The sequence below is a fragment of the Coregonus lavaretus genome (genome assembly GCF_964263955.1).
Source record: "Coregonus lavaretus genome assembly, chromosome: 9".
Taxonomy (NCBI): Eukaryota; Metazoa; Chordata; class Actinopteri; order Salmoniformes; family Salmonidae; genus Coregonus; species Coregonus lavaretus.
The window spans coordinates 28,334,511-28,406,599 of NC_139996.1; the positions used below are offsets into that span (position 1 = coordinate 28,334,511).

The following is a 72,089-nucleotide window of genomic DNA, read 5'->3' on the forward strand; positions in this document are numbered from 1 at the left end:
AACTGGATCAGCAGCACGACCAGGTGGACTGGGGAAGGGGACAGCCAGGAGTCATCAGGCCAGGTAGTCCTGAGGCATGGTCTTAGGGCTCAGGTCCCTCCGGGAGGGGAGAGAGAGAGAGAGAGAGAGAGAGAGAGAGAGAGAGAGAGAGAGAGAGAGATTGGAGAATTAGAGGGAGCATTCTTAAGTTCGCACAGGACAGCAGATAAGACAGGAAAATTACACCAGCTAGGCACATAGACTAGGCAGTATATAACCCCACCCACTTTGCCAAAGCACAACCCTCACACCACTAGCCCTCCCGTTGTCCTAGGGTCAAAATGACCCTCCACTGTATTGAACCAACTTTATTTAATTTTTATATTTTGGGGATCATTTGTGAGAAGGAGGCAGTGAGACTTTAAAGAAAGTATCACTGCCTCTTTCTCACAAATGATCCAAAAAATATAAAAATTAAATAAAGTTGGTTTAACACAGTGGCGGGTCATTTTGACCCTAGGACAACGGGAGGGTTAAAGGGATATCAACAGACCACCAACTTACTACCCTGAGACAAGGCTGAGTATAGCCCACGAAGATCTCCTCCACCACATGAGCCCGAGGGGGGGGGGCGCAAAACCGGACAGGCAGATCACGCCAGTGACTCAACCCACTCAAGTCGAGTATAGCAAAAAAAGCCTTGCACGATGTGACACAACCCTCCTAGGGACGGCATGGAAGAGCACTAGAGTGCCTGTGACTCAGCCCCCGTAATAGGGTCAGAGGCAGAGAATCCCAGTTGAGAGAGGGGAGCAGGCCAGGCAGAGACAGCAAGGGCGGTTTCATTAAGGACAAAACCCCACTGCTATGTCAAAGATAATAAAACAAAAACACTATAGTAAATACTACAGTATACTACAGTCTGCAAAAACACTACAGTAAATACAACATTATACTACAGTCAGCAAAAACACTATAGTAAATACTACAGTATACTACAGTTCACAAAAACACTACAGTAAATACTACAGTATACTACAGTCTGCAAAAACACTACAGTAAATACTACAGTATACTACAGTCGACAAAAACACTACAGTAAATACTACTGTTTTTTTTACAACAGTATTTATACCATAATCAACTGTAAATACTAAAATATATTACGCTCTCCGTAGCCGATGAGAGTAAGACCTTTAAACAGGTCAACTGTGGTGGGTGATTTGGACGGAGTCAGGCGCAGGAGGGTAAATCACAGAATAAATGGTTTATTCGGTAAGACGGCGGTACGCAGCAATGCGTAAAACACTCCAGTGTGGTATTACGGCGCACTGGAGAAAACAAGGCACGTGGGTGAATATCCCGGCGATCCTTAATACAATATAGCTCCACTGAGCTATAGTAACCTCCACAATAAACAATCACACACAAAGACAAGGGGGGGCAGAGGGAATACTTATACAGGTACTGATGAGGGGATATGAACCAGGTGTGTGTAATAAACAAGACAAAAAAAATGGAATGATGAGATGAGGAGCGGCAGTGGCTAGAAGGCCAGTGATGACGAACGCTGAAGCCTGCCCGAACAAGGAGAGGAGGCAGCTTCGGAGGAAGTCGTGACATCAACATTCACAAGGCCGCAGGGCCAGACGGATTACCAGGACGTGTACTCAGAGCATGTGCTGACCAACTGGCAAGTGTCTTCACTGACATTTTCAACCTGTTCCTGACCGAGTCTGTAATACCAACATGTTTCAAGCAGACCACCATAGTCTCTGTGTCCAAGGATACCAAGGTAACCCGCCTAAATGACTACCGACACATAGCACTCACATCTGTAGCCATGAAGTGTTTTGAAAGGCTGGTCATGGCTCACATCAACACCATCATCCCAGAAACCCTTGACCCACTCTAATTTGCATACCGCCCAAACAGATCCACAGATGACGCAATCTCTATTGCACTCCACAATGCCCTTTCCCACCTGGACAAAAGGAACACCTACGTGAGAATGCTGTTCATTGACTACAGCTCAGTGTTCAACACCATAGTGCCCACAAAGCTCATCACTAAGCTAAGGACCCTGGGACTAAACACCTCCCCCTGCAACTGGATCCTGGACTTCCTGAAGGGCCGCCCCCAGGTGGTGAGGGTAGGCAAAAACACATTGGCCATTCGGATCCTCAACACGGGGCCCCTCAGGGGTGAGTGCTTAGTCCCCTCCTGTACTCCATGTTCACATACGACTGCGTGGCCAAGTACGACTCCAACACCGTCATTAAGTTTGAAGACGACACAGCGGTGGTAGCCCTGATCACCGTCAACGATGAGACAGCCTATAGGGAGGAGGTCAGAGACCTGGAAGTGTGGTGGCAGGGCAACAACCTCTCCCTCAACGTGATCAAGACAAAGGACATGATTGTGGACTACAGGAAAATGAGGGCCGAGCACACCCCTATTCTCATCGACGGGGCTGTAGTAGAGCATGTCGAGAGCTTCAAGTTCCTTGGTGTCCACATCACCAACAAACTATCATGGTCCAAACACGTTAAGACAGTTGTGAAGAGGTCACGACACTGCCTATTCCCCCTCAGCATACTGAAAAGATTTGTCATGGGTCCTCAGATCCTCAAAAAGTTATACAGCTGCACCATCGAGAGCATCCTGACTGGTTGCATCACCGCCTGGTATGGCAACTGCTCAGCATCAGACCACAAGGCTCTACAGAGGATAGTGCGTACGGCCCAGTACATCACTTGGGCCAAGCTTCCTGCCATCCAGGAGCTCTATACCAGGCCGTGTCAGAGGAAGGCCCTAAAAATTGCCAACAACTCCAAACACCCTAGTCATAGACTATTCTCTCTGCTACCACACAGCAAGCGGTACCAGAGTGCCAAGTCTAGGTCCAAAAGGCTCCTTAACAGCTTCTACCCCAAGCCATAAGACTGCTGAACAGCTAATCAAATGGCTACCCGGGCTATTTGCATTGACCTCCCCTTTTTTTACGCTGCTGCTACTCGCTGTTTATTATCTATGCATAGTCACTTTACCCCTACCTACATGTAAATATTTCCTCAATTACCTCGATGAACCTGTTCCCCCACACATTGACTCAGTACCAATACCCCCTGTATATATAGACTCGTTATTGTTATTTCATTGTGTTACTTTTTTAAACTTTACTATATTTAGTAAATATTTTCTTAACTCTTATTACTCTTGTTGGTACTCTTGTTGGTAAGCATTTCAGGTCTACATCTGTTGTATTCGGCGCATATGACAAGTAACATTTTATTTTATTTTATTTTATTGATACTACAGTCATTTCCGCAACACTACAGTGAATACTATAGTATTTATACCATAGTATTCTATAGTACGTGGACACCCATTCAAATTAGTGGATTTGGCTATTTCAGCCACACCCGTTGCTGACAGGTGTACAAATTCGAGCACACAGACATGCAATCTCCACAGACAAACATTGGCAGTAGAATGGCCAAAGCGAGGTACATACAGAAATGGTTTGTCGAGATCGGTGTGGAAGAACTTGACTGGCCTGAACAAAGCCCAGACCTCAACCCCATCGAACACTTTGGGATAAATTGGATCGCCGACTGCGAGTCGGGCTTAATCGCCCAATATCAGTGCCCGACCTCACTAATGCTCTTGTGGCTGAATGGAAGCAAGTCCCTGCAGCAATGTTCCAACATATCTAGTGGAAAGCCTTCCCAGAAGAGTGGAGGCTGTTATAGCAGCAAAGGGGAGACCAACTCCATATTAATGCCATTGATTTTGGAATGAGATATTCGACGAGCAGGTGTCCACATACTTTTGGCCATGCAGTGTATGTAGGACAGTCCTCCAGTCCTTCACAACTAAGTCACACACAGAAGGGCTTTGCATGTACCATTATGTAGCATTATTTACTATCTATCCATCAACATTGACTGGAGTACATGCAAGCTTATAGGGAACACACACATAAAAAAGATAGGAACAGTGAGAAAATGGTTTCCCGTAAATGCTATTATTATTGTTTCACATTGTAGGCTGTAACTACTGGGTTCAGCTCTGATGTTTAGGCTACCTATTGAAACTATCATGGAATGAACGTCATTAGAGCATATGATTTCCACATAACATATGAACGTTTTTTAGGAGACATATGTTCACTACATGTGCCAATAACTGCATAATACAACCAAAAGCAACATACCAACTAACAGTCATTACCATATGGTTTTGACTGCCTTATACTTGTAGTTTTTACCTCCTATCAACTGAAAAGTCCTATAATCTGAGAGGAGCAGAGAGAGTCACTATCACTCACAGGAAGACAATCCAGTTACCATGGTTTAAGATAACCACCACTTCCTGTTTAAAGAGAAGTTCCTTGGGAGTCTGGAGCAATGGTTGGAGCTGAAATCACATACAGTGAGGGAAAAAAGTATTTGATCCCCTGCTGATTTTGTACGTTTGCCCACTGACAAAGACATGATCAGTCTATAATTTTAATGGTAGGTTTATTTGAACAGTGAGAGACAGAATAACAACAACAAAATCCAGAAAAACGCATGTCAAAAATGTTATAAATTGATTTGCATTTTAATGAGGGAAATAAGTATTTGACCCCTCTGCAAAACATGACTTAGTACTTGGTGGCAAAACCCTTGTTGGCAATCACAGAGGTCAGACGTTTCTTGTAGTTGGCCACCAGGTTTGCACACATCTCAGGAGGGATTTTGTTCCACTCCTCTTTGCAGATCTTCTCCAAATCATTAAGGTTTTGAGGCTGACGTTTGGCAACTCGAACCTTCAGCTCCCTCCACAGATTTTCTATGGGATTAAGGTCTGGAGACTGGCTAGGCCACTCCAGGACCTAAATGTGCTTCTTCTTGTGCCACTCCTTTGTTGCCTTGGCCGTGTGTTTTGGGTAATTGTCATGCTGGTATACCCATCCACGACCCATTTTCAATGCCCTGGCTGAGGGAAGGAGGTTCTCACCCAAGATTTGACGATACATGGCCCCGTCCATCGTCCCTTTGATGCGGTGAAGTTGTCCTGTCCCCTTAGCAGAAAAATACCCCCAAAGCATAATGTTTCCACCTCCATGTTTGATGGTGGGGATGGTGTTCTTGGGGTCATAGGCAGCATTTCTTCTCCTCCAAACATGGCAAGTTGATTTGATGCCAAAGAACATCTGACCACAACACTTTCACCCAGTTCTCCTCTGAATCATTCAGATGTTCATTGAAAAACTTCAGTCGGCCCTGTATATGTGCTTTCTTGAGCAGGGGGACCTTGCGGGCGCTGCAGGATTTCAGTCCTTCACGGCGTAGTGTGTTACCAATTGTTTTCTGTGTGACTATGGTCCCAGCTGCCTTGAGATCATTGACAAGATCCTCCCGTGTAGTTCTGGCCTGATTCCTCACCGTTCTCATGATCATTGCAACTCCACAAGGTGAGATCTTGCATGGAGCCCCAGGCCGAGGGAGATTGACAGTTATTTTGTGTTCCATTTGCGAATAATCGCACCAACTGTTGTCACCTTCTCACCAAGCTGCTTGGCGATGGTCTTGTAGCCCATTCCAGCCTTGTGTAGGTCTACAATATTGTCCCTGACATCCTTGGAGAGCACTTTGGTCTTGGCCATGGTGGAGAGTTTGGAATCTGATTGATTGATTGCTTCTGTGGACAGGTGTCTTTTATACAGGTAACAAGCTGAGATTAGGAGCACTCCCTTTAAGAGTGTGCTCCTAATCTCAGCTCGTTACCTGTATAAAAGACACCTGGGAGCCAGAAATCTTTCTGATTGAGAGGGGGTCAAATACTTATTTCCCTCATTAAAATGCAAATCAATTTATAACATTTTTTTACATGCGTTTTTCTGGATTGTTTTGTTGTTATTCTGTCTCTCACTGTTCAAATAAACCTATCATAAAAATTATAGACTGATAATTTCTTTGTCAGTGGGCAAACGTACAAAATCAGCAGGGGATCAAATACTTTTTTCCCTCACTGTATACATACACACATGCACACAATCACACACACAGACACACAGTCTCGCTAGTTTGTGGGAAAGACTCCTGTGATGATAGTAGAAGCAGCTGTGTCTGAGACATGAGATAGTCAGACAGGGCCAAGACACACACAGTAGAAACACAGCTAGCCAGTCAACAGCATCCCAGTGAGAACAAAACAGTATTTGAGGTCAGTAACAAATACATACGTGACAGACTCACTATACTGTATCCTTACAGTATACACTACTATACAGGTCAGCCAAGGGCATGAGAGGAGATGCACTCTCAAACATTTGTATAATTTCAGCCAGTAGTTTTGAAAGTGGTGCTCATGAGCCAAAAGTGGTCTGTGTTATTAGTGTACTACGTCATCCAATTGTGTAATATGTCATCCATTTTGTGTGATATGCTACGAATTTTCCAATTTGTATGATATCATATGAATTTTGGCAATATGTTACTAATTTGTTGTGCTTAAGATCCCAGAGTGCATCTTTAACAGAGATATTTATGACAAAGTGCACATGTAGTTGTCTAAGTTAGCGTCAGGCAGTGATTTTCCATTCCTGAGGCTTGAAAAACTGTCACCATGGACATGTAAATGTGTTGATTGTATGGGTTAATGATATCAAGACGGTTTAGGGTACATAAATGACCTGGTATTTACTTAGAAATTAAATTGTAGTTACCAGTTGTGTAAAATTATTTTAAGTATCAAGAAGTACCCATTCATGACTTCCTAGTGAATACCAGTTAATTTCTATATCATAAAATAAAGTGTTCCAATGAACCACACAACTTCAACATTTTAGTTATTTAGCAGACGCTCTTATCCAGAGCAATTAGGGTTAAGTGCCTTGCTCAAGGGCACATCAACAGAATTTTTTTACCTAGGCGGCTCGGTATTCAAACCAGCAACCTTTTGCCTACTGGCCCAACGCTCTTAATTGCTAGGCTACCTGCTGCAACTTCTCAGTTGTGGGTTAAAAAAGTCCCCTAAACTTCCCGCTATAACAACAAAGCCTTACCCCAGAACCGAAGGCATTGACAGATGTGTGTGATAAGACCTCTGATCAGCGGTGTGCTTACTTTCCTACACTTAAACATTTCCCTTACAATCCACAACTGAAAATGAAGTTCTGCAAGTCTTGAATAAACGATGACTACATTGCAAGACTATGTGACTGTCTGGATTTGAATCTGGATTTGAATCTTGTTTCATCTGCGCACAACAATAGTTTTAGCCCACTTAGCCAAAACCCAGGCATTAGTATGGGGACCAAATGCATGTCTGCAGGTTTAAGCAAGCTTATTCATCAGAGATCTTAGTGTACTTCTGTCGTCAGAAGCTCTGCATGAGTTATGCAATACAATATCAAGTAATACTTGCTCTCAATGATTAATCATAATCCTAACTATATACTTACACTACAGTATGTTTAATTCCTTTGATGTCTCTCTCTGAATGATGGAGGGCTGCAGTAACAGTGGTCTCTGGTGAGAGTGTCCTCTCAGTCAGTGGTGATCCCGTCATGACTCACCGCATTGTTCACACACACACACACACACACACACACACACACACACACACACACACACACACACACACACACACACACACACCCTTATGGATCCCCTCTACCAATGTGAGAAAGCACCATGGAATGTACATGTGGTCTGACTTGACTTTATGCCATACATCACTGGGGCCGAGCTCCCTGCCATCCAGGACCTCTATACCAGGCGGTGTCAGAGGAAGGCCTGAAAAATTGTCAAAGACTCCAGCCACCCAAGTCATAGACTGTTCTCTCTGCTACCGTATGGAAAGCGGTACCAGAGTGCCAAGCTGTAAGACTGCTGAACAATTAAGCAAATGGCTACCCAGACTATTTACATTGACCCCCTTTTTTTGCAATGACTCTCTTGCACTGGCTCTGTGCACACTCACTGGACTGTACCCACACACTCACATATACACACACACTACTTACGCTCACACACACAAAACACACACACACACACACACATGCATATTGACACCACACACACACACACACACTCACACATATATACACTTTCACACTCTTTCACAATCTTCACATACGCTGCTGTTACTCTGTTTATTGTCTATCCTGATTGCCTAGTCACTTTTACCCCTACCTACATGTACATATTACCTCAATTACCTCAACTCGGTACAGTACTCCTTGTATATAGCCTCGTTATTTTATTGTGTTACTTATATCTTTTTTTTTACTCTGCATTGTTGGGAAAGGGCTCATAAGGAAGCATTTCACAGTAAAGTCTACACCTGTTGTATTCAACGCATGTGACAAATAACATTTGATTTGACCCCTTTGGCCCCTTCCACTGTGGCCCCTCCCACATGTTCAGTCTTCAGTCTCCCCAACAACACACACAGAATCCTGGACACCCCATGCCTATCCAAGATTGCGTAGCAGTGCGGTCGTGTTTTCTGTAGTGTCCTTGTGTAAATAGCCAGTTTTTTTAGTTTTTTTGTCTAGTTTGTTTAACTTTATGTTTTGTTTACCCCATATGTAACTCTGTGTTGTTGTTTTTATCGCACTGCTTTGCTTTATCTTGGCCAGGTCGCAGTTGTGAACTTGTTCTCAACTGGCTTACCTGGTTAAATAAAGGTGAAATAATATATATATAAAATCAGTGGGCCTGGCCATGTGGTCACTGGGGAGATAGAAGCCTAGACTGAAACTAGCAGATCTCTAGTTAAACTAGTGGTTTCAAACAGCAGCTTAAACAGGAGGAGGTAGATGAGCAGACCCAGTATTGGCTGATCTGTAAGAAGATTAATTACTCTACTGCAGCAACATTTAGTCTGCTAACCTATACAATACAATACGCACATGTTCAGAAAATAGTTGGGCTATTTAGCTGAACAAAAGTAGTAACATTTTTACATTTACATTTACGTCATTCTATTTTTGAGTGCAAACGTATAAAATGAGTAGATGAAAAGTAGTTTATTAAGCTTAAAGGTTTACTATGTCTCGGATGGATGCTCTCTTTCTATGTGTGTGCCGCTCTGTATCGTGTGTTGCGCGCGCCGTCTCCCAGCTCCAGCCACATCCATCGCTACCCTGCCACGCCTCGCCCCGCCCCGCGCGTGAGGGGTCTCCCCCATAGAATGTAAAAAAACATATGTCTCCCCCGTCAACAGCTTGAGCAGATAGAGAAAGAGAGGAGGAGTATGACATCACGTTGGCCCGCCCATTCAACGTTAATCTGAAATGTCTATAGGTCCGGAGTGTGTATGTGTGTGCAGTTGAACAGTTTCGAAGGAGAAAAGCAGAATAGCAGACACACCTAAACGGAGAAGTGATCTGGAGACGCACTAATGTGGCTCAAAACCACTTTGTCCTTTTAATTATTAAACTAGTCCAGTTGGAGAAGTAGCATCGGGATCGAGTTTAGGTAGGTGTGTGTGTGTGTGTGTGTGTGCGCGCTTTTTTGTTCTGTCTGTGAGCTCACAGGACACAAAGCAGTGCGTCTGCTTAAACTATAACCTATCCATCGGGCCGCGTGTAGTGCTCGATATATAATAATCTAGTTGTGTTTAATAGTCTAAAAACAAAGCCGCGCAGATAAGTATTGTATTGGAGGCTATAGAAAAAAACTGAAACTCGGGGCTCATTGTCGCTTCAGAAGCGCATGTTGTTTCGCTTACCAACGGGACAGTGAAGAAAGAAGCAGCAGAGATTTAGAATCAGATGGTTGTTTCGACCATCTGTCTACCTCTATCAATCCTTACAAACTTGAGGACGTTTAACCAATGAGTTTATGGAACATGTTTATTGAAATCTTATGAAGCAATGTGTGTGAGTGGTTTTCTCTACTTTTTTGATATCGACAGATAGGCCTACAGGCTACATATTGTTACTGAAGTGGGCTAAGCTTCTGCTCTATCAGGTAGGTGCCTTTTGTTAGTTTGGAGTTGGATAGCTGAAGTCTGAGTGATCAACTGTTTATGAGGTTGTGTGTGTCCCAGTGTTTGACAGCATCATATAGACAGGCCATGATGAACTGCTCTGCTGGCTGAAACACTGGCCTGTCACTGTCAACCAGAAAGACACTGTGTGTGTGTGTGTGTGTGTGTGTGTGTGTGCAGTCAGTAATAACATATAGCCAAGGCTCCTTCTGACAGCTACAGTAGTCAAACTCTAACCATACTCAACCCAGACATATCTCATATCTACCAGACAGAAGTGAAGCAAGGTTTAGTGCATACGGGAGAGATTCAATCTCGAGGTCCATAAAGTATTCTACAGATAATAGTTGGAATTGACCACGGAACCCATAACCACATCTCACGTGCAATGTTAAGTCTGTCAGGATAGTCTATAGTTTAAGTAAACAAGTTGTTGGGTCACAGAGGAAATAATTGTCTTGAGTAATTTCTCTGAAGTTCACTTCCAGTAATCAGGGTCTGTCAGAGAGCTAGAGGGGAGAAATAGGGATAAAGAGTGAGCAAGAGAGAAGGAGATGGGAGAGATGAGTGAAAGATATTAATAATTGAAAGGAAGAATATGAATGAGTGAGTTGCACTGTGTTCTAGAGCAGAGAGAGTGAGTGAGTGTGGAAGAGAGGAAAGTCCCAACACATGTGGTAGTCATTTAGAAGAGAGTTAGCTTTACATCTGTTTTCTGATCTTTGAACTACCCCCGCCTTTTCTCTCTTTTTCGCTCTCTATCTTGCCCTCGCTTCCCCTGATCATGCTCTTTCTTTGTTCATCATGTTTCCCGTATGGGACACACACACACACTGGTAGGGTTCTCCATGGAATGCAGACATATCATCCCCAGTGATATCAGGATATACATTACCAACTGCAGCGTGCAGCAATACGCCACAAAGAAATGTCTGTCTCAGGTATTCTGGAATGGAATGTGTCCCTGTCTCAGGTATTCTGGAATGGAATTTGTCCATATCTCAGGTATTCTAGAATGTAATGTGTCCCTGTCTCAGGTATTCTGGAATGGAATTTGTCCATGTCTCAGAATGCACATGTGTTTAGGGCCCTCTAGGTATATACTGTACATCAATCAGTGTGTAAAATGTCTCTGTGCTGCTGTGCGGTTGGAGTAGGACAACCATGTTCATTAGTCAGCAGACTATCCTGAGCAGACCTACAGTGCCTTGCAAAAGTATTCATCCCCCTTGGCGTTTTTCCTATTTTGTTGCATTACAACCTGTAATTTAAATTGATTTTTATTTGGATTTCATGTAATGGACATACACAAAATAGTCCAAATTGGTGAAGTGAAATGAAAAAAATAACTTGTTTCATAGAATTCAAAAAAATTAATAACGGAAAAGTGGTGCGTGCATATGTATTCACCCCCTTTGCTATGAAGCCCCTAAATAAGATCTGGTGCAACCAATTACCTTCAGAAGTCACATAATTAGTTAAATAAAGTCCACCTGTGTGCAATCTAAGTGTCACATGATCTGTCACATGATCTCCGTATATATACACCTGTTCTGAAAGGCCCCAGTGTCTGCAACACCACTAAGCAAGGGGCACCACCAAGCAAGGGGCACCACCAAGCAAGCGGCACCATGAAGACCAAGGAGCTCTCCAAACAGGTCAGGGACAAAGTTGTGGAGAAGTACAGATCAGGGTTGGGTTATAAAAAAATATCTGAAACTTTGAACATCCCACGGAGCACCATTAAATCCATTATTTAAAAAATTGAAAGAATATGGCACCACAACAAACCTGCCAAGAGAGGGCTGCCCACCAAAACTCAGGGATCAGGCAAAGAGGGCATTAATCAGAGAAGCAACAAAGAGACCAAAGATAACCCTGAAGGAGCTGCAAAGCTCCACAGCGGAGATTGGAGTCCATAGGACCACTTTAAGCCATACACTCCACAGAGCTGGGCTTTACGGAAGAGTGGCCGGAAAAAAGCCATTGCTTAAAGACAAAAATAAGCAAACATGTTTGGTGTTCGCCAAAAGGCATGTGGGAGACTCCCCAAACATATGGAAGAAGGTACTCTGGTCAGATGAGACTAAAATTGAGCTTTTTGGCCATCAAGGAAAACGCTATGTCTGGCGCAAACCCAACACCTCTCATCAACCCGAGAACACCATCCCCACAGTAAAGCATGGTGGTGGCAGCATTATGCTTTGGGGATGTTTTTCATCGGCAGGGACTGGGAAACTGGTCAGAATTGAAGGAATGATGGATGGCGCTAAATACAGGGAAATTCTTGAGGGAAACCTGTTTCAGTCTTCCAGAGATTTGAGTCTGGGACGGAGGTTCACCTTCCAGCAGGACAATGACCCTAAGCATACTGCTAAAGCAACACTTGAGTGGTTTAAGGGGAAACATTTAAATGTCTTTGAATGGCCTAGTCAAAGCCCAGACCTCAATCCAATTGATAATCTGTGGTTTGACTTAAAGATTGCTGTACACAAGCGGAACCCATCCAACTTGAAGGTGCTGGAGCAGTTTTGCCTTGAAGAATGGGCAAAGATCCCAGTGGCTAGATATGCCAAGCTTATAGAGACATACCCCAAGAGACTTGCAGCTGTGATTGCTGCAAAAGGTGGCTCTACAAAGTATTGACTTTGGGGGGGGGGTGAATAGTTATGCATGATCAAATTTTCTGTTTTTTTTTTTTTTTCTTGTTTGTTTCACAATAAAAAATATTTTGCATCTTCAAAGTGGTAGGCATGTTGTGTAAATCAAATGATACAACCCCCCCAAAAATCCATTTAAATTCCAGGTTGTAAGGCAACAAAATAGGAAAAATGCCAAGTGGGGTGAATCCTTTCGCAAGCCACATATCTCCCTCTAGCTCTCTCTCTGTCTTGTTCTCTCTCTCGTGTTCTCTCTCTCTCTCTCTCTGATTTAGTTTCCACTAACCTCCTCTCATATGATTAGTATTTATGAGCAGGAAAGTCTACCTTGTTGCTTATGTCTCTTCATCTGTGTGTGTAAGTCTGGGTCTGCGCATGTGTGTTTGTATCTTTATCTCTATCAGAGTGTGTGTGTGTCTGTCCGTCTACTGTAAGTGCAGTGTGTGTGTGAGTCTCTGCTCTCTTTGTTTGCAGTAGGGATCTTCATGCTATGGCAGCCCCTCTCTGCACTTCCATTGAAATCTTCCTGATCTGATACAAATAACTGGTCTTTTAGGGCTTGATCTGTCTCAGACGACTCCACTAGAGTTGGAGGTTGTGAGTCTGATTGCCACGTTCCACTTACTGTATATATTTGTCTTGGATAAAATCATCTGATCATGTCATAATAAAGACTTGTCTTTGTTATGTGCTGAACAGCCACTGTTTCACTGACAGTAGATCACTGTGCTGTATCTGATCTGGATCTCTGTGTATAGGCTAGGCTAGTCTACATAAGATACAGTGCAGATGCAAAGATTGGTAACATAATGATGGTTTGTGTTGTTGGTGCCGTCATTCTGTTACCAAACTTTGCATATGTACTGTTCTTCAAGAAAATGTGTTTTTGTAAAATGTTCTGTGTAAATTGTTAAAAGTAGTCCTTGTGCATAGAGTTGTATGGTGTGTTAAAGTTTGAAATCAGCTTAATTCCTTTACCATGGAATTGCCCATAACCTATAAGCCACGATGAAATGCTTCATGCAATGATGAAGTGATAGAACCCTAGAACAAAAAGGATTTATTTACACCATGCTGGCACTATGGTTGTCATGGATGTGCATTATGGCAGCACGGTGGGGGAGATCTCTCCCCTTCCCTCTGTGTGGACTAGACCTGATGTTAGAGCTGAGGGCTGGAGGTGGTCACACACCTGGAACATGTTTTACTCTCTCTTTCTGCCCTACAAATGGTGTTCAGTAACATCCATACAACAAAAGATGGGGCCATATAGCATGTGCTTACACACATACACACCAACACAGTTTTATTATTACGTATTCATACACTACCTCTCTGAATAATGTTTATGGCATGGAACAAAGACACGAATGCATGCACACACACACACACATACACACACACACACACACACACAGCTTCTCTATGGCTCTGCATTGATTTCCCTTCGTTAGGGCCAGGAGCCTCAATCAGAATAAAGTACCATTACTGCATCAGCCACTCTGTATTTAAAAGAAAATAGGTTTTGCACACACACACACAATCACAAACACACAGACACACAGAGAGACAGAGATACTTTAAAAGATCCCCTCCCAACAGTAAGAGAGATTGTCAGGCTAAAGGATACAGGAGATTGGGAGTCTGAGCTACATTCATTAGATTAAGACCTAGGCTGAATCATATGATAAGACATATGATCCTGTATTATTCAACACACACACACACACACACACACACACACACACACACACACACACACACACAGTCTTTGTTCAGAATGGAGGTACATGACCGCATTACTGTACTCTTTGAGGTCAGTCGGAAACTAAAGTCACCGAGTAGGCCAACTAACTAACTGTCCATAGTTAGTATAATGGGCAAGAGTTTCAGAGCCGTAATTGATGTATATTGAAAATTACTTGTTGACAAAAAGGATAGAAAAACATTTTTTTCTGTGTATTGTGTGTTACTACATTACAACTCCTGATTTGTGCTGCAATTTAGACAACAACAAAACACAAAAGAGAACAAAGATACTGTATGATGATAACTACTATTAGTCTGCTTTTGGGACACCTGGTTGTTTGGTGACCAATGTGTTCAATTAGTGTTTGTTTTTGTGTATCATTACCCTGTTGTGTGTGTGTGTGTGTGTTTGGTGCCCCTGTGGTGCATGTGTATGTGTATCCGTCTGTCTCTATCTGTTAGAGTATCAATCATGTTGCTAACGGTAACAGTTGTTGTTGTTGCTGTTTTTTGCAGCAGCATGTAAACAAAGGAGACCTAATCCGCACTACCATACCCTCCATCCAATCAGGGTTTAGCTCACAATAAGAGATCTGCAGGGGTCTGACTGTCTGTTCTAACGGTGTGTGCATCTGTTGAAGTAAGGTCATTCCTCCTCGCAGTGCTGTCTGACCTGAAGTGAAGAGATATGGTTGGTCAGATATACCTTGAGCATTCCTATGTACGCACGTGTTGGTGCCAGCTGTGAGGGGGTATATGTGACCCATAGAGCTGTCATTGTGTCAGGGGGACAGGAGAGAGGGACAGCTGTCACCCAAAACAGCCCCCTCTACCCCACCCCCATCATCTGTGAGGCAGGTGTCCGTCAGGGGTGTGTGTGTGTGTGTCTGGGGGCAGGGGGTATGAACAGGCTTTGATTTCCCCTTGTCTGTCTGGAGGACAGGACAGGTGTATGATATGGTTAGTTACACAGCCATCTGTGTCTATCCTCTGTTCTCTGAGGTGTGTACTGTATGTGGGTGTGGGCGTGCGCCAGTATTACAATAGTTCTGCAGGTTCATCACATTCCGATGGCAGGACTCAAACTGATGCCTCTGCTCTTTCAATGAGCCCCATTCACTCTTTATTCTACCTCTCACCCTGCCAGTCACAACGTGTGTGAGTGTGTGTATGATAACACAAGCCTCTCCTTGAAAAATAACCCTTAACAATGGGGGAGGAACATGACTTCACTTTTCCCTCACAGTATATCTATTTTGTGTCTAACTAAGAGATAGGCTAAAGCTCATGGCTAAATACCACACTCAATGCCTCAGAAAATCTGTTGAATTGAACTAAAACAGACGGTTTATCTTGACAGGCTTCAGAGATACATTGGGTTTTAATATAGAACTGGGACCAGCTAGTTGGTTAGTTAGGTAGCTAGCTAGTTGGGTTGGTTAGTTACTTAGTATGAAACAGATAAAGCTCCTGTACAGATAGAGTACACATTAAGTGGAGCCATCTCACAGTACAGTGTGGAGATTGCCCCACAGGAAGATGCCTGGGTGTGGCAGAGAGAGTGAGAGAACATCTCTGTGCAGATAGGTTTATGAACAAAGCTACATAATAATAAATAATAATAAGCTATTTAGCAGATGCTTTTATCCAAAGCGACTTACAGTCATGTGCGCATACATTTTTACGTATGGGTGGTCCCGGGGATCGAACCCACTACCCTGGCGTTACAAGCGCCATGCTCTACCAATTGAGCTACAGAGGACCACATATATCCTTGCTTATAAACCCAATGTTGAATTGCATCGAACTAATTATACGTTGGGCAGAAATTAGTGTTTGAATCAGGAAATTTCCTTTCACGACCTCTACAAGCCAGAACGTTAAATAAAAGGACAACATTTGTAATATACTTTACTGGTTCTCCGTGTGGTTGGTCCTTTTGGCGGTAGGAATGTGAGACAGTATTTCCACCGGAAAGTATAATTACATAATGTGCACAAGATGAAAATACATGTACTAGACACATGCATAGTTGTAGAACACATGCACATGTTTACATGGTTCTGCTCATGCTTCAGGTGATAGAAATCTGAACACACTACCAGCCTTTGAAAAGTTGATGTAATTATACTTTTTTTGTGGATATATTGTCTCACATTCCTACCACCAAAAGGACCAACTGCACGGACAACCGGTAAAGTATGTTAAAATATCATTTGATTAAATGTTCTGGCTTGTAGAGGTCGTGAAAGGAAACTTTCCTGATTCAAATGCTAATTTCTGCCCGACGTAGAATTGAATCCTAACTCGACCCGCTCGTAACTGATTCAGCCCTCTAATGAGGGCTGTACACTTTGTTGTACACTCTGACCATGGCAAGTTAAATGCTTAGGTCATGGTTGGGAAATGCTGCTGTTGCACTTTCACTTCCCAGCAAAGACTAGTTTGCACAAGCTGCAATGGACAAGAACTGTGTACTTGAGGAAATCAACATTCTCTGTGCCCGTAGACATGATTTTGTGGTGTGTCTCTTGGCTGGTAGCTGTAATGCTAAATCCCTCAGTGGTAGGCTGACACTGATAGGGTGTGTTGTACTTGGGCTGTCTCACTGTTTTCACTATTCCCTGAGGAGTGACATCAGGGCTGATTAGAGTTCACAAACGTTCCATTTGGGTGTTTCACTGTTTCAGTATTCCCAGTGTTATGATGTTACAGCCTTACAGGGCTCCTCCTAGGGAACTGAAGTGACGTTTGTAGTTGAGTTCACATTCCTAGTGTCTGACACAGAGCACGCCTGACATGACTCACTCAGCTCTATGTGGATGTGTGTTCTGAGAAACGTCTGATGTATAGAACCCCACCTCATATTGACATCATCCAGTGTGTGTGTGTGTGGGGGGGGGGGAGATCTCCCAGCAGTCATTCAGGGAAGAGACTCTAAAATTCCAGGCCTCTCCTCAGCCCCCTCTATTCCAGCTCTGGGACCTGAAATACTAACCAGACCTCAGCCACCCTAAACTAATTCTGGGTGGATGTGCTTCGTGTGGGGACCTGAGTGAGAAACAACATCTGAGCTGCTAAACGTCACTGGTCCACATATTCCTCCTTTCCCCCTCCTCCTCCTCATCTCTCCTCTGTCAGTTAGAAGGCTGTATATCTCTGTCTTTTTCTCAGGGTTTTCTTCATGGCTAAATGTGTGTGTTGTGTGGGGCAGGGGGTCATTTCTCTCTCCCGCTCCCTCTCTCTCACTCTGAGGGCATCAGAACTACATGGACAAAGAGAATGGGTTTCTCTCAACCTCCGACCTCGCAAGAAGCAAGTGTAATTTCCCATCATTTAGATTATTTTAGTCTATTAAATCATCTCACAACTTCCACTCAACTGTCATTTTTCCATAATCACCATGGTGACCAGTCATCACTCACAAACTTGACACCAGGCCAACAACAGAAAGTTTGTGTGTGCATGCGTGAGAGTCTGTTGAAGCTCAGTCCCAATGAAGGGCAACCAGTGCTGATGCAATAGCCTAGTGCAGCACTCTGACTGTCATTCAATTAGCCCTAATGCAGCCTGCAAGGGTACATTTTACATTTTAGTCATTTAGCAGACACTCTTATCCAGAGCGACTTACAGGAGCAATTAGGGTTAAGTGCCTTGCTCAAGGGCACATCGACAGATTTTTCACCTAGTCGGCTCGGGGATTAGAACCAGCGACCTTTCGGTTACTGGCACAACGCTCTTAACCACTAAGCTACCTGCCGCCCCAGGTAGTCTCAGGGACGCACACGCACACCTCCCTTATACACACACACACACACACCTCCCTTATACATACACACACCTCCCTTATACACACACACATCTCCCTTATACACACACACATCTCCCTTATACACACACCTCCCTTATACACACACCTCCCTTATACACACACCTCCCTTATACACACATCTCCTTTATACACACACCTCCTTTATACACACACCTCCCTTATACACACACACACACCTCCCTTATACACACACACCTTTCTTTATACACACACACACCTCCCTTATACACACACACACCTCCTTTATACACACACCTCCTTTATACACACACACACCTCCTTTATACACACACACACACCTCCTTTATACACACACACACCTCCTTTATACACACACACCTCCTTTATACACACACACACACCTCCCTTACACACACACACCTCCTTTATACACACACACACACCTCCCTTACACACACACCTCCTTTATACACACACACACCTCCCTTACACACACACCTCCTTTATACACACACACACCTCCCTTACACACACCTCCTTTATACAGACACACACCTCCCTTACACACACACCTCCTTTACACACACCTCCTTTATACACACACCTCCTTTATACACACACTCACACCATCATTCCCTCCCTTCCTCCCTCTTTGCCTCTTAGACATACAAACACAAGTGGACACCCAATCAGAAAGTACTCACCCATTAGTTCACTCATTAGTATTGCTTTGAGATGTTGTCAGCCTCTGATTGTAATGAATGGGCTAGTTACGCTCTCTTTCTCCCTGTCTCTATCTCTCTTTGTTTATTTTTACCTTTCACCCCTCTCTCCCACCCGCTGGTTTCACAGTGTCACTCACACACAGGATGTGAGGTCATAGTCCCGTAGAGGTCGTGGTAGGGGCGACATGGAAAGAGTAAACAAGAAGATGAAGACTGCAGTTTGACTCCTCTCCTCTCCTGTGTGGGTAGTACAGTGTCCTCTGACCATATGACAGTGTGTTTGCAGAGTGTTAGTTCCTCTGTGTTGAGGTTGTCAGGGATAACTGGAGACTCATTGGGAGAATCTCAATTGCATACTCCTCTCATCCTCTCTACTCACCTTCTGCTCTAAACCCATTGGATGAGAAAGCCAGAGGTCCCGCCCCTCTGACCTTCTCCTCCAATGGGTTTTGAGAAGGAGAGAGAATGCGAGGAGTATGCAATTGAGATTCTCCCATAAAAGCCATCTGGTTCCTACACCTATAAAAATGAAGGAGCTGTTTTAATTAGGATGCCTGGAATAGCAGGAAGTGCACTCCTGAAAAGTAATATACACACACACATCCACACACACACACGCTGTTGAAAGCTGTTTATATTTCCTTTTGCCTATAAATGGTGATTGGGTCTTGGTGTTGACAGACATGTCCCACAGGATAAGATGGGAGGGTGTGTGTGTATGTGTGTATATACTCCCCGAAGGATTCCTCTGGGGAGTATGACCACACAGACGTTTGAGTGACCAACCAGATGGGAAAGAAAGGACAGAGCTCTCTGTGACAGTATTGTAGTGAGCAAGTTTGGTGGCAGTATGTCACACCTCTCTGAATGTCTGTCTGTCCCAGGCAAGAAAGGAGAGGAATTGTCTCCATACTCTAAAATGACTTCCTTCCCTTGTATTATTTTTAAAAACCACAGGTAGATTTTCAGAACTATGTTTTCACCATTCAGGTCGCGTCTAATAATTGATCACGAAGAAAGGGAGATGAGGATAGTCAAAGCCACTTTAGACTATTGAGATGTAGCCCGTCAGGGACTAGAGGGGATAGGGGGTGAGCCTTGGCCCTTTCAACTCCCTATGTCACTTCCTTTTCCCCTGAGGCGAGGAGGTGGAAGTGGCACCAGATGTGTTAAGCGAACGGATGCTTTCTTAACACCCCCCACCTGCTTGCTCCACTACCCACCGCTGCTCACACTTACGGTTATTGCTTTTGATGTACACAATCAGCACATGCACACACACTGCACAGACACGCATACACACAGCATGCATGAACACACACACACTGTCACGGTTTCGGCCGAGGCGGCTCCTCCTCCTTGTTCGGGCAGGTTTCGCCGGTCGTCGTCTCCGGAGTTCTAGCTGCCACCGCTCGATGTTTCGTGTTTGTTTGGTTTTGTCTGTTAGTCACACCTGTTTTGTGTTAGGTCTCGTTTAGCACCCTATTTAGTTTCCTTGTTGTTAGGTTTGTGTTGTGTGTGATTGTTCGTGTCGTGGTTGCGCTACCTGTTACGGTACGCTATTTTTCCGTAGTTTCCTCCTTGTTGTTAGGAGAGTTTTACGCACCTTTGTGTGCGCTTGCATTACGCCTGTGTGCGTCTTTTTTGCCTCCGGGCTGTTGTGGATTATTTTGTGCTAAGTAAAGTCGTGTTGGACTTACCCTCTGCTGCCTGCGCCTGATTCCACACCACACCTATACACAGCACCTTGACAGAATCACACACCAATAGATGGAATCAGCAGGAGCACCCGTCGACCCCATGGAGGAGCGTCTCCTTGGACACGAGCACCGGATCAACCGTATCGGGCACGCCTTGGAGGGCGTCATGGACACCCTTCGTCGATGGGAGACCAGCGGGGTTCCCATAGCCCCACCTATCGCACCATCACCTTCACCACCGGACAACCAGCCCGTCCATCGACCGGAACCCAGTGGGATTCGGCTCTCGCTCCCGAGGGCGTACGACGGCACCGCTGCCGGGTGTCAGGGGTTCCTCCTACAAGTGGAGCTCTACATTGCCACCATACACCCGGCGCCCTCGGGATACGAGAGCGTTTCCGCCCTCATCTCCTGTCTCACCGGCAAGGCGTTGGAGTGGGCCAACGCTGAGTGGAGGGGAATAGACGCCGCCACCGTCACCTATGCGGAGTTCTCCCGTCGCTTCCGTGCGGTCTTCGACCATCCACCAGAGGGGAGAGCGGCGGGGGAACGTCTATTCCACCTCCGACAGGGGATGAGGAGCGCTCAGGCGTTCGCGCTGGAGTTCCGGACTCTAGCGGCTGATGCGGGGTGGAATGAGAGGGCCCTCATAGACCACTTCCGATGTAGCCTTCGGGAGGACGTCCGCAGGGAGTTAGCCTGCAGGGACAGTACACTAACATTTGACCAGCTGGTGGACATGGCCATCCGACTGGACAACCTGCTGGCAACCCGCGGACGTCCCAGGTGGGGGCCCCCCATTCCACCCTCCAGCGCCTCCGAGCAGTGTCCGATGGAGCTTGGAGGTGCTGGCGCTAGAGGGAGAAGAGGTAGGAGCCCGAGGGGGGCAGTCTCCTGCACCAAGTGTGGGCGCGGAGGGCACACCGCGGCTGGGTGCTGGGGAGGGTCCCCTGGTGAGGGAGAGAGCCGGTCGTACAGTGGGGAGTCCACCCAGGTGAGTAGGCGCCCTACTTACCCAGAGCTTTCTGTCATTCACATTACCTTACCTGTTTGTTTCCCACAGGTTGCACCTCGGTCCCAGCATAAGGCGCTAGTCGATTCAGGCGCAGCTGGGAATTTTGTAGACCGGAGATTCTGTATTAAGTTAGGGATTCCCCTCCTTCCAGTCGACAAACCCTTTCCTGTACATGCCCTAGATAGTCGTCCGTTAGGATCTGGGTTGATTGGGGAGGTCACAGCGCCACTTAGGATGAGGACGCAGGGGGGTCATGAGGAGACGATTCAACTCTATCTTATCGACTCTCCTGCGTATCCGGTGGTACTGGGGCTTCCCTGGTTGATGACCCATGATCCTACTATTTCGTGGCGAGAGAAAGCTCTTAAAGGGTGGTCTGCTCAGTGTGAGGGGTTATGTCTGGGTGTTTCCGTAGGGGCGACCTCGGTGGAGAGTCCGAACCAGATGCCAGCACTGCACATTCCTCCTGAGTATGAGGATTTGGCGCTCGTGTTCAGTAAGACCAGAGCGGCACAGTTGCCACCTCATAGACAAGGGGATTGTGCGATAGACCTCCAGACAGGAGCAGCGCTTCCGCGGAGCCATGTGTATCCTTTGTCACAGGAGGAGAAAAAGGCAATGGAGACTTACATTGCCGAGTCCCTGAGACAGGGATACATACGGGCCTCCACTTCTCCCGCGTCCTCGAGCTTCTTTTTTATGAAGAAAAAGGATGGAGGTTTGCGTCCGTGTATTGATTACCGCGGTCTCAATCAGGTGACGGTGAAGTACAGCTATCCACTTCCTCTGATTGGGACCATGACGGAGTCCTTACACGGGGCAAGGTTCTTCACAAAATTGGATCTCAGGAGCGCATATAACTTGGTGCGCATTAGGGAGGGCGATGAGTGGAAGACAGCATTTAGTACTACATCCGGCCATTACGAGTATCTCGTCATGCCATATGGGTTAATGAATGCTCCATCAGTCTTCCAATCGTTTGTAGACGAACTTTTCCGGGACATGCAGGCGCAGGGAGTAGTGGTGTACATAGATGATATTCTTGTGTACAGTGCTACTCGGGCCGAGCATGTAGCCCTGGTGCGCAGGGTATTGAGGAGACTGTTGGAGCATGACCTGTATGTCAAAGCTGAGAAATGTCTGTTCTTCCAGGAGTCAGTTTCCTTTTTGGGTTACCAGTTGTCTGCGTCGGGGGTGAGAATGGAGGTGGACCGAGTGTCCGCCGTGCGTAATTGGCAAACCCCAACTACGGTTAAAGAGGTGCAGCGGTTCTTGGATTTTGCGAATTACTACCGGAGGTTTATCCGGGGTTTTGGACAGGTGGCAGCTCCCATAACGTCTCTGCTGAAGGGGGGTCCGGTGCGCTTGCAGTGGTCAGCTGAGGCGGACAGGGCCTTTGGGAGACTGAAGGACCTGTTTACCTCGGCCCCGGTGTTGGCGCACCCGGATCCCACTTTACCCTTCCAAGTTGAGGTGGACGCGTCTGAGGCCGGTATCGGGGCAGTTCTTTCTCAACGATCCGGTACACCACCTAAGCTCCGCCCCTGTGCTTTTTATTCTAAGAAGCTCAGTCCGGCGGAGCGGAATTATGACGTAGGGGACAGGGAGCTGTTAGCCGTGGTACAGGCCCTAAAGGTGTGGAGGCATTGGCTTGAGGGGGCTCAGCACCCTTTCCTCATTCTGACCGACCATCGTAACCTGGAGTACATTCGGGCAGCTAGGAGACTGAATCCTCGCCAGGCTCGATGGACTATGTTTCTCGCCCGGTTTGTGTTCAAGATCACTTACATCCCTGGGTCCCAGAACGGGAAGGCAGATGCTCTGTCCCGTCGGTATGACACGGAGGAGAGGTGCGTGGAGTCCATTCCCATACTACCGGAGTCTTGTCTGGTGGCACCGGTGGTGTGGGAGGTCGATGCGGAGATCGAGCGGGCGTTACGCACCGAGCCTAGTCCTCCCCAGTGTCCGGTGGGTCGGGTGTACGTCCCGCTCGAGGTCCGGGATCGGCTGATTTATTGGGCTCACACGTCCCCCTCCTCTGGACATCCGGGTATTGGCCGGACGGTGCACTGCCTTAGTACGAAGTACTGGTGGCCAACGTTAGCCAGGGATGTGAGGGTTTATGTTTCCTCCTGCTCAGTATGTGCCCAGTGTAAGGCGCCCAGACACTTGCCCAGGGGTAAATTACAGCCCCTGCCCGTTCCACAACGACCCTGGTCTCACCTCTCGGTGGATTTTGTTACCGATCTTCCCCCCTCCCAGGGGAATACCACCATCCTGGTCGTTGTGGATCGGTTCTCGAAGGCCTGTCGTCTCCTTCCCCTGCCGGGTCTTCCTACGGCCCTACAGACCGCTGAGGCTCTATTTACTCACGTCTTCCGGCATTACGGGGTGCCCGAGGATATAGTGTCCGATCGAGGCCCCCAGTTTACCTCCAGAGTCTGGAGAGCATTTATGGAACGTTTGGGGGTCTCGGTGAGTCTTACCTCGGGTTACCACCCGGAGAGTAATGGGCAGGTTGAACGAGTCAACCAGGATGTGGGTAGGTTTCTGAGGTCATATTGTCAGGGCCGGCCGGAGGAGTGGGCGAGATATGTGCCCTGGGCCGAGATGGCACAGAACTCTCTCCGCCACTCCTCCACCCAACTAACCCCTTTTCAGTGTGTATTAGGGTACCAGCCGGTTCTGGCACCATGGCATGAGAGCCAGATCGAGGCCCCCGCTGTGGATGAGTGGGTGCGGCGCTCGGAGGAGACGTGGGACGCTGCACACGTCCATCTGCAGCGTGCCATACGTCGACAGAAGACGAGCGCCGACCTACACCGCAGTGAGGGGCCAGTGTACGCACCTGGAGATCGAGTCTGGCTCTCAACCAGAAACCTGCCCCTCCGCCTGCCCTGCCGGAAGCTGGGTCGGCGGTTTGTGGGGCCTTTTAAAGTCCTGAGGAGATTGAACGAGGTGAGTTACAGGTTAGAACTACCTATTGATTACAAGAATATTAACCCCTCGTTCCATGTGTCTCTCCTCAGGCCGGTGGTAGCTGGTCCACTCCAGGACTTTGAGATTGAGGAGACTCCTCCGCCCCCGTTGGACATCGAGGGGGCTCCGGCGTACACGGTTCGGACCATCCTGGATTCGAGACGCCGGATGGGGGGTCTCCAATATCTCGTGGAGTGGGAGGGGTACGGTCCGGAGGAGCGGTGCTGGGTGCCAAGGAGGGACATTCTGGATTCGTCCCTGATGACCGAATTCCATCGTGGTCATCCTACGCGCCCTGCTCCGCGTCCCCCTGGTCGTCCCCGAGGCCGGAGGCGGCGCGCGGCTGGAGCCGCGCGTCAAGGGGGGGGTACTGTCACGGTTTCGGCCGAGGCGGCTCCTCCTCCTTGTTCGGGCAGGTTTCGCCGGTCGTCGTCTCCGGAGTTCTAGCTGCCACCGCTCGATGTTTCGTGTTTGTTTGGTTTTGTCTGTTAGTCACACCTGTTTTGTGTTAGGTCTCGTTTAGCACCCTATTTAGTTTCCTTGTTGTTAGGTTTGTGTTGTGTGTGATTGTTCGTGTCGTGGTTGCGCTACCTGTTACGGTACGCTATTTTTCCGTAGTTTCCTCCTTGTTGTTAGGAGAGTTTTACGCACCTTTGTGTGCGCTTGCATTACGCCTGTGTGCGTCTTTTTTGCCTCCGGGCTGTTGTGGATTATTTTGTGCTAAGTAAAGTCGTGTTGGACTTACCCTCTGCTGCCTGCGCCTGATTCCACACCACACCTATACACAGCACCTTGACACACACACTATTGCCTTCATGTGAAAAACACGGGTTATATTTAATTTATGACAACAAAACGTTTTGTTTTGTACAAGTGCAATGTCTGCACATTTATACCCCCACATGGTGTAAAACGCAATAGTCTCATCTCTCACTTAATGGGATCTAAATAACATATTTCCGTTTTTCTTTGTCGACTGTGCCTCTCTGAGGATGTTACTCTCATGTAAATTATTTATCGACTCTTCCTCTCATGCAAATGCTCAGTACATCTGGCCCTCATCAAGAGAAAACCCCCATTCAAAACATGTGGGAGACATGGTTGTTTATCAATCTCTTTGTTATGTAACTGGCTCTTTGTTATGGTCTTCTCTGGGATGTGAGGCAGCGGCGAGCTCTACTGGTGAGATAGAAGCATTACATCTCCTCAGGTTATTTGTTTTTAATGGTGCATACAGTATTACAGCTACATGCTCGCTGTATCCCAGTGTCAGTGATGTTTTTATTGTTGTTGTACCTTCAACACACAGGCTTACACACAGACTCAACTTTCAATTTATGAAGTTTAGAACTTATGTTTTTTTATTTTTTTATGATGAAGTAGGCTGCAGGACTATATCTCAGATGGGTTGTTTTTGGCCCTTTAGCCTACACTGCACGATGCTGATGATCCATTCTGAGAAATGCTTCTTGTGTCATAGGCTATGAATTGTTCCTGTTACCTAAGTAATGCACACAGTTCTAACATCTCAGAGTACCTTTGTCCTAGGCTACTTATTCATAGAAACACATACACATTGGAATGCAGCCAATTACTCACCTAGCTCACCTTTGAACTCTGAGAAAGAGAATAGCTTGTTGTCGGTTTCTTCATAAATGGAAAGTTGTTTGACGTTTCCAGGGTGTGTGTGTGTGTGTGTGTGTGTGTGTGTGTGTGTGTGTGTGTGTGTGTGTGTGTGTGTGTGTGTGTGTGTGTGTGTGAGAGAGAGAGAGAGGGGAGGGTGTGTGTGAGGAGAGTGTGTGTGTAGTGGGCTGCTATTAGATAATAGTGCATCTCATCAAAGCTCATTCCAACCAGCGGCTCCACTCCCCTCAGTAGGACAGCTGCGTGAACACAGATCAGCAGGAGCTCCTCTGTTTTCTCTTCTCCTCTCCTGTCCAGAGGTCATACTAGGCTACTGATATTACAGTACCACTATTATTATTATTATTATTATTATTATTATTATTATTATTATTATTATTATTATTATTAAATCAATAGTCCAGATGGCGACTATGTGTAGAATACCAGTTTTTCCTCACCTCATGCAGGGTAAGTTGGAGAGTTTGTAAAAATGTGCGTTGTTTGATGAAAATGCCTTCTAGCCGGTCTTATTATGCATATGTTTTACCGATGTAAGTGTATCTCATAACTTTTTATACCTGGCTATGGTAATGAATGGATACTGGATTGGATTTTTGCATGTCTGTGTGGTTACTTTTATCCTGATTGTCAGTAGTTGTGGCGTTATGACGTTATCTGTGTTGGGCTAGCCATATTTCATGTTCTATAATGAGTTTCCAAATACAATGGATTGTCTCCAAGGGGAAAATGGTATTGGACACACAAATCAGCTGTAGGCTGTATAAAATAGATAGAACATCCTACAAATAGGTTACTATCCATACATAGCACTCATTCATTTGGTGGCTGCAGGGAATTGTACTCTGATGATCTGAATAGATTACTAAATGTATGACATGGAAATGTGTAGCCTTTATATTTGGATATTCAAAGCAGTTTGTGAGAATAGGTCATGAGATGAACTCCCTGTTTGATGATTGATGTCTGATTAGCTTAGCAACTAGTATTGTATGTGTGTAATAAAGTAGCCTAATGCAATATCTGTATGGTATTTTAAGTAAAGAATATCCATACAAAGAAGTGGAGATTTGTATATGTTTCTATTGTTGTTCTCAGAGTGGTATTTGAGAGACCTGCAGTGAGAGCAGTCTGTCTGTATGCAGATATTGTTCTCCTTATGGAGGATAGAACATTCCTGTGGTGGAATGGAATGATTATGTAACTCAAGACTCTGCCATCAGTAGTGGGGGTCTTAATGTCTGGGCACAGAAACACACAGTGTCTTAAAACAGCTGCATGTAATTGTGTCTAGTGTGAGGCGTGATTTTAGAATGTGTGTGTGTGTGAGAGAGCTTGAGTGTGTGCTTGTGTAGTTAACCATTACAGTAGTAAATCAATCAAGATGTATAATAAATAACTAATAACATAATGCATCCCCTCAGATCGGTGTGTGGACCCAGGTCTGTCTCTGTCTCTGGGCAGGAGTGTGATGGCTGAGCCGGACTATCTGGAGGGGGACTGTGAGGAGCTGATCAAACCCAAGAAGCTGTTGAACCCAGTCAAGGGCTCCAGAAACCACCAGGACCTCCATCGAGAACTCATGATGAACCAAAAGAGGTGAGGGGACTGGGGGCGACACTGGGGCAACACAACACACACTTCACTTCTCCTTCTTCCCCTCCATTTCTCCTGTTTCTACTGCATTTTCTTTCTCAGTTGTCTATATCCGGGTGATCCTTGTCTTACTCAAAAGAGGGAAACTGTAAACAAGTTTCTATTCATCAATGGAAGATAAACACAATTTTATCTTCCATTGACTGACCCACACAGGGCTTATCACTGTGTTAATGTAGACATAAATCCTGGCCCCTACTGAGGATGGATGAGATCCAAGCCAATGGTGGTTATGAACAGTTTATAACCTTATATTCAACTCAGAATCTTGACTGTGTGATCTATCAGAGGTTTATGATCGCCTACTGTTTCTGTTTGTAATCCATTGTTTACTCGGGGTCAGATAGGTTGTCCTCCATCTATTGGTTAAGATTAGGATAGAGGGTTTAGTCAGCTGATCCTAGCTCTGTTGTTAGGAGTGTGTGACAGCGTTCTACTGCATTGTGTTGCTATGCTATGACATCCTGTATCGGGGGTACCACCGGGGGAGATGCATCACAGTACTGTTATGTAAACCTTAATGCATGAAACTTTAATAAGAACTATTATATAAAACCTTTAGTGCATTCTGCTGTCTCAGAACTATTACGTAAAAACATGCTCTTACTGCACGGAAATGTTCCTCCTGCCCAAACACTTTCAATATTATTATAGCAACACAGAAGCACACAACAATCACAATCTATAACTTTTACAATCTATAACTTGTGTTTCCGGTGAAAAGTTCTGCCTCTGCACTGAGCGGGTGGGTAAAATAAATGGGTGGGTCTTGGTAAATTCAGAATTGTATTTTGTATTTTTTGGGGGGGTTGAATGTTTTTGTAGTACCTTCAGTTGCCACTGGGGAAGATGTAAGTCACAGAATGGACCGTGGCAGCAAATCACACTGGTTATGCGTGAATGCTCATTTGCGTTCATTTGTGACTGTGTGTGCGTGTGTTTGACAGCCTCAGTGCTGAGGCTCAAGTCTTTTCTCATGCTAAATGGACAAATGCCCAAGGCCTTGTTACTAAGCTATATATAAACACACACACACAAACACAGTGTGTACTGTTGACAGATGTTACATCACTGTGCCCTGTCTGTTAGCACGCTGCACAGAACCATGTGGATTATGGACATGAACACAGGGCTCTGGAGTATGGAGGGATGGAGGGAGAGGGGAGAGAGATGGAGGGAGTGGGTTAGGGGTGAAATAGAGATGGACAAGGATTGTGTTTGTGTTATGTGTGTTTCAGTGTTGGTATGAGGTATACATATATATGATTTAGAAGTGATATGAAAGAGGAGATGTTTTGACAGGGTTTTAGTATTCTTTGTGGAGGAGATGAGGGGGAAAATACATAAGAGAGAGGATAGGGGACGAGAGATCCGGAGGAGAAAAGAAGGAGATAATATTATTGAGAGGAGAAGGAGAGGAAGGGGATGGAGAGAAATGTTTGGGGTGTAGCGGAGTAGTGATGATGAGAGAGATGGATGGTTGAGAGAGAGAGATGGATGGAAGGGAACGTTGTGCAAGGAGGATTAGAACACCATACCCCTCAGAGGGTCTCTCACTCTTCTCAACTACCTATGATGTTCTGTCACACATACACGCGCGTGTGCACAGAGAAAAAACGGTTAAAACTGCATCTTTGAGTCTATAATTTAACCTCTTCTGAAATCACTTACTCAGGTCAGGAAGAAAAAAAGTTAAAATGTACAGTGATGGAGGTCAGGCTATATATAACACACACATGCACACCACACACTATTCTATCCTATTAGATATAATCTATTCAGAACACTCATTTACCTTCTCCTGTTTTTGTCCTACTGAACAACCTTTTAAGTTGAAACCAGGGCAATAACGTAATTAGACACTGTATAAATTAAGTAAAAACAAGAGTGTTTCAGCGTTCCGATTTTTAAAAAATATTATGGGAATATTGTAGTCATCTCACTAATAGTTGTTTGTACTCAGATGGCCCACTCCTCTTTCAGATTTAATATCTGAATCATGAAACCCAAACTTTACACAGTAGCATAACAACAAAATGGAAATGCCCGTTTCATTTTTTAATTTATTTTTTAATTTCACCTTTATTTAACCAGGTAAGCCAGTTGAGAACAAGTTCTCATTTACAACTGCGACCTGGCCAAGATAAAGCAAAGCAGTGCGATAAAAACAACAACACAGAGTTACATATGGGGTAAAACAAAACATAAAGTCAAAAAATACAACAGAAAATATATATACAGTGTGTGCAAATGTAGCAAGTTATGGAGGTAAGGCAATAAATAGGCTATAGTGCAAAATAATTACAATTAGTATTAACACTGGAATGATAGATGTTCAAGAGATTATGTGCAAATAGAGATACCGGGGTGCAAATGAGCAAAATAAATAACAATATAGGGATGAAGTAGTTGGGTGGGCTAAATCCAGATGGGCTGTGTACAGGTCCAGTGATCGGCAAGGTGCTCTGACAACTGATGCTTAAAGTTAGTGAGGGAGATAAGAGTCTCCGGAACACATCTCTGGCAGAGGGGACAGCTCAAATCCCTTTTCAGAATTTGGAATGAAAGAAAGGGATAGCTATATTAGGAAAGAGGATGATATGATTTGTAGACAGGCGGATACATTTGATTGATTGATATTCACTAATTGTGTGTCTCAACACTGATCTGTGTGTATGGTCAAGTCAAGACCCGCCGCCATCATACATTTCATCACATAATCTCAATCTCCTAATCCCAATGCCAATTCCTGTCCAGTCCAGCCATGGCCCCCAGCCTGCCTCAGATTACTGGATGTGGGCTAATCTGGGATGGCTCAGCTTTATGTAACTTTCTCTGAAATATGAAGTGATGGATAAATCAATGTAGAACTGCCTGTCTCTGTCCAAGTACAAACTGTAATCAGATCAATGGCTAGTTGTGTTTGTGTCTGTGTAAGTAAAGTGCCTTGTCATTGGCTGTGGAAGAAGTATAATAACATCTGTGATTGGTTGTTTCTCCTAGGGGCCTGGCTCCCCAGAACAAACCGGAGCTCCAGAAGGTTCTGGAGAAGAGGAAGAGAGAGCAAGTTCTCAAGGCTCAGAGGGAGGAGCAGGAGGCCCACACCAAGAGGAGCGACCTGGAGATTGAACTCATGAAGAGACAACAGAAACTAGAACAGGTAGACACACATTCTCTCTCACACACACACACACACAGTGTTACTCATACACACCCAACACTGTAAAGATAGACAGACCGACAGCATTTGAGAAAAGGGAGAGGGAGAGGGCAGTTGGGGATCACACACACACACATGCACACACACACACTAAAATGTACTTGTACTTACATGTACAGTGAGGGAAAAAAGTATTTGATCCCCTGCTGATTTTGTACGTTTGCCCACTGACAAAGACATGATCAGTCTATAATTTTAATGGTAGGTTTATTTGAACAGTGAGAGACAGAATAACAACAAAAAAATCCAGAAAAACGCATGACAAAAATGTTATAAATTGATTTGCATTTTAATGAGGGAAATAAGTATTTGACCCCTCTGCAAAACATGACTTAGTACTTGGTGGCAAAACCCTTGTTAGCAATCACAGAGGTCAGACGTTTCTTGTAGTTGGCCACCAGGTTTGCACACATCTCAGGAGGGATTTTGTCCCACTCCTCTTTGCAGATCTTCTCCAAGTCATTAAGGTTTCGAGGCTGACTTTTGGCAACTCGAACATTCAGCTCCCTCCACAGATTTTCTATGGGATTAAGGTCTGGAGACTGGCTAGGCCACTCCAGGACCTTAATGTGCTTCTTCTTGAGCCACTCCTTTGTTGCCTTGGCCGTGTGTTTTGGGTCATTGTCATGCTGGAATACCCATCCACGACCCATTGTCAATGCCCTGGCTGAGGGAAGGAGGTTCTCACCCAAGATTTGACAGTATATGGCCCCGTCCATCGTCCTTTTGATGCGGTGAAGTTGTCCTGTCCCCTTAGCAGAAAAACATCCCCAAAGCATAATGTTTCCACCTCCATGTGTGACAGTGGGGGCGGCAGGTAGCTTAGTGGGTAAGAGCGTTGTGCCAGTAACCGAAAGGTCGCTGGTTCTAATCCCCGAGCCGACTAGGTGAAAAATCTGTCGATGTGCCCTTAAGCAAGGCACTTAACCCTAATTGCTCCTGTAAGTCGCTCTGGATAAGAGCGTCTGCTAAATGACTAAAATGTAAATGTAAAAATGTGTTCTTGGGGTCATAGGCAGCATTCCTCCTCCTCCAAACACGGCGAGTTGAGTTGATGCCAAAGAGCTCCATTTTGGTCTCATCTGACCACAACACTTTCACCCAGTTCTCCTCTGAATCATTCAGATGTTCATTGGCAAACTTCAGACGGCCCTGTATATGTGCTTTCTTGAGCAGGGGGACCTTGTGGGCGCTGCAGGATTTCAGAGTTTCACGGCGTAGTGTGTTACCAATTGTTTTCTTGGTGACTATGGTCCCAGCTGCCTTGAGATCATTGACAAGATCCTCCCGTGTATTTCTGGGCTGATTCCTCACCATTCTCATGATCATTGCAACTCCACGAGGTGAGATCTTGCATGGAGCCCCAGGCCGAGGGAGATTGACAGTTATTTTGTGTTTCTTCCATTTGTGAATAATCGCACCAACTGTTGTCACCTTCTCACCAAGCTGCTTGGTGATGGTCTTGTAGCCCATTCCAGCCTTGTGTAGGTCTACAATCTTGTCCCTGACATCCTTGGAGAGCTCTTTGGTCTTGGCCATGGTGGAGAGTTTGGAATCTGATTGATTGATTGCTTCTGTGGACAGGTGTCTTTTATACAGGTAACAAGCTGAGATTAGGAGCACTCCCTTTAAGAGTGTGCTCCTAATCTCAGCTCGTTACCTGTATAAAAGACACCTGGGAGCCAGAAATCTTTCTGATTGAGAGGGGTCAAATACTTATTTCCCTCATTAAAATGCAAATCAATTTATAACATTTTTGACATGCGTTTTTCTGGATTGTTTTGTTGTTATTCTGTCTCTCACTGTTCAAATAAACCTACCATTAAAATTATAGACTGATCATTTCTTTGTCAGTGGGCAAACATACAAAATCAGCAGGGGATCAAATAATTTTTTCCCTCACTGTAACCTATCTTACTTCTCTATCTTGTGTGTTAAGCTTGAGCTGGACCAGCAGAAGGATGAGGAGGAGCAGGAGAACACCCCTGAGTTTGTGAAGATGAAGAGCAACCTGAGAAGGACCAAGCAGGAGGCCGATGGGGATGAACTTACCACTTAGGGAGCCACGGGGGGGGGGGGGGGTTGTGTGTGTGGAAAAATAGAAAGCAACTGTGTACTGTTCATAGAGGAATGTTTGTGCATGTGCGAGTGTGTGTGACTGTGTGCAGATTCTATGGCACATGTCATCTGAGGTGGACTTCTTGATTTCTCCGACCCTGTTGAGAAAGACTTAAAGACTACAGACCAATTTGTCTGCCCACTACAGACCAGCAGTACTACATACCTCTTTGTCTGTCCACTACAGTACTCCCCTCACTTCAGCCAGAGAGGAGACTTAGCCACCTGTACTCACCTCAGCCTCTCCACTCAACACATGGACAGAGAGGAGACTTAACACGGACACAAAACACGGAAGATGCTACACGTGAAGGACAGCCAGCCAGTCTTCTGGGGAGGTCTGATGCAGGGACCAACAAAACCGACACAGAGTTTCCATTCCCTCTGTCTCCTGTCTGCCCCTCTTTCTCCTGTCCACCCTTCTCTCCGGCCACAGAAAGCTCTCCTTTATGTTGTTGTTATTGTTGTCGTTGCTTTCATTTTCAGAACCCAGAATGGAAAAGCGGACACTGGATGGACTCTTGAAGCTGTGTTTTGTAAAAATGCCAAATTACTGTGTTGTTATTTATGTTTATGTTTGTAGTATTTTAGCCCCATGTAGGGAGATAGAGACATCTCAGATTAGTTTTACAGCTCAGTGTGTGGAGCCTGAACAGAGGGGTATACTACAAAGTAGGATCAATGAGTTAGCCAGCTAACTTTGATTAACAACCAGAAATAACTTTTGATTTTCTGGTTAATTAAGAAATTCAAATTTTAGATCTGTTTTTGGTTGTTAAGTCAATTAGACCATGCCATTTCAAAAGTATATTTCTAAAAACAATGTAAGTTATTTCAGAATATTTGGGCAAGTTAGCTGGCCAACTCATTGAGCCTGCTTTGTAGTATATCCCTCAGGAGAGGACAAGTGTTTGGTTGTGTGAAAAAAACAACCACCTAGTTTTTATTTTCAACATGCCACTTCTTCAGCTAATGCTATTTGAAGCAATACTATAACTCCCCCAAGTGTGCAAGTGGTCTTTTCTTTCTATAATTATAATAATTCACTTTTTTTTTATGAATAAAAGTGATGTTAAATTAGTCTTATTTCGGATGTGAGGTCGGCAGAGATTATGTCATATACCAGAAAGTAGGTGCACATGGGAGCCAACTGTTCCAATAATTGCATTTGGTTCAATGCTGCGTTTTTGTGCTTCTCTGAATATCTGAAAGTCGGAAACAATCCGACAGGGAATCTCTGGGTATCTCCTCTGTCCCTCTGCAGACCTAACATCATCTTACTTTAAATAAATATAATTTAACTGTTCACACTCCTCTGTGTGTCATTCTTCAAAATGTGCTTATTAAAATATATATTTTTTACGTGTCATTTATCTTGCTGTGTGCGTCGAAGGGGTGTTCACTGCATGCCTGTACACCTCTAGCCTTTAGCTATGTGTTCTTCATGGTATAATCCAAAAAGAAAACACAAAAGAAGGCCAGTTTGATGCATAAAACTTTAGTGAACTATTAACCAAATATTTACTAAAATATTAGAGCAAATCGGCCTATTGAATAATGTTACAGCAGGACGCAATACATAATGCGTAATGCATCATGTAATGTTACTCAATAGGCTAATGATCTGCTCTGTATACATTTTTGTAAATATTTTGTTCATAGTTCACTAAGGTTTTCACTAAGGTCTTCTTTTTTGGATTATACCTGCCATTTAGGCTGTGTTTACACGGGCAGCCGAATTCTGATCTTTTGCCCAATTATTGGCAAAAGAGCTGATCTGATTTGTACATAAACCAATTAGTGGAAAAAGAATCAGAATTGGGCTGCCTATGTAAACGTAGCCAAAAGGCGTCGACATACTAGGTTCGGTTTGCTCCTAGCAGAACTCGGCAAGGCGACGTGAACGTTTGTGCCTCACATACTCCTTTAAAATACCTTCGCATGATAAACGAGAGAAAAAATGCGCCATAGCAACAACATAGTCAGTATACACTTCCTCAAAATAGTTAGAATTAATCTAAGATATATCCAGAAATCTGTGATTAATTTTGACGTTTTTTTCTGAGGAGGTCTTAGGGCTCTATTCAATCCATAAAGCTGAAGCATTACAGATTCCGCGACAGAAATGTAAAGGTAATTTCCGATTGAGCCGACATAGGCAGCATTTACCGTGAATGCAGTTTCCACTAAAGCGGGAACATTGCCTTAAAATGTCAATGAAGTTGTAGAGCTAAACTTCCGCGATGCGGATTGAATAGAGCCCTTAGTCGAGCAATTCTACATCTAACTAAAGACCTGCATGCTCACACCCCCATCCCATGTTCCTTATTGTTTGCCACTTAGCCTTAAATCGTACCAATTTGTTTTTCTCGGTCGCCCATGCTATTTCAATATTTCAATAATAAATCATTAGATTTTTCCATTGTGTTAATGATGGCAGATTGATTATTTTCCAAGTTTTAAATATACGTTTTTTCAAGATGAATGATGAGAAGAGAATCGTCCAGCCCATTGGGTATCTTACTACACCCCCATACAGTGAGGGAAAGAAGAATTTGATCCCTTGCTGATTTTGTACATTTGCCCACTGACAAAGAAATGATCAGCCTATATTTTTAATGGTAGGTTTATTTGAACAGTGAGAGACAGAATAACAACAAAAAAATCCAGAAAAAGGCATGTCAAAAATGTTATAAATTGATTTGCATTTTAATGAGGGAAATAAGTATTTGACCCCCTCTCAATCAGAAAGATTTCTGGCTCCCAGGTGTCTTTTATACAGGTAACGAGCTGAGATTAGGAGCACACTCTTAAAGGGAGTGCTCCTAATCTCAGCTTGTTACCTGTATAAAAGACACCTGTCCACAGAAGCAATCAATCAATCAGATTCCAAACTCTCCAAAGAGCTCTCCAAGGATGTCAGGGACAAGATTGTAGACCTACACAAGGCTGGAATGGGCTACAAGACCATCACCAAGCAGCTTGGTGAGAAGGTGACAACAGTTGGTGCGATTATTCACAAATGGAAGAAACACAAAATAACTGTCAATCTCCCTCGGCCTGGGGCTCCATGCAAGATCTCACCTCGTGGAGTTGCAATGATCATGAGAACGGTGAGGAATCAGCCCAGAACTACACGGAAGGAGCTTGTCAATGATCTCAAGGCAGCTGGGACCATAGTCACCAAGAAAACAATTGGTAACACACTACGCCGTGAAGGACTGAAATCCTGCAGCGCCCGCAAGGTCCCCCTGCTCAAGAAAGCACATATATAGGCCTATCTGAAGTTTGCCAATGAACATCTGAATGATTCAGAGGAGAACTGGGTGAAAGTGTTGTGGTCAGATGAGACCAAAATCGAGCTCTTTGGTATCAACTCAACTCGCCGTGTTTGGAGGAGGAGGAATGCTGCCTATGACTCCAAGAACACCATCCCCACTGTCAAACATGGAGGTGGAAACATTATGCTTTGGGGATGTTTCTCTGCTAAGGGGACAGGACAACTTCACCGCATCAAAGGGACGATGGACGGGGCCATGTACCGTCAAATCTTGGGTGAGAACCTCCTTCCCTCAGCCAGGGCATTGAAAATGGGTCGTGGATGGGTATTCCAGCATGACAATGACCCAAAACACACGGCCAAGGCAACAAAGGAGTGGCTCAAGAATAAGCACATTAAGGTCCTGGAGTGGCCTAGCCAGTCTCCAGACCTTAATCCCATAGAAAATCTGTGGAGGGAGCTGAAGGTTCGAGTTGCCAAACGTCAGCCTCGAAACCTTAATGACTAGGAGAAGATCTGCAAAGAGGAGTGGGACAAAATCCCTCCTTAGATGTGTGCAAACCTGGTACCAACTACAAGAAACGTCTGACCTCTGTGATTGCCAACAAGGGTTTTGCCACCAAGTACTAAGTCATGTTTTGCAGAGGGGTCAAATACTTATTTGCTCCGTAGGCAAGCACCATGGTCTTGAAGTAGATGCGAGCCTCAACTGGAAGCCAGTGGAGTGTGCGGAGGAGCGGGGTGACATGAGAGAACTTGGGAAGGTTGAACACCAGATGGGCTGCAGCGTTCTGGATAAGTTGAAGGGGTTTAATGGCACAGGCAGGGAGCCCAGCCAACAGTGAGTTGCAGTAATCCAGACGGGAGATGACAAGTGCCTGGATTAGGACCTGTGCCGCTTTCTGTGTAAGGTAGGGTCGTACTCTGCGAATGTTGTAGAGCATGAACCTGTAGGATCGGGTCACCGCTTTGATGTTAGCGGAGAACGACAGGGTATTGTCCAGGGTCACGCCATGGTTCTTTGCACTCTGGGAGGAGGACACAACGGAGTTGTCAACCGTGATGGCGAGATCATGGAGCGGGCAGTCCTTCCCCGGGAGGAAGAGCAGCTCTGTCTTGCCGAGGTTCAGCTTGAGGTGGTGATCCGACATCCACACTGATATGTCTGCCAGACATGCAGAGATGCGATTCGTCACCTGGTTATCAGAAGGTGGAAAGGAGAAAATTAATTGTGTTGTCTGCGTAGCAATGATAGGAGAGACCATGTGAGGATATGACAGAGCCAAGTGACTTGGTGTATAGAGAGAATAGGAGAGGGCCTAGAACTGAGCCCTGGGGGACACCAGTGTTGAGAGCACGTGGTGTGGAGACAGATTCTCGCCACGCCACCTGGTAGGAGCGACCTGTCAGGTAGGACACAATCCAAGAGTGAGCAGCACCGGAGATGCCCAACTTGGAGAGGGTGGAGATGAGGATCTGATGGTTCACAGTATCAAAGGCAGCGGATAGGTCTAGAAGGATAAGAGCAGAGGAGAGAGAGTTAGCTTTAGCAGTGCGGAGAGCCTCCGTGACACAGAGAAGAGCAGTCTCAGTTGAATGACCAGTCTTGAAACCTGACTGGTTGGATCAAGAAGGTCATTCTGAGAGAGATAGCAGGAGAGTTGGGTAGAGACGGCACGCTCAAGAGTTTTGGAGAGAAAAGAAAGAAGGGATACTGGTCTGTAGTTGTTGACATCGGAGTGATCGAGTGTAGGTTTTTTGAGGAGGGCTCAACTCTCGCTCTCTTGAAGACGGAAGGGACATGGCCAGTGGTCAAGGATGAGTTGATGAGCGAGGTGAGGTAAGGGAGAAGGTCTCCGGAAATGGTCTGGAGAAGAGAGGAGGGGATAGGGTCAAGCGGGCAGGTTGTTGGGCGAGAGAGGGGAGAAAGAAGTTAAAGCATAGGGTAGGGCAGTGTGAGCAGGACCAGCGGTGTCCTTTGACTTAATGAATGAGGATCGGATGTCGTCAACCTTCTTTTCAAAATGGTTGACGAAGTCATCCACAGAGAGGAATGATGGAGGGGGAGGAGGAGGGGGATTCAGCAGGGAGGAGAAGGTGGCAAAGAGCTTCCTAGGGTTAGAGGCAGAGGCTTTACATTTAGAGTGGTAGAAAGTGGCTTTAGCAGCGAAAACAGAGGAAGAGAATGTAGAGAGGAGGGAGTGAAAAGATGACAGGTCCACAGGGAGTCTAGTTTTCCTACATTTACGCTCGGCTGCCCGGAGCCCTCTTCTGTGAGCTCGCAATGAGTCGTCAAGCCACGGAGCAGAAGGGGAGGACCGAGCCGGCCGGGAGGATAGGGGACATATAGAGTCAAAATATGCAGAAAGGGAGGAGAGGAGGGTTGAGGAGGCAGAATCAGGAGACCGGAGGGAGAAGGATTTAGCAGAGGGAAGAGATGATAGGATGGAAGAGGAGAGAGTAGCGGGAGAGAGAGAGCGAAGGTTGCGACGGCACATTACCATCGGAGTAATGTTGACCAATAATGTTCATGTTGACCAATACTGATACCTGTTACGTTTGGGTCCTGTCTAATTCTTTCTGTAAGCGGTTCAATTGCAAGTGCAAAAAGGAGGGGGGAGAGCGAACATCCCTGTCTTGTACCCCTTTCTAAAGCAATTTCTTCAGATAATGTATTTTTTGTGTATATTTTTGCTTTAGGACATTTATACAATATTTTTATGAAATGTATTATTTCAGCTGGTGATATTATGTTTTTATGGTATAATGATGTCATGTCATAGTATCATGGGGAACAGGTTAGAGTTACTAGATAAGTGGTTAGGAGACAGAAAGTCTACATTCCATTATGTCAAAGGAGATTAGTGATGTTTAGGATAGCATGAGTGATGGGCAGGATAGTGACTTGGGTTAAAGAGTGATGAACATCAAAGACAGGGAGTGCCCATGGAGACTTGCCAGATGTATGCCAGGAAGAGGGTAATAGAGGGTATATAAGGTAGAGTGTTTCCTTTGTTCAAGTTAGTTCGTAACACCAAGGGCAAAGCTCTGGTCATTGTTGAAACGAACCCGGTACCGATCATTAAACATTTGCATTAACTGTCTACAAAGTGTCTAAGTATATCCTTGCATCCTTGATTCTTTGATACCTGAGAAACTCATCATAACAGCTGGAAAGTTGAAAGCTTCCACAATTTTGAATAGAAAAGGCCATTCAAGATGGTCAAGCCATTTCGGCATCAACAGCCATTGTTGATAAATCTTTATCTTGTTTATTTGCGTATTGTATTGAACTGAAACATGTTCTTGTATTTGTTTGTAAGTGTCTATTTTTAATAAACCCTGTTTGATTGATATGTATCAGGTCTGGTAAGAATTTTGCCATTCTATTGCTTATAAGCTTTGTTATTATTTTATTCATCACAATTTATTAAAATTATGGGTCTATAATTAGCAGAGGACTCTCCAGATTTTCCTGGTTTTAATATAACTGAAATAACTGTCTGATACATGGAACTAGGAAGTACTGAATTTAGTGACATGTGTGTTGTCATTTGTGTAAATAGGGGGGCTACTTCGTCCCAAAATGTTGACATCATTTGTATTATAGGTGCTGAATGAAAGGTAAAAATAGGCATTTTCAATGTCCGGAAAATATGTATTTCAATGGCCGGAAAATACGTATTTTTACATCCGGAAAATACGTATTTTCACCTTTCATTCAGCACCTGAAGTGCACCTGACGTCAACGTCTGAAAAATACTTCTAAGAGACGTCTTTTAAACGTCATTGTGCTTAATGGGTATGTTAACTTTGATTGTGTTATATGGAAACCTTTCCATAGCGGCTGGAAGATGTTTGGGGTTGGGGGTGCTGCGAATTTGGGAGAAAAACATTTCTTCCTGCGCTACAGACTGCTGTATCGGTCCGCTAATACAGGAGTAGTAAAGGCCCAGTGCACTATTTTGTGAGAAGAAGAAAAATATCCAGGCCTGCAGAGGGCTACTGCATATTGGTCCACTAATACAGGCATAGCCGGCCCACTCATCAGGCAGGATTACGCGGACGCCTATGGTGGCAGATTGAAGAGGGCGCCATTTTCTGAGCTAAACTGACCAAGACACACCTACAACAACACATAAAACCTCAAATAATTCTGCCCCAAAACAATGACAATTTCTCTCAACCAGTGGCATATGGGCTTTTTAGGTGAGCGCTGATCCCGCCGTGTGATAAACAGTGCCCACTTTATCAAAGGCAGGGGTGCAAAATATTTTTCTTGTCCATTCCCAGCATGCCTTTCCAGGGTGCTGTTGGAGAGATGTATCGCTGCGCCGCTCCACCAACGTTCCGTAAAAAAAATAATCTAACATAAATCATGTATGACAATGTAATCAGACAGACACTTTTTACATCATGCAGATTTCTCAGATCAAATAGCCTAACCTAAAAGGTGCCCAATCAAATAAAGAAATTGCTGACATGTTAACTAACAACATATCCTAAAAACAGGACAGGTCAAAGTAAAATAGACAATATGGAATGGATAATCAGGCTACGCACAACTGCTTTCCAGGAGTTTCACCCCGTGGGCTAAATTGTCATAATCAGTGGTTTCAAGTTTTTATCCATAAATTTTTGACTAGCTGATCATAGAGGAAAATAAAATACTTATGCATTTCTAACTCCTGATGAAGTTGGGTAGCTGATATTCAGAGCTTAAATGACCAAAATTGATCAGTCACAGAAATCAGGACTAATAAAGCCAAAGTAACAGCCTGTTTTACAAACGGTAGGCCTAATACATGGATGGGCATTCATAAAATGCCATTACAGGCCGACGCCATAGGCTACACCCCAGTAAGCACGGACCGACGCCGGTGTCTTTTGGACGTCTTTTTTTGGTCATGTCCGGAATACAGGCCTTTTTTTGGGGTCCAGACCAGCCTTGATTTTCAACGTCCACGTACATAGATTTTTGGTCCAGTCCGGACCAAATCTGAACCAATCATAGATATCTAGGTTTGGTTCAGATTTTATCCGGTCTGGATCAGCCTTGATTTGGCCCAAACATAGATGTTTATAAATGATGTCTTTTCAACTTTAATTCAGAAACAAACATTTACCTGATTTTAGCATCTGGAAAATACGTATTTTCAACATCCGGAAAATACATATTTTCACATTTCATTCAGAACCTAAATTGAACCTTACTTCAACGTCTGGAAAATACGTATTTTAGACGTCTTTTCAACTTCATTTTGCTTACTAAGACTATTCTAGTTTTGGAGGGGCTGCAATATTTTTGTCGTGCCTAGGGCAGCAGAATGGCCAGGACCAGCCCTGAATACAGGTGTAGTAAAGGCCCAGCGCACTACCTGTGTGAGAAAATAATAATCTATTTTTTTTATTAATCAATTTTCTTATATTCAGATTTTTCAGGGGGTGCTGCAGCACCCTCAACACCCCTACTTCCCATGACTATGGACCTTTCAAACACTGTGTACAACATTAGAGTTGTTAAATGGGAGTGATGACAAGTGTGTTGATATAGCGGTAATATTGTCAAAATTCCGCTTTTAACAACATCAGAATTGGATTTTAAAAAAAGGTTATGCATGGCATGTGTAACAGTTGTTAAAGTACTTTGTGAATATATTAATATAGCATGTTGATTTGTTATTATGCATGCATGCATCCTGGGAATAGGAGAGTGTGTACGTTTTGCCCTGCGTGCTCGTGCTCAAATAAGTTTGATGCACTATGAGAGGTAGGCACGCTTTTTCTGTCGTCTTTAGAAAAGTTAGATTCCTTCAAGCACAAAGTCGTACACACAGTGTTTTGTTCATGAATAATGTTGTATATTTAGAGTTGGATGGTATTATTAAGGTGCAATTGTAATTGTACTTTTTAGGATGATATTAACATTCTGAATTCAACATGTGGTTACTAGCTAGCTAAGGTATTGTATGTGTGAACGATGGCTAGCTCCTCGACTGATTCCAGTCCTTTGTATTGTGCGTCTATGTTGTAGAAAGAGGCAACAATGGGCAGAACATATTTGTGCTCTACAAATGTTTGTATTTTCTTTTGGATGCAGGTATGTGGTTTTATCTATGTAAAATGTATGTTATGTGTTGATACATTATAAGGAGAGGTTGTACTCATTTTTGTATTCTAAAAATAATTTTGATGCACTATGAGAGAAAGAGGCGACAATGGGCAGAACATATTTGTGCTCTACAAATGTTTTGTATTTTCTTTTGGATGCAGAGAGAATTCTGATTCATTAAAACAGCCTGATCTCCGAAGTCCATGTCTATAGTCCCAATCAATCACACACAACGCAGAGATATGGTGATATGTGGTCTTCTGTAGCTCAGCTGGTAGAGCACGGCGCTTGTAACGCCAAGGTAGTGGGTTCGATCCCCGGGACCACCCATACACAAAAATGTATGCACGCATGACTGTAATATAATAATATGCCATTTAGCAGATGCTTTTATCCAAAGCGACTTACAGTCATGCGTGCATACATTATTTTATTTTTTGTGTACGGGTGGTCCCGGGGATTGAACCCACTACCTTGGCGTTACAAGCGCCGTGCTCTACCAGCTGAGCTACAGAGGACCACTGTAAGACGCTTTGGATAAAAGCGTCTGCTAAATGGCATATTATTATTATTATTATAGATACAGCCGTGCAGTACAGTGCCGGTTACACATGCCAACATATTAGGCAATAATTAAGAGTAGGCTAGGCAAAGTGATCGTTTCAAGCAAAAATGATATCAATCGTTTTAATGTTGCAACATTTGACTATGGTTGTCTGAAGCCTGCTATAGTGTTCACAGCTGGTGATTCGCGATTGGTTATTCCCCATCATTTGCAACAATGTCCATGAGCTTCATCACTATGTTTCCTTTGCGGTACGTCAACTCAATCATCAAGTTTGCAGACGACACAACAGTAGTAGGCTTGATTACCAACAATGACGAGACAGCCTACAGGGAGGAGGTGAGGGCTCTGGGAGTGTTGTGCCAGGAAAATAACCTCTCACTTAACATCAACAAAACAAAGGAGATAAAAATCCCTTTAAGAAATGGAACACTAGTCACTTTAATAATGTTTACATATCTTGCATTGCTCATCTCATATGTATATACTGCATTCTATAATATTCTACTGTATCTTAGTCCATGCCGCTCTGTCATTGCTCGTCCATATATGTATATATTCTTACTACCATTCCTTACTTAGATTTGTGTATATTGAGTATATGTTGTGAAATTGTTAGATATTACTTGTTAGATATTACTGCACTGTCGGAGCTAGAAGCACAAGCATTTCACTACATCCGCAATAACATCTGCTAAACACGTGTATGTGACAAATAAAATGTGATTTGATTTGATTACCAGCAGAGATAAACTTTTATGATTTGATTGTACTCCTGGCCACTGTGGGCAGTATCTTAACATCATCCTAAAACCTACTCTGAGCTGGGAGTTTTTGCAGTCTTAAAACAGGTTTTAACAGGATTCCTTGGACCTTTTTTGAGATGCTTTGTGGATATGTGCCCAGATTTCCTTAATCAGCTGTTAGTGTAATAAAAGCCTGTAACCAGTGAAACAGGGAGTTTAAGTGAACTGCTGTAGTAGATAGATAGAGATATACAAACTCTTACAAGAGTATTCATTACATAGCTTAGTGTCAGGTTTGCAGGCTTCACCAAATACAACCGATCTATTCTCAGGTGAAAACAATCACACTTACAAATGCATTTACATCTTTTATAACTGGAAATTCTATTCCACTGTAGATAATCGGAGCAATTAGTGCCCTCTGGTGGTGACAGGAGTTTCTTCAGGACTCGCCATGCTCTACCAACTGAGCTACCTCCCTGTCGGCCATTCCCTCCCCTACCCTGGACGACGCTGGGCCAATCGTGCGCCACCCCATTGGTCTCCCAGTTGCGGCCGGCTACAGCAGAGCCTGGATTCGAACCAGGATCTCTAGTGGCACAGCTAGCACTGCGATGCAGTGCCTTAGACCACTGTGCCACTCGGGAGGACACTTACCACATGGCTGACTCTTTACTATTGGGTCATAATAAAATGTTTAAAATGCATACATACATGTTTAAAGCTTAATGGTGATACATGGGCAGCATTGCGGTACAAATGTTTTCTAAAAATGAATCTAATATAATATTACTAATATTACTAATATAATACTGATAGTAAATCCATTGAAGAGTCATTCAAGGTTTTTGAAGTATGAGTTCTTGTGGTGAATGAGTTGGTGCTAAATTCCAGTCTGGGTCCTAATCCCAGCCTCTGTCTTCTGAATAGGATTGAATAGGAGGGTTTGACAGTAGTGGTGTGATATGGCCAATATCTGAGGTAATGTGGCTGCCTCGAAAACTGTGAACTCCGTTGCCTACATAAGATGTTGAGATGTGTTGAGATCTAAACACATCTGCATGGTTGAGAGACAACAGTAAGATTTTTTAAACAGTGAGGTTTCTGGAAGCCCTACAGATCATGACTGTAGAAAACACTCAAGTCAACCATCACTTCACACCGTCAAGCACCCCAGACTTCATTTCAGGTCAACCCCACCTGGGAATCCAAAACAGAAATGATAATAATTCACATTTCCAATTAAAGATAATTGATCAAATCTGGCAATTGCTTGTGTTAGAATATAGAATATAGGGGGATACAGATGTAAAGCCTTTAATTTAATCTTATGTAAAATAACCTGGGAAAATAATTATAATTGTGTATACAACTATTTAAGTATATTATTTGAGCTGATATCAATGTCACAATACCATGGTAATTTGTAGGGTCTTTGGTTGTAGACTCAGCCATGCTAGAGTGGGGAGCAGCAGGTTGATCTGGTGAGAGAGAGAGAGAGAGAGAGAGAGAGAGAGAGAGAGAGAGAGAGAGAGAGAGAGAGAGAGAGAGAGAGAGAGAGAATCTCCATCAGACATGACTATCTTTGTGCAAGTAGAATTCAAACATGTCAAAATATACAGTACAACACTGGGTGATTTACAGTACATACTGTATACTGGTTTACCCAAGACACTATTGACTCCAAATCTAACAGTGTCACCCGGCGCCCCAGCCAAAAAGCTGCGAGATAGTCACCACAATAAAATCTGTTTGATGGTCTTCTGTGCGTTAACTTTTATTTATCTTGACTAACCAGACGCTAACCCCTAACAATAGACAAACTTACTAAGATTGATTTAGTAAGATGAACTTTACAGCATGTATGTGCACAAACAAATAACCTGGGTACCAGTCTCTTTAGCTAATCCACTCGCTGTACTCCATGTGCCAAAAATATTTGGCAATGACTAGGAGTGGCAAGGAGTGGAATATTAGCTACAGAGACTGGTACTCAGACTAAACAAATAGGCACATGCACATTCATCACCTATTTTGTAGCCTATCAGTAACTTCTTAGCTTGATTGTTCAGGTTCATCTTCCTCAGGATCTCCAGTGAAATCTTCATAGCCCCTTCATAGCCCCAAACTGCTAACTGTGATGGGAGGGAAGCCATCTAGCACACTCCTCTTAAGGTACCACTGAAATGTCTGTAATTCCTTTTGGCCCAGATCTTTTAGCATTGCCAAAAGCAACTCTGGAACAGGTGTGGGTGAAGCAACTGCTGCCATTGTATGCTGTATCTCTAGACACTGTTAACCAATAGACCAGTAGAACATAGTACATTCTTCAACAGAACTATGCAACATATCAAATGTACAAGGTACCCATACAAGCACAACCATGTTTATATTCCACATAAGAAGAGATTGGCAGTATACAGTGCATTCGGAAAGTATTCAGACCGTTTAACTTTTTCCACGTTTTGTTACGTTACAGCCTTATTCTAAAATTGATTAAATTGTTTTTTCCCCTCGTGAATCTACACACAATACCGCATAATGACAAAGCAAAAGCAGGTTTTGACATTTTTGCAAATGAAAAAAATTGGATTAAAATTGGATTTTGCAAATTAATTTTTTTTTTAACTGAAATATCACATTTACATAAGTATTCAGACCCTTTGCTCAGTACTTGACTTTGTGCTTAGGGTCATTGTCCTGTTGGAAGGTGAACCTTCACCCGTGTCTGACGTCCTGAGCGCTCGGAGCAGGTTATCATCAAGGATCTCTCTGTACTTTACTCCGTTCATCTTTCCCTCGATCCTGACTAGTCTCCCAGTCCCTGCCGCTGAAAAACATAATAATAATAATATAATATGCCATTTAGCAGACGCTTTTATCCAAAGCGACTTACAGTCATGCGTGCATACATTTTTTTTTTTTTAGGTATGGGTGGTCCCAGGGATCAAACCCACTACCCTGGCGTTACAAGCGCAATGCTCTACCAATTGAGCTACAGAGGACCACATCCCCACAGCATGATGCTGCCACCACCATGCTTCACCGTAGGGATGGTGCCAGGTTTCCTCCAGACGTAACGCTTGCCATTCAGGCCAAAGAGTTCAATCTTGGTTTCATCAGACCAGAGAATCTCGTTTCTCATGGTCAGAGAGTCCATTAGGTGCCTTTTGGCAAACTCCAAGCGGGCTGTCATGTGCCTTTTACTGAGGAGTGGCTTCCTTCTGACCACGCTACCATAAAGGCCTGATTGGTGGAGTGCTGCAGAGATGGTTGTCCTTCTGGAAGGTTCTCCCATCTCAACCGAGGAACTCTGGAGCTCTGTCAGAGTGACCATCGGGTTCTTGGTCACCTCCCTGACCAAGGCCCTTCTCCCCCGATTGCTCAGATTGGCCGGGCGGCCAGCTCTTGGAAGAGTCTTGGTGGTTCCAAACTTCTTCCATTTAAGAATGATGGAGGCTACTGTGTTCTTGGGGACCTTCAATGCTGCAGAAATGTTTTGGTACCTTTCCCCAAATCCGTGCCTCGACACAATCCTGTCTCGGAGCGCTACGGACAATTCCTTCGACCTCATGGCTTGGATTTTGCTCTGACATGCACTGTCAACTGTGGGACCTTATATAGACAGGTGTGTGCCTTTCCAAATCATGTCCAATCAATTGAATTTATCACAGGTGGACTCCAATCAAGTTGTAGAAACATCTCAAGGATGATCAATGGAAACAGGATGCATCTGAGCTGTATGTACGCATGAGCTGAAGGTCGTCAGGTGCGGTTGTGTCTCTCTCTGGCGGGAGGTGAGCTTGGCTTATATGGTGTCGAGTAAAGCTTAAACCATGTATTTAGATTATAGTTAGGTATTGTAGGTAGTTTATCTAGGTAGTTATCGTAGGTTATCGTAGGTTATTGTAGGTAATTATTGTTGGTAAGTATTGTATTCGGCTGAGCCCGGTGAAGCACGAGGCTAGCTAACCCACTACCTGGACTAGCTAGCGGGTAGCTACTGGTAACTATTAGCAACTGTGGATAGTTGTTTCCAATGTTATTTCACGCTTAAGAGTACCTGTAATTATGCCAGCTAGCTGCCTACCATTCAGCTGTTTTTCTAACCTCATTATCTGAAGCGTTAACGTTAGGTAGTTAGTAGCTACTATACTCGAAATGTAGCTAGCTTGTTGCTACCTGGATAGCTAACTAGACAATAGCTGGAACGACCTAGCGAACAGACGCGAACTGGCTGAGTCGATTCAGTGGCTAGCTTTGCACTTAACTGGCTAACAGTAGCTACTAAGGGTAAGTTATAACCTACATTTGTGTTTTGTTTTTACATACTGGTAACCAGAGTCGTTCAAGGGAATTCGGGACATGGGTGACTAGTTAACGTTAGCTTGGCTTTCTCTGTGTGTTCATGCCGTGGGAGGAGGGTGTTTTTTCGTTGGCAGAGAGCAATGGCTAGCTAGTATGCTAACTATTCTAGCTAACTAACTGGCTGAATAAGTTGACGACGGACTCACACAAACTGTCAAAACTAACCCAAAACTTTACACAACGTTAGACACGGACACGAATGATCTGCTTGGCGTGTTAACACACTGGTGGTTTGATGTAACCGAGTATTGGTGCTAAACCATGTTATTGGAGCCTGGCATGCTAGTTGGCTATGGCGTCATAGAATTCGGTGCCCTAGACGGTTTTCATGGAAGAATACTGTACCAAGTTAGCTTCCTGAATAAACTAAGTTAGTCTATTCCTAGAAAACATTGAACCGCTGTAGTTTACAACAATTATAATTTCTAAAGTGGAAGTTGGGAGAGTTATATTTGAGTGTTTCAGTAAAACATAAGTGAGGGAGGCCCCGCTCTCTCGCTTTCCCAGATGTTTAGTTAATTTCATTCCGATCTTTGCATTATTGTAGCCATTTTCTGTAGCCTGTCAACTATGTGTTTGTCTATCCCTGTTCTCTCCTCTCCGCACAGGCTATACAAAAGCCTCACACCGCGTGGCTGCTGCCTCTCTAACCTGGTGGTCCCTGCACGCACGACCCACATGGAGTTCCAGGTCTCCGGCAGCCTCTGGAACTGCCGTTCTGCGGCCAACAAGGCAGAGTTCATCTCAGCCTATGCTACCCTCCAGTCCCTCGACTTCTTGGCGCTGACGGAAACATGGATTACCACAGAAAACACTGCTACTCCTACTGCTCTCTCCTCGTCTGACCATGTGTTCTCGCATACCCCGAGAGCATCTGGTCAGCGGGGTGGTGGCACAGGAATCCTCATCTCTCCCAAGTGGACATTCTCTCTTTCTCCCCTGACCCATCTGTCTATCTCCTATGGTAATATTTTATGCATCATTAAGGCAAATGTTGGGAATGTCAAAAGTAAAATATAGTAAACATGATTGACATTCTATAATCCAGATGTATGTTTAAATAAGGAATATAGCCAATACAGTGTGTAACCATGCCTTAATGTATGTATGTGTATTATTTTTGAGAAAGGGTCTGCCACCAATATAATGAGATAAGTGGAAGAGGCCTCATGTGGAAAAGCGCCCATGGCCTTTTGGAGTAAGCCACATGTGACATCTGTACGTTGAAAGATAAGGGTAGAGTGGCACTAAAATAAGTTAATAATTTGCCCTAAGGGGAGTAATTGTATGCTATGTAAACATGATTATGCATTTGTGTGTATAAAAGGGAGCTCTAAGCCAAAGAAAGACAGTTGTTCCATGGAGCAAGCTCTGCTTTGTTATGCAAATAATAAAGTGTAATTTTTGGATTCACAAGCTCCAGTCTCTTGAGAGATATTTTTGAGTTGACTACTTCTGAGTCAAATATTTCTACGACACTCCTCATTTGAATTCCATGCTGTCACAGTCACTAGCCCATCCTTATCATTTATCACCCTCCAGGTTCCCTTGGAGAGTTCATCAATGAGCTTGACGCCTTGATAAGTTCCTTTCCTGAGGATGGCTCACCCCTCACAGTTCTGGGTGACTTTAACCTCCCTACGTCTACCTTTGACTCATTTCTCTCTGCCTCCTTCTTTCCACTCCTCTCCTCTTTTGACCTCACCCTCTCAACGTCCCCCCCTACTCACAAGGCAGGCAATACACTTGACCTCATCTTTACTAGATGCTGTTCTTCTACTAATCTCACTGCAACTCCCCTCCAAGTCTTCGACCACTACTATGTATCATTTTCTCTCTCGCTCTCCTCCAACACTACTCACTCTGCCCCTACTCAGATGGTAATGCGCCGTCGCAACCTTCGCTCTCTCTCTCCTGCTATTCTCTCCTCTTCCATCTTATCATCTCTTCCCTCTGCTCAATCCTTCTCCCTCCAATCTCCTGATTCTGCCTCCTCAACCCTCCTCTCCTCCCTTTCTGCATCCTTTGACTCTCTATGTCCCCTATCCTCCCGGCCGGCTCGGTCCTCCCCTCCTGCTCCGTGGCTTGACGACTCATTGCAAGCTCACAGAAGAGGGCTCCGGGCAGCCGAGCGGCAATTGAGGAAAACTAGACTCCCTGCTGACCTGGCATCTTTTCACTCCCTCCTCTCTACATTTTCTTCCTCTGTTTCTGCTGCTAAAGCCACTCTCTACCACTCTAAATTCCAAGCATCTGCCTCTAACCCTAGGAAGCTCTTTGCCACCTTCTCCTCCCTGCTGAATCCTCCCCCCCCCCCCCCTCCCTCTCTGTGGATGACTTCATCAACCATTTTGAAAAGAATGTTGACGACATCCGATCCTCGTTTGTTAAGTCAAATGACACCGCTGGTCCTGCTCACACTGCCCTACCCTATGCTTTGACTTCTTTCTCCCCTCTCTCTCCAGATGAAATCTTGCGACTTGTGACGGCCGGCCGCCCAACAACCTGCCCGCTTGACCCTATCCCCTCCTCTCTTCTCCAGACCATTTCCGGAGACCTTCTCCCTTACCTCACCTCGCTCATTAACTCATCCTTGACCGCTGGCTATGTCCCTTCCGTCTTCAAGAGAGCGAGAGTTGCACCCCTTCTCAAAAAACCTACACTCAATCCCTCCGATGTCAACAACTACAGACCAGTATCCCTTCTTTCTCTTCTCTCCAAAACTCTTGAGCGTGTCGTCTTTAGCCAACTCTCTTGCTATCTCTCTTAGAATGACCTTCTTGATCCAAACCAGTCAGGTTTTAAGACTGGTCATTCAACTGAGACTGCTCTTCTCTGTGTCACGGAGGCTCTCTTACTGCTAAAGCTAACTCTCTCTCCTCTGCTCTCATCCTTCTAGACCTATCTGCTGCCTTTGATACTGTGAACCATCAGATCCTCCTCTCCACCCTCTCCGAGTTGGGCATCTTCGGCACGGCTCACTCTTGGATTGCGTCCTACCTGACAGGTCGCTCCTACCAGGTGGCGTGGCGAGAATCTGTCTCCGCACCACGTGCTCTCACCACTGGTGTCCCCCAGGGCTCAGTTCTAGGCCCTCTCCTATTCTCGCTATACACCAAGTCACTTGGCTCTGTCATATCCTCACATGGCCTCTCCTATCATTGCTATGCAGACGACACACAATTCATCTTCTCCTTTCCCCCTTCTGATAACCAGGTGGTGAATCACATCTCTGCATGTCTGGCAGACATATCAGTGTGGATGACGGATCACCACCTCAAGCTGAACCTCGGCAAGACGGAGCTGCTCTTCCTCCCGGGGAAGGACTGCCCGTTCCATGATCTCGCCATCACGGTTGACAACTCTGTTGTGTCCTCCTCCCAGAGTGCAAAGAGCCTTGGCGTGACCCTGGACAACACCCTGTCGTTCTCCGCTAACATCAAGGCGGTGACCCGATCCTGTAGGATCATGCTCTACAACATTTGCAGAGTACGACCCTGCCTTACACAGGAAGCGGCACAGGTCCTAATCCAGGCACTTGTCATCTCCCGTCTGGATTACTGCAACTCGCTGTTGGCTGGGCTCCCTGCCTGTGCCATTAAACCCCTACAACTCATCCAGAACGCCACAGCCCGTCTGGTGTTCAACCTTCCCAAGTTCTCTCACGTCACCCCGATCCTCCGCACACTCCACTGGCTTCCAGTTGAAGCTCGCATCTGCTACAAGACCATGGTGCTTGCCTACGGAGCTGTGAGGGGAACGGCACCTCCGTACCTTCAGGCTCTGATCAGTCCCTATACCCAAACGAGGGCATTGCGTTCATCCACCTCTGAGTAAATGTAATTTCGAGTGTCATAGCAAAAAGTCTGAATACGTATGTAAATAAGGTATTTCTGTTTTTATTTTTAATAAAGTTGCATGAATGTCAAAAACCTGTTTTCGCTTTGTCATTATGGGGTATTGCGTGTAGATTGATGAGTAAAAAAATAATTGTATAAATTTTAGAATAAGGCTGTAACGCAACAAAATGTGGAAAAAGTCAAGGGGTCTGAATACTTTCCGAATGCACTTTATTTGAAATATGTATTTCAATTACTTCTGAGTATTTTGTAATTTGTATTACACTGGGCTGAACTACACTCCAATGTATTTTGTAACAAGATACTTTCGAGAGCTATAATCTGTATTTTAAAAATACAAAATACTTTTCTATACCATTTTTAATAGCAGTTCACAATTTTGTGGTTCCCTTTCACCCTACATTGGTATCAGAAGTCTAATGGCACTATGGTGTGATAACAGTGTCTGCTAAATTAACTAAATATAAATGTATATGTAAAAATGAACAATTGCAAAGCATGCTGAGTATTATTCTAATGAAACAAGGCCAATAATAATATCCAATGTGCTTTGGAGTTCATTTTCCCATATACATTTACAGTGGGGAAAAAAAGTATTTAGTCAGCCACCAATTGTGCAAGTTCTCCCACTTAAAAAGATGGGAGAGGCCTGTAATTTTCATCATAGGTACACGTCAACTATGACAGACAAAATGAGGAAAAAAAATACAGAAAATCACATTGAAGGATTTTTTATGAATTTATTTGCAAATGATGGTGGAAAAAAAGTATTTGGTCAATAACAAAAGTTTCTCAATACTTTGTTATATACCCTTTGTTGGCAATGACACAGGTCAAACGTTTTCTGTAAGTCTTCACAAGGTTTTCACACACTGTTGCTGGTATTTTGGCCCATTCCTCCATGCAGATCTCCTCTAGAGCAGTGATGTTTTGGGGCTGTCGCTGGGCAACACAGACTTTCAACTCCCTCCAAAGATTTTCTATGGGGTTGAGATCTGGAGACTGGCTAGGCCACTCCAGGACCTTGAAATGCTTCTTACGAAGCCACTCCTTTGTTGCCCGGGCGGTGTGTTTGGGATCATTGTCATGCTGAAAAACCCAGCCACGTTTCATCTTCAATGCCCTTACTGATGGAAGCAGGTTTTCACTCAAAATCTCACGATACATGGCCCCATTCATTCTTTCCTTTACACGGATCAGTCGTCCTGGTCCCTTTGCAGAAAAACAGCCCCAAAGCATGATGTTTCCACCCCCATGCTTCATAGTAGGTATGGTGTTCTTTGGATGCAACTCAGCATTCTTTGTCCTCCAAACACGACGAGTTGAGTTTTTACCAAAAAGTTATATTTTGGTTTCATCTGACCATATGACATTCTCCCAATCCTCTTCTGGATCATCCAAATGCACTCTAGCAAACTTCAGACGGGCCTGGACATGTACTGTCTTAAGCAGGGGGACACGTCTAGCACTGCAGGATTTGAGTCCCTGGCGGCGTAGTGTGTTACTGATGGTAGGCTTTGTTACTTTGGTCCCAGGTCTCTGCAGGTCATTCACTAGGTCCCCCCGTGTGGTTCTGGGATTTTTGCTCACCGTTCTTGTGATCATTTTGACCCCACGGGGTGAGATCTTGCGTGGAGCCCCAGATCGAGGGAGATTATCAGTGGTCTTGTATGTCTTCCATTTCCTACTAATTGCTCCCACAGTTGATTTCTTCAAACCAAGATGCTTACCTATTGCAGATTCAGTCTTCCCAGCCTGGTGCAGGTCTACTATTTTGTTTCTGGTGTCCTTTGACAGCTCTTTGGTCTTGGCCATAGTGAAGTTTGGAGTGTGACTGTTGTGGACAGGTGTCTTTTATACTGATAACAAGTTCAAACAGGTGCCATTAATACAGGTAACCAGTGGAGGACAGAGGAGCCTCTTAAAGAAGAAGTTACAGGTCTGTGAAAGCTATAAATCTTGCTTGTTTGTAGGTGACCAAATACTTATTTTCCACCATAATTTGCTAATAAATCCATAAAAAATCCTACAATGTGATTTTCTGGATTTTTTTCCTCATTTTGTCTGTCATAGTTGACGTGCACCTATGATGAAAATTACAGGCCTCTCTCATCTTTTTAAGTGGGAGAACTTGCACAATTGGTGGCTGACTAAATACTTTTTTTCCCCACTGTACATTTTGGTCATTTAGCAGACACTCTGATCCAGAGTGACTTGCAGTCAGTGCATTCAATCAACGTAGATTAACAACAATTTAACACATTAATTGCAAGTAAAATGTTTCTGGAACTATTACTGAGAATGTTTTTGCTGTTTCTGTATTTTAATTAAATACATTTCAAAATACAAGTATTTTGTAGTTTATTTTGATACATTTATCTTCATGTTATTTTGTCATTTTTGCTAATCTCTGTACATAAATTGGTATTGACTTACATACTTTGTCAATATCGATGTACTACTTCATTCTACATTGGCATATTTCTTTTTTTTGTGTTGAAATAGTAAATGTCAACTTCTTCTAAAAATGTGTACTTCATCTTGACTTCAGTCCATAAACCTATAACTTTTCTGCACTTGTAAGGATACTTAAATATCATCCATAGAATATCATAGCAGAAGAAGAAGTGAAACATAATGGTTGCCGTATCTTTATCCTCATTTATACCTAGTACTAACATGTGCCCTTTGTCCTGATCTTATCAACATTCTGATTGTGCCTACATTGTAGCCATTGCATCTACACATTGTAGTAAAATGTGTCTCTTATTTGTCCACTGTGTCTGCATTGTGGCCAGATATCCTGGTCCCTCCCTGTAGGCAAATTATTTGACAGATATTCTTTCAAAACAATATTCATTTATCTACACTGAGCAAAAATATATACGCACCATGTACAGTGTTGGTCCCATGTTTCATGAGCTAAAACAAAAAAATCACAGAAATGTTCCATACTCACAAAAAGCTTATTTCTCTCGAATTTGGTGCACAAATGTGTTTACATCCCTGTTAGTGAGCATATCTCCTTTGCCAAGATAATCCATCCACCTGACAGGTGTGGCATATCAAGAAGCTGATTAAATAGCATGATCATTACACAGGTGCACCTTGTGCTTGGGTCAATAAAAGGCCACTCTAAAATGTGCAGTTTTGACACAACACACAATGCCACAGATGCCTTAAGTTTTTAGGGAGCGTGCAATTGGCATGTTGACTGCAGGAACGTCCACCAGAGTTGTTGCCAGAGAATGTAATGTTTATTTCTCCACCATAAGCCGCCTCCAACGTTGTTTTAGAGAATTTGGCAGTACGTCCAACAGGCCTCACAGCCGCAGACCACGTGTAACCACGCCAGCCCAGGACCTCCACATCCGGCTTCTTCACCTGTGGGATTGTCTGAGACCAGACACCCGGGCAGCTGATGAAACTGTGGGTTTGCACAACCGAAGAATTTCTGCACAAACTGTCAGAAAAAGTCTCAGGGAAGATCATCTGCTTGCTCGTCGTCTTCACCAGGGTCTTGACCTGACTGCAGTTTGGCATCGCAACCGACTTCAGTGGGCAAATGCTCACCTTTGATGGCCACTGGTACGCTGGAGAAGTGTGCTCTTCACAGATGAATCCCGGTTTCAACTGTACCGATGGCAGACAGCGTGAATGGCATTGTGTGTGGTTGAGCGGTTTGCTGATGTCAACAATGTGAACAGAGTACCCCATGGTGGCAGTGGGTTTATGGTATCCGAAGGCGTAAGCTACAGACAATTAACACAATTGCATTTTATCGATAGCAATTTTAATGCCTTGATGAAATCCTGAGGCCCAATATCGTGCCATTCATCTGCCGCCATCACCTTATGTTTCAGCATGATAATGCACGGCCCCAGGTAGCAGTATTCATCTTATCACAAACTCCATATCCCATGTGCTCTCACCAAACATGTCTCCCTAGGCAGACAGTTTGCCTCCCACATTAAGAATGTTCCAACATACACAACTGCACAGGTACAAGCATCAGATTATTTTTCAAGAGCACAATTCCCACTCTAATTTTAAACCTTGCCTACCCACAGGACGTGATGGCATTCCTGACTACATTGCAGATGCTTGCCAGATCTCACAACACTTGGATAAGTGTTAAACATATCAACTAAACACATAATATTATATGATATAGCAACCTGACGCCCTACGAGCCTTTGGTTGATGCAATGCAACATCTGCAATGTAGTCAGGCAGAAAGTCGTCCATCTGGTATGTTGGTTTCCTAGCATGGAGCATGTGAGAATGGCAGGCGGATAACAGTAGCTGAGGTGTTTATCTAAACAAAACAAAACAACTCCTAACTCCACATATTTTTTATATTAATCAGAACTGTCACGATCGTCGTAGGGAATAGACCAAGGCGCAGCGTGATGAACGAACATGTTTAAACTTTATCTTTAGTGATAATAGACAACGAAACAAAACAAGAAACGACTCGTGAAGTCCACGGTAACAATGACCAACACGGAACAAAAACCCACATACACAAAGGGAAAACAGACAGTTTAAATATGGCTCCCAATCAGAGACAACCAACGACAGCTGACACTCGTTGCCTCTGATTGGGAGTCACTCTAGCCAACATAGAAATAGAAGAACTAGAACCCCCAACATAGAAATATACCACATAGAATGAACACACCCTGGCTCAACATATAGAGTCCCAGAGCCAGGGTGTGACAGTACCCCCCCCTAAAGGCGGACTGCGACCGCGCCTCCACTAGAACAAAACAGGGGAGGGCTGGGTGGGCATTCCTCCTCGGCGGCGGTTCTGGCTCCGGCCTTGCCCACCACCCTCCAATAATCCCCCCATAGCGCCCCTGGTCCGGTCTGGCCCCACTGGCTGGAGCTGAACTGGACGTAGCAGGAGCGGTTAGCTTCAGCTCCGTTGTGGAGCAGTTGAGCGGTACCTGATTAGGCACCGATGACCCAGGCACGGGTTGTGCCGGACTGACGACGCGCACCCCTGGCTTGGTGCGTGAGGCAGGAACGGACCGGACCGGGCTGACGATGCGCACCCCTGGCTTGGTGCGTGGAGCAGCAACGGGCCGGACCGGGCTGACGATACGCACCCCTGGCTTAGTGCGTGGAGCCGGAACGGGCCTCACCGGACTGACGACTCGCACCCCTGGCTTGGTGCGTGGAGCAGCAACGGGCCGGACCGGGCTGACGATGCGCACCCCTGGCTTGGTGCGTGGAGCCGGAACGGGCTTTACCGGACTGACGACTCGCACCCCTGGCTTGGTGCGTGGAGCAGCAACGGGCCGGACCGGGCTGACGATGCGCACCCCTGGCTTGGTGCGTGGAGCCGGAACGGGCTTTACCGGGTTGACGATGCGCACCCCTGGCTTGGTGCATGGAGCAGCAACGGGCCGGACCGGGCTGACGATACGCACCCCTGGCTTGGTGCGTGGAGCCGGAACGGGCTTTACCGGGCTGACGACTCGCACCCCTGGCTTGGTGCGTGGAGCAGCAACGGGCTTTACAAGGCTGACGACTCGCACCCCTGGCTTGGTGCGAGTAGCAGGAACGGGCTGGACCAGGCTGACGACTCGCACCCCTGGCTTGGTGCGAGTAGCAGGAACGTTCTGGACCAGGCTGACGACTCGCACCCCTGGCTTGGTGCGAGTGGCAGGAACAGGCCGGGCCGGGCTGGCGACTCGCACCCCTGGCTTGGTGCGAGTGGCAGGAACAGGCCGGGCCGGGCTGGCGACGCGCACCGTAGGCTTGGTGCGAGTGGCAGGAACAGGCCGGGCCGGGCTGGCGACGCACACCGTAGGCTTGGTGCGAGTGGCAGGAACAGGCCGGGCCGGGCTGGCGACGTGCACCGTAGGCTTGGTGCGAGTGGCAGGAACAGGCCGGGCCGGGCTGGCGACACACACCGTAGGCTTGGTGCGAGTGGCAGGAACAGGCTGGGCCGGACTGGCGACGCACACCTTAGGCTTGGTGCGAGGGGCAGGAACAGGCCGGGCCGGGCTGGCGACGCGCACCGTAGGCTTGGTGCAAGTGGCAGGAACAGGCCGGGCCGGGCTGGTGACGCACACCGTAGGCTTGGTGCGAGTGGCAGGAACAGGCCGGGCCGGGCTGGCGACGCGCACCGTAGGCTTGGTGCGAGTGGCAGGAACAGGCCGTGCCGGGCTGGCGACGCACACCGTAGGCTTGGTGCGAGTGGCAGGAACAGGCTGGGCCGGACTGGCGACGCACACCTTAGGCTTGGTGCGAGGGGCAGGAACAGGCCGGGCCGGGCTGGCGACGCACACCGTAGGCTTGGTGCGAGTGGCAGGAACAGGCTGGGCCGGACTGGCGACGCACATCTTAGGCTTGGTGCGAGGGGCAGGAACAGGCCGGGCCGGGCTGGCGACGCGCACCGTAGGCTTGGTGCGAGTGGCAGGAACAGGCCGGGCCGGGCTGGCGACGCACACCGTAGGCTTGGTGCGAGTGGCAGGAACAGGCCGGGCCGGGCTGGCGACGCACACCGTAGGCTTGGTGCGAGGGGCAGGAACAGGTCGGGCCGGACTGGCGACACGCACCCTTAACTTAGTGCGGGGAGCAGGAATGGGCCGGACCGGACTGGTGACGCACACCACTTGCTTGGTGTGAGGAGCGGGACTGGGTTTCATCATAACCCTCCGCTCCCTCAGCTGCCTACCTAGTTCCTCTCGCCGTGCCTCTATTCTCACCCTCTCCCTTATCGCCTCCAGTAACTCTACCCTCTGCACCACTAACTCCTGCTCCCTCTGCGCCAATAGCCCCCTTAACCTGGTGGCCTCCTCACCTAATCGCCCTGTGGCAGCCTCCTGCTGCCCAGTCGCCCATGCCGTGTGCCCCCCCCTAAACATTTTTTGGGGTTGCCTCTCGACCGTCCGACGACGACACTGATCACGCTGTTGCTCCTCTCTCCGTCGCGCCTCTACCGTCTCACTCCATGGCCGGCGATCCATCCCGGCCAGGATTTCCTCCAGGACCCCTGTCCGTCCAAAATCTGCTCCCACGTCCAGGCTGCCTGCTCCTGGACACGCTGCTTGGTCCTGGTATGGTGGGTTTTTCTGTCACGATCGTCGTAGGGAATAGACCAAGGCGCAGCGTGATGAACGAACATGTTTAAACTTTATTATCTTTAGTGATAATAGACAACGAAACAAAACAAGAAACGACTCGTGAAGTCCACGGTAACAATGACCAACACGGAACAAAAACCCACATACACAAAGGGAAAACAGACAGTTTAAATGTGGCTCCCAATCAGAGACAACCAACGACAGCTGACACTCGTTGCCTCTGATTGGGAGTCACTCTAGCCAACATAGAAATAGAAGAACTAGAACCCCCAACATAGAAATATACCACATAGAATGAACACACCCTGGCTCAACATATAGAGTCCCAGAGCCAGGGTGTGACAAGAACACTCCAAGGTACTAACCGTGTGTTCTTGTGTTTTGACAGATTATGTTGCCCTTTTGTCACTGAAATGGATTCTTCACTCAACATATTTTACTTTCACTTTTCTTTGCATTCTTGTATCCACCCCTTATTATAGTATACATTTATCTAGGTCTGAGGGGTGGAGTAAAAGTTGCAGTCAGGACATGACATACTTGACAAAATGGAGTTTTGTTAGCATATGGAATGTATGTCGCATACATGTAACACTTCCGCACCTGCGGTGAAAGGAGACAGAGCTAGAGCGGTGTTTGTCAGACCATGAGACATCCCGAAAATCGGTGTTCTCTGTAGCGTTGGCCTACAAATTATTATGACCCCTCTATGGAAAGATGATTATTGGTCAACTGTGGGAAGCATTGGAGTCCGCTTTCGACACCTTGTAGAGTCCATGCTACAACAAATTGAGTCTACACTGTCGGGAGAGGTCGTGTTTTTCTCTAGCTCTCTAGCTGGAGGTAAGCAAACTTCTCATTTGGTGTTGAGTATAGCTTAACCATGTATTAGATCGTAGGTTGGTAGTTAGTTGTAGTTAGGTATTGTATTTATTATAGGTTAGTATTGTTGTTATTGTAGGTTTCCGTAGGTTATTGTAGGCTAGTATTGAAGCACGAGGCTAGCTAGCTAGCGGTAGCTACTGGTAACGATTAGCAACGATTAGCAACGGTGGAGAGCTTCCCATATGGTGTTGAGTAAAGCTTAACCATGTATTAGATCGTAGGTTGGTAGTTAGTTGTAGTTAGGCATTGTATTTATCATAGGCTAGTTTTGTTGTTATTGTAGGTTTCCGTAGGTAATTGTAGGTTAGTATCGAAGCACGAGGCTAGCTAGCTAGCGGGTAGCTACTGGTAACGATTAGCTGTTCCCACTGTTAAATGTGCTGCTAGCCAACGTTTAATTTTTGCTGCGTTCTGCGTTATGTAAGGAACTAGACACGGACATGAATTATCTGTTTAGTGTGCTAACACACTCTTGGCAGTTTGTTGTAACCAAGTATTGGTGCTAAATTGTGTGTTAATGGATGCTAGCTTGCTAGTTAGCTACGGCGTCATAGCTAGGTATCGTGGGTAGCTACTGTGTCTTGGCAGTGTCTTCCGCCGTGCCGGCTGTAGCACGAAGCGAGCTAATTAGCCGTTTTTTCGAACAGAGTCAGAGTCAACACAGTAGCCATTGTGTGCCGGGTGTAGCACGAAGCTAGCTAGCTAGCCGTTCTTCAAACAAAGCCAACACAGTGGCCATTGCTAGCTACCCAACACGACCAGCGAACGGTACGGTAGTAGCTAATTACAATATACTTGTCCTAGCTAGCCAACGTTGAATCATTGCTGCGTCATGAAAGGAACTTGACACAGACACGAATGATCTGTTTAGTGTGTTATCACACTATTGGTGGTTTGCTGTGACCAAGTGTTTGTGCTAAACTGTGTGTTACTGGATGCTAGCATGCTAGTTAGCTAGTTAAAACACTATTGGTGGTTTGTTGTGAGTATTGGTGCTTAACTGTGTGTTAAACTGTGTGTTATTGGATGCTAGCATGCTAGTCAGCTATGGTGTCATAGTTGGCTAGCTGAATAAAGTGGGTTGAGTCTATTCCTTTAAACATTGAACAACTGTGGTTCACAACAATTCTGATTTCTAAAGGTGGAAGTTGGGAGAGTTTTTGTTCGGGTGGTTCAGTGAAACAATTTTAGTTTCTGAGGTAGAAGTTTTTGGTGAGGGAGGCCCCCCTCTCTCCTCTCCCAGATGCTTAGCTCATTTCATTCCGATCTCCTCTGCATTTTTGTAGCCATTTGCTACAGCCTGTCAACTATGCCTCTGCCTATCCCTGTTCTCTCCTCTCTGCACAGGCTACACAAACAACGCACCACACCGCGCGGCTGCTGCCTCTCTAACCTGGTGGTCCCTGCACGCACCCCTCACCTGGAGTTCCAGGTCGCAGGCAGCCTCTGGAACTGCCGTTCTGCTGCCAACAAAGCTGACTTCATCCCAGCCTATGCCAACCTCCAGTCCCTCGACTTCCTGGCGCTGACGGAAACATGGATCACCACTGAAAACACGGCTACTCCTACTGCTCTCTCCTCGTCTGACCATGTGTTCTCGCATACCCCGAGAGCATCTGGTCAGAGGGGTGGTGGTACAGGTATCCTCATCTCTCCCAAGTGGACATTCTCAATTTTTCCCCTAACCCATCTGTCTATCTCCTCATTTGAATTCCATGCTGTCACAGTCACTAGCCCATTTAAGCTTAATATCCTTGTCATCTATCGCCCTCCAGGTTCCCTTGGAGAGTTCATCAACGAGCTTGACGCCTTGATAAGTTCCTTTCCTGAGGATGGCTCACCCCTCACAGTTTTGGGGGATTTCAACCTCCCTATGTCCACGTTTGACTCATTTCTCTCTGCCTCCTTCTTTCCACTCCTCTCCTCTTTTGACCTCACCCTCTCACCGTCCCCCCCTACTCACAAGGCAGGCAATACGCTTGACCTCATCTTCACTAGATGCTGCTCCTCTACTAATCTCACTGCAACTCCCCTCCAAGTCTCCGACCACTACTTTGTTTCCTTTTCTCTCTCGCTCTCCTCCCACACTACTCACTCTGCCCCTACACAGATGGTAATGCGCCGCCGCAACCTTCGCTCTCTCTCTCCCACTACTCTCTCCTCTTCCATCCTATCATCTCTTCCCTCTGCTCAATCCTTCTCCCTCCAATCTCCTGATTCTGCCTCCTCAACCCTCCTCTCCTCCCTTTCTGCATCCTTTGACTCTCTGTGTCCCCTATCCTCCCGGCCGGCTCGGTCCTCCCCTCCAGCTCCGTGGCTTGATGACTCACTGCGAGCTCACAGAACAGAGCTCCGGGCAGCGGAGCGGAAATGGAAGAAAACTAAACTCCCTACCGACCTGGCATCTTTTCACTCCCTCCTCTCTACATTTTCTTCATCTGTTTCTGCTGCTAAGGCCACTTTCTACCACTCTAAATTCCAAGCATCTGCCTCTAACCCTAGGAAGCTCTTTGCCACATTTTCCTCCCTCCTGAATCCTCCTCCCCCCCCCCCCCCCCTCCTCTCTCTCTGTGAATGACTTCGTCAACCACTTTGAAAAGAAGGTTGACGACATCCGATCCTCGTTTGTTAAGTCTAATAACACTGCTGGTCATGCTCACACTGCCCTACCCTATGCTTTGACTTCTTTCTCCCCTCTCTCTCCAGATAAAATCCTGCGACTTGTGACTGCAGGCCGCCCAACAACCTGCCCGCTTGACCCCATCCCCTCCTCCCTTCTCCAGACCATCTCCGGTGACCTTCTCCCCTACCTCACCTCGCTGATCAACTCATCCTTGACCGCTGGCCATGTCCCTTCCGTCTTCAAGAGAGCGAGAGTTGCTCCCCTTCTCAAAAAACCAACACTCGACCCCACTGATGTCAACAACTACAGACCAGTATCCCTTCTTTCTTTTCTTTCCAAAACTATTGAGCGTGCCGTCTTTAGCCAACTCTCTTGCTATCTCTCTCAGAATGACCTTCTTGATCCAAACCAATCAGGTTTCAGGACTGGTCATTCAACTGAGACTGCTCTTCTCTGTGTCACGGAGACTCTCCGCACTGCTAAAGCTAACTCTCTCTCCTCTGCTCTTGTCCTTCTAGACCTGTCTGCTGCCTTTGATACTGTGAACCATCAGATCCTCCTCTCCACCCTCTCCGAGATGGGCATCTCCGGCGCGGCTCACTCCTGGATTGCGTCCTACCTGACCGGTCGCTCCTACCAAGTGGCGTGGCGGGAAGCTGTCTCCGCACCACGTGCTCTCACCACTGGTGTCCCCCAGGGATCGGTTCTGGGCCCTCTCCTTTTCTCCCTATACACCAAGTCACTTGGCTCTGTCATATCCTCACATGGTCTCTCCTATCATTGCTACGCTGACGATACACAACTAATCTTCTCCTTTCCCCCTTCTGATAACCAGGTGGCGAATCGCATCTCTGCATGTCTGGCAGACATATCAGTATGGATGACGGATCACCACCTCAAGCTGAACCCTGGCAAGACGGAGCTGCTCTTCCTCCCGGGGAAGGACTGCCCGTTCCATGATCTCGCCATCACGGTTGACAACTCCGCTGTGTCCTCCTCCCAGAGTGCGAAGAGCCTAGGCGTGACCCTGGACAACACCCTGTCGTTCTCCGCCAACATCAAGGCGGTGACCCGCTCCTGCAGGTTCATGCTCTACAACATTCGGAGAGTGCGACCCTGCCTTACACAGGAAGCGGCGCAGGTCCTGGTCCAGGCACTTGTCATCTCCCGTCTGGACTACTGCAACTCGCTGTTGGCTGGGCTCCCTGCCTGTGCCATTAAACCCCTACAACTCATCCAGAATGCCGCAGCCCGTCTGGTGTTCAACCTTCCCAAGTTCTCTCACGTCACCCCCCTCCTCCGCACACTCCACTGGCTTCCAGTTGAAGCTCGCATCCGCTACAAGACCATGGTGCTTGCCTATGGAGCAGTGAGGGGAACGGCACCTCTGTACCTTCAGGCTCTGATCAGTCCCTACACCCAAACGAGGACATTGCGTTCATCCACCTCTGGCCTGCTGGCTCCCCTTCCTCTGCGGAAGCATAGCTCCCGCTCAGCCCAGTCAAAACTGTTCGCTGCTCTGGCACCCCAATGGTGGAACAAGCTCCCTCACGACGCCAGGACAGCGGAGTCACTCACCACCTTCCGGAGACATTTGAAACCCCACCTCTTTAAGGAATACCTGGGATAGGATAAAGTATTCCTTCTAACCCCCCCCCCCCCCCAAATTGTAAAGTGGTTATCCCACTGGCTATAGGGTGAACGCACCAATTTGTAGTCGCTCTGGCTAAGAGCGTCTGCTAAATGACGTTAATGTGCCCTTGAGCAAGGCACTTAACCCTAATTGCTCCTGTAAGTCGCTCTGGTTAAGAGCGTCTGCTAAATGACTAAAATGTAAAATGTAAATCAGTACTATATATTATTTTATTCAGAGAATTTCAGTTTCTCTCTTTGTAACACACACACACGTCACAAATGACAATGACTCTTGCTAAACTAGACACTGCCATTCTACCTTATATTTTTACATTATCAGCATGTTTATTATATTACCTATCAGCATGTCTTATTTTGCTATTATCCCCTACTTAAGAGTGCCTTTGACTCATGTGTGCTGTTTTATTTACAACGATTGCCTTTCACTTAACTCCTTACATTCTTATATTATACAGATTGGCATGGACTATATTTACTATGAGACAGCTGTTGCCAATCCCTATCACCTCCTCCCTCCCCGAACTAATTTCCAAATGCTCTCGAACTAGACACAAAAGGAAATGGACACTTACCTTCAGGACGCCGTTCGACCGGGAACCTCTCCATGGACACATGGTTTTAGTACCTTGCATAGAACTGCTCCAATAAAGCATTACTTTTAATCAATCGGAGAAAATGCAATTTTGCATTAATACTGACTCAAGGTCATAGTGATTTAACATATTCATTAGGTCCCATATATACTCTTAAATACTTGTGTACATGCTGAAATAATTGGCATTTTATACCTTATAACAATAAACATTTATGCTAATTTGTATTGACATTGATTCAGTGGATACTTAGGGAACATAGGGCTGACCCCTTCCCAAGTGTGACTGCATTTCTACATTGTTGATCAGAATAGCCAGTCATGTACATTTTGTGTTCCCTGCCAGAGACAGAGAGGAGACTTGGCCACTTGTACTCACTTCAGCCTCTCCACTCAACACACAGACAGAGCGGAGACACAGACACAAAATAAGAAACATGCTACGTGTGGAGGACAGCCAGTCTTCTGGGGAGGTCTAATGCAGAGATAAACAGAACCCGTAGTGAGTTTCCATTCCCTCTGTCTCCTGTCTTCCCCTCTCGCTCCAGCCACAGAAATATCTCATTTCTGTTGTTGTTATTATCATTGTTGTTGTCATCGTTGTTGTTTTCATGTTCAGAAACCAGAATAGAAAAGCGGACACTGGATGGACTCTTGAAGCTTTGTTTTGTAAAAATGCCAAATTACTGTGTTGTTATTTATGTTTAGTTTGTAATGGTGTAAAGTAACTAAGTAAAAATGGCTTTTTGGGTATCTGCACTTTAATAATAATAATAAATAACTTTACTTGAGTATTTCTATTTTTGACAACATTTACTTCTACTCAACTACATTCCTTAAGAAAATATGTACTTTTGTAATTTTCTCTACGTTTGCGTATTTTGGATACTGAATGTTATCAGATCTTCAACCAAAACCTAATATCAGATAAAGGGAACCTGATTGAACAAATAACACAACAATTACATACTTATTTCATTTTTTCAGAAACAAAGTTATGCAACACCCAATTACCACCACCATGCTTGACCGTTGGGATGAGCTTCTTAATGTGGAATGCAGTGTTTGTTTTTCGCCAGGCATAATGGGACCTGTGTCGTCCAAAGAGTTGAACTTTTGCCTCATCTGTCCATAGAACATTCTTCCAAGTGTCTTGATGATCATCAAGGTGCTTCCAGGTGCTTTTTGGCAAACTTGAGTCAACTTTTTGGATACATCGGTCCCATTATGCATTCCACAGTAAGAAGCTCATACAAACGGTCAAGCATGGTGGTGGTAGTGTGATGGTTTGGGTATGCTTTGCTGCCTCAGGACCTGGACGACTTGCCTTAATAGAAAGAACCATATATTCTGCTCTATATCAGAGAATTGCAGATATGATATGTGAACAGAAGGAGCCAGAAGAGCTTACCCAGGTCTTTGACAATATGGTATTGCTGTTCCAGTAGAATAGTGTAAAATATTGTTTTCACCTCCGTCCCTCCTGACACTATGACCTTTTCATACAGCAGTCTCATCTGTTCCTGGCTGGGACTGGTAGCATAGATTTTAGAGTACAGCTCCTTTTGGATGATTTTCTTCTTCAACAGACTATCTGCTACTGACATCACCATTGTAACCCTCTGAATGATGTCTATCATGTTATCATCCACAAACTGGGCACCTGAGATTCCACCTTGATTAGTTAAATATATTATATTAGAGAACTAACCCTAAGTGTGCATGAGTATACAGATGGGTGTGTATGTGTGCGTGTGTGACAGACAGACAGACAGACAGACAGAGAGAGACAGAGATCTCCATCATAAATGACTGTCTGTCTCTGCACAACAAAATAAACAAATAAACAAAACAAAAACACTTTCAGGGATATTTCACAGACAATGACTTTGCTTGCCAGACAGAACATTCAGACATTTACTCCCCTCTCCCCTATTATTATTATTAGTATTAATACGCTTAACAATAACAACAATAACACAATATTGATATTTTTCTTTAGGGGGTAGATCAGCTTAATATTGCAGATAGATTATAACTTCCATCAATGTAATTGTCTGCATCACTTCCAATCCCCCATGTTTTTATATGTTATATATATATATATATATATATATATATATATATATATATATACATACATATACATACACATACATACATACATACATACATATCCTTTAAAAATATATATATTCCCCTTTATTACTTTCCAACCCCACCACCCTTTCCCTAATTGGAGTAAACTAGTGAACAACAATGCTTAGGCCTCTACTTCCATCTTATAGTTACTATATACATTTTATGGACACAGTCAATTTTACAATAATTATATTTTATTTGTTTTTTCTCCTGAACTTCTTCTACTCTCAACCTCTCCGATCATTTTCATGATGTCCATCCGGTTTGCTTCTATATGCCATATCTTTCACAATAACACAATATTTTAGTTGTCAGTGTTTATTAGGATTTTAGTGGCAAAGCAGAATAAAAAAATCATAATATAAGGTAAACTCCCAGCAGAGCCCCATGTCCAGTGGGTATATCCTCTGGCATGTTGATGTTAATGTGTTGATGTTCTCCGTATCCATAGCCAGAATGGTGATCGAACAAGTTTCCTGTTATATTCACCAGAGGTGTAGGGAGGGTGTGAATCCAAAAAATAGTAATTATTCAGATGATTAACAAAACATGCACACAACAGTATTCATACCTTGGCTTTTGTGGTAAATGTGGATGAATAAAATTATTTTGATAATGGTTTTCATACACATAATGTAGAGGCCTATGAAGGCCATGTTCCGAGTGGTGCAGTGGTCTAAGGCACTGCATCGCAGTGCTAGCTGTGCCACTAGAGATCCTGGTTCAAATCCAGGCTCGGTCGTAGCCGGCTGTGACTGGGAGACCCATGGGGCGGTGCACAATTGGCCCTGCGTTGTCCAGTGTAGGGGAGGGAATGGCCGGCAGGGATGTAGCTCAGTTGGTAGAGCATGGCGTTTGCAACACCAGGGTTGCGGGTTCGATTCCCATGGGGGGCCAGTATGAAAAAAAAAAAACATTTATGCACTTACTAACTGTAAGTCGCTCTGGATAAGAGCGTCTGCTAAATGACTAAAATGTAATATGGCTACCATATTGTGATCACTACATCCGATGGATCTGGATACTGCTTTCAAGCACATTTCTGCATTAGTAAAGATGTGATCAACACATGTTGATGATTTAATTCCTGTGCTGTTTGTAACTACCCTGGTAGGTTGACTGATAACCTGTACCAGGTTGCAGGCACTGGTTACAGTTTGCTTCTTCTTGAGTGGGCAGCTTGATGAAAGCCAGTCAATATTTAAAATCACCCAGAAAATATACCTCTCTGTTGATATCACATACATTATCAAGCATGGAATCCCTCTGTCTGCAATAATAGTGTTTAACAAGATTTTTTTAATGACTACCTCATCTCTGTATCCCACATATACAATTATCTGTAAGGTCCCTCAGTTGAGCAGGGAATTTCAAACAAAGATTAAACCATCAAAAACAGGGAGTTTTCCAATACCTCACAAACAACGGCACCAATTGGTAGATGGGTAAGCATTTTAAAAAGCAAACATTGAATATCTGTTTGTGCATGGTAAAGGTATTAATTAGACTTTGTCTTTGTATCAATACATCCAGTCACTACAAGGATACAGGCTTCCTTCCTAACGCAGTTGCCGGAGAGGAAGGAAAACTCTCAGGGATTTCACCATGAGGCCAATGGTAACTTTAAAACAGTTACAGTTTAATGGCTGTGATGGGAGAAAACTGAGGATGGATCAACAACATTGTAGTTACGCCACAATACTAACTTAATTGACAGAGTGAAAAGAAAGAAGCTTGTACAGAATAAAAATATTTGCAACAAGGCACAAAAGTAATACTGCAAGAAATAGGGCAAAGCAATTAAATGTTGTCCTGAATACAAAGTGTTATGTTTGGGGCAAATCCAATACAACACATCACTGAGTACCACTGATGGCTGCATCATGTTATGGGTATGCTTGTAATCGTTAAGGACTGGGGAGTTTTTCAGCACAAAAAATGAAACGGAATGGAGCTAAGCACAGGCAAAATCCCAGAGAAAAACCTGGTGCAGTCTGCTTTTCACCAGACACTGGGAGATTAATTCACCTTTCAGCAGGACAATAACCTAAAACACAAGGCCAAATCTACACTGGAGTTGCTTACCAAGAAGACAGTGAAGGTTACTGAGTGGCCGAGTCACAGTTTTGACATAAATCTACTTGAAAATCTATGGCAATACCTAAAAATGATTGTCTTGCAATGATCAATAACCAATTTGACAGAGCTTGAAGAATTTTGAAAAGAATAATGGGCAAATGATAGTCCCAATAAGCACAAACCAGATGGGATGGCATATCGCTGCAGAATGCTGTGGTAGCCATGCTGGTTAAGTATGCCTTGAATTTTAAATAAATCCAGACAGTGTCACGAGCAAAGCACCCCCACACCATCACACCTCCTCCTCCATGCTTCACGGTGGGAACCACACACGCGGAGATCATCCGTTCACCTACTCGGCGTCTCACAAAGACACGGCCGTTGGAACCAAAAATCTCACATTTGGACTCATCAAACCTAAGGACAGATTTCCACTGGTCTAATGTCCATTGCTCGTGTTTCTTATTGGTGTCCTTTAGTATTGGTTTCTTTGCAGCAATTCGACCATGAAGGCCTGATTCACGCAGTCTCCTCTGAACAGTTGATGTTGAGATGTGTCTGTTACTTGAACTCTGTGAAGCATTTATTTGGGCTGCAATTTCTGAGGCTGGTAACTCTAATGAACTTATCCTCTGTAGCAGAGGTAAATCTGGGTCTTCCTTTCCTGTGGCGATCGTCATGAGAGCCAGTTTCATCATAGCGCTTGATGGTTTTTGTGACTGCAATTTAAGAAACGTTCAAAGTTCTTGAAATTGACTGACCTTCATGTCTTAAAGTAATCGTTTCTCTTTGCTTATTTGAGCTGTTCTTGCCATAATATGGACTTGGCTATCTTCTTTATACCCCCCTACCTTGTCACAACACAACTGATTGGCTCAAACGCATTAAGAAGGAAAGAAATTCCACAAATTAACTTTTAAGAAGGCACACCTGTTAATTGAAATGCATTCCAGGTGACTACCTCATGAAGAATGCCAAGAGTGTGCAAAGCTGTTATCAAGGCAAAGGGTGGCTACTTTGAAGAATCTCAAATATAAAATATGTTTTGATTTGTTTAACACTTTTTTGGTTACTACATGATTCCATTTGTGTTATTTCATAGTTTTGATGTCTTCACTATTATTCTACAATGTAGAAAATAGTAAAAATAAAGAAATACCCTTTTAGTTGTTCATAACATCTCTGAATTGATGCTATATAGCAAATAAACAGCATAGGATGACTGGTTCAGAACATCTCTGAATCGATGGTCCTCTGTAGCTCAGCTGGTAGAGCATGGCACTTGTAACGCCAAGGTAGTGGGTTCAATCCCCGGGACCACCTATACACAACAAAATGTATGCACGCATGAATGTAAGTCGCTTTGGATAAAAGCGTCTGCTAAATGGCAAATTATTATTATCTCTGAATCGATGCTATATAGCAAATAAACAGCATAGAATGACGGTGGAAGGAATCAGAGGGAAATAACAAGGGTAGGAAAGGAAAGACAGGAAGTAGTGAAGTGTAGGAAAGGGAGGAGAGGAAAAAGGCTACATTTATGAAAGAGGACAGAATTTGAAACCATATTACACCTTTTAGCTTGAGGAAATATGAATGAATGTATGAAAAATGTATGCACTCACTAACTGTAAGTCGCTCTGGATAAGAGCGTCTGCTAAATGACTAAAATGTAAATGTAAATGAATGAGTAGGTGTGTCCAAACTTTCGACTGGTACTGTATGTAAATGAGATATTTCTGTATTTCATTTTCAATACATTTGCAAAATGTCTAAAAATATATTTTCACTTCATCATTATGGGGTATTGTGTGTAGATGGGTGAGAATGTTCTTTTTTTAATCCATTTTGAGTTCAGGCTGTAACACAACAAAATGTGGAATAAGTCAAGAGGTCTGCATACTTTCTGAAGGCACTGTACCTGGTTTCATTGGTGTAAAGTAACTAAGTAGTAACTAAGTAGCCTACTACTTAAGTATTTTTTGGGGGTATCTGTACTTTACTAATAAAAATTTTGACAACATTTACTTTTACTTCACTACATTCCTAAGGAAAATATGTACTTTTTACTCTCATATATTTTCCCTGACACCCAAAAGTGCTCATTACATTTCGAATGCTTAGCAGGACAGGAAAATGTTTCAATTCACGTACTTATCAAGAGAACACGTGGTCATCCCAACTGCCTCTGATTTGGTGGACTCGCTAAACACAAATTCTTAGTTTGTATATTATGTCTGAGTGTTGGAGTGTGCCAGTGGCTATCCGTAATAAAAAATAAAATAGAAATCGTGCCATCTGGTTTGCTCAATATAAGGAATTTGAAATGATTTATAGCATTTACTTTTACTTTTGATACTTAAGTATATTGTAACATTTACTATTACTTTTGATACTTAAGTAAAACAACTTTTACAAAAGTATATTGATTGTGCTATAACGATTGCCATAAATCAACAAAAACTCAAGATTCACTAAAGGTTGCGTGTGTACAACACAAAACACACACAGTGTAAAGAACCACATAGCACAGTCTGTTCAAAATATATTATGTATTTTTTCTCTTCCTCTGGTTAATTCACTGGCTGTGTCACCCGTGGTTGCCGTAGTGATCCATCAGTAGCGGTGATGTCATCAGGCTTTGTCTCTCAGCAGCCCTCAATAGGTCCAATTAGCACCGGCTGTGTAATTACATGTTTGGAAAAACTGTGTTAGCCCCCAGAGAGAACACTGCTGCTCCTAGTTCTCTCTCCAAGAGAGGGAAGAGAAGGACAGGGAGGGAGGGCGAGGGAGAAAAAAAAGTTAGAAAACAGGGAGAGAGTGACGGAGCGGGAGGGAGAAGGGCGGGAG

The 72,089-nt window shown here is 44.8% G+C and overlaps 1 protein-coding gene across 2 annotated transcripts; it reads left to right on the top strand.

Annotated features, from left to right (window-relative positions):
- The first annotated feature begins 9,307 nt into the window (after positions 1–9,307).
- LOC311134416 (protein FAM107B-like) lies at positions 9,308–34,537 on the top strand. 2 transcript variants are annotated; one of them, XR_014613690.1, is made up of 5 exons: positions 9,316–9,458; positions 27,662–27,836; positions 30,897–31,053; positions 33,053–33,813; positions 34,117–34,537. XR_014613690.1 is itself a non-coding variant. In XM_084168093.1 (4 exons), exons 2-4 carry the CDS (start codon positions 27,709–27,711, stop codon positions 33,170–33,172), a joined length of 405 nt encoding a protein of 134 aa, XP_084024219.1. In that variant the 5' UTR covers positions 9,308–9,458; positions 27,662–27,708; the 3' UTR covers positions 33,173–34,537. The 2 variants fall into 2 exon arrangements, 1 of the variants encoding a protein (XP_084024219.1); XM_084168093.1 differs by having other exon boundaries at positions 9,308–9,458; positions 33,053–34,537.
- Positions 34,538–72,089: the final 37,552 nt, after the last annotated feature.

Coding starts and splice junctions, on each gene's coding strand:
- LOC311134416 (XM_084168093.1), top strand. CDS start 27,709: ATGGCTGAGCCGGACTATCTGGAGGGGGACTGTGAGGAGCTGATCAAA. Junction 27,837..30,896: donor CTCATGATGAACCAAAAGAG/GTGAGGGGACTG, acceptor TGTTTCTCCTAG/GGGCCTGGCTCCCCAGAACA. Junction 31,054..33,052: donor GACAACAGAAACTAGAACAG/GTAGACACACAT, acceptor TTGTGTGTTAAG/CTTGAGCTGGACCAGCAGAA.